The sequence below is a fragment of the Cupressus sempervirens genome, chromosome 7, assembly GCF_028749045.1.
Source record: "Cupressus sempervirens isolate cs-2001-9-10 chromosome 7, ASM2874904v1, whole genome shotgun sequence".
NCBI lineage: Eukaryota > Viridiplantae > Streptophyta > Pinopsida > Cupressales > Cupressaceae > Cupressus > Cupressus sempervirens.
In genome coordinates this window covers 429,626,456-429,698,544 of record NC_143124.1, presented here as the reverse complement: position 1 = coordinate 429,698,544, position 72,089 = coordinate 429,626,456, and positions in this window count along the sequence as shown.

The following is a 72,089-nucleotide window of genomic DNA, read 5'->3' as shown; positions in this document are numbered from 1 at the left end:
ATCATTGATTTATCCTTTATCATTAATCTGGTTAAATCAAATTTCCAAAAGAAGATTTATCATAGTGGAAGTTTATATACTTGTATACAATATCTTAAAATTATTCGAATAACCTTAAATAATTGATCATTAATAAAACAACTTATTAAATAGTCTATAAAAACAAATACATGGGACTAACCATCTTTAATTAAATCAATTAATATTTGCATCTAATGCTAACTATTAAAATTACTGCCTCAAAATGAAACTAACTATACTATTTAAAACCAACACTACTATACAACTTTATAACATACTAATTTAATTGAATTAATATCTAACTATACTTACTTTTTTTTTTTTTTTTAAACATTGTAATATATGAAACATAATAAAGACTTAAATTTAATTTAGCTAACTTAAATTAACTCAATTTAAACTAAATTAATTTAAACCAACTCATAACTACATGCTAAAATTAAAAATAAATTACCATTAAAATAAACTTAAACTATTACAAAACAAAGTAGCACTTATTACTAACAAATTTAAACTACTTTTAAACTTAACTAATAAAGTATTAACAATCTAACAAAAGTAACTACCTACACATATTGTAAACTTAATTTATTTTATGGAAAAATTAATGCTAACATAACTAATACTTACTACTAACCTACCCCAATACTAACCCTACACCCCTACTCTACCACACCCACCCCTATGACACGACAACAACCCACCCTCCCCCCCTCCTCCTCCCAAGACATGCACTTCTCCAAGAGCTTAAAACCTACGCGATGCCCGAGTGTATTGACCTGCGTCAATAATGTCCAGCGCAGGTTATAAGTAAAGGAAAAATATGCCCAAGTCCTCCATAAGGGAGTAGAAAGGAGGACCGTACAAGGAGAAAAGGAGGAGATGGGGTGATGGGATGGGGGACAGGTGACATCACCCTCCCATCAGCAATCCCATAAAACTAAAACAAGACAAACCGTTTTTAATATGAAAGTTGAAAAGTGGCATTCAGGGAAGATAAAAAAGCATTGAAGGCAATAAAGTTAATTAGGTAGTTAGGATATTTAGTATATTTTTTTGTATTAATTTATTCAAATGTAACATATTTTATTTTGTTTAATTCTAAATTTTAAATTAAAAGAATCATCTTCGAATATTCTCTATTGTTAAATCCATTTAATCTCTACTCCCATACAAAGGGCAGAGAGTTTCTATTACTCTTCTTGGAACATTTTTTTTTTGAAAATTTCTTAAGTATAGAATTACAAGGCAAGTATATATATATATATATATATATTTGTCTAAATTTTTTGAATAGAATTAAAACATGGGTACAATAGTTTTAGGTATAATAATACCATATTTAGTATGATCTCCTATGAATTTTGAATTGCAATGTATCAACCCTAGATGTTATTTTCCTTCCTGGACTTGATTTTCATTATGAACATATAAGGAAAATGTAAAGAACTTGAAAATTTGCTCAATCAATTTGAATCTACATCCATGATTTCATTTTCATTTTCAACATAGAGGTAAAATTGAAATTTTACGAAATTGACATCCTCAATTCCATCCTATTTTTGAGATTCATCCATCTAAATTTAAACCACGAATAAATCACATGACAAACAAATTATTCTCAACACCAATTTTGTTGGCAAACTTGTTTCAAAGGCTCAGCCGGGAAAGAATCAGAAAGAAAACCTGGCTTTGTTGCCATTTACAATAAGTTTAAAATACAATTTCCAATAGGATCTCAATCCCAAATTTCAACAATTTAATAGAATATTCTCCATGATCCTCATCAAGGGATTATAATGTTTTTTGTAATACATTTCGAGAACCAAGGAGGAAGCAAATTCTGATCGGGTGACCCAAAATCATGACTAAGAACACTTCAAACACATGCATGCTCATACAAGGTTTTCACAAAAAGATCCACAATGAATCAACACTAGGAAAAGGTGGATTCTTCCAACTAGGAGAAGTCAAGCATAACACTAAATCAGATGCCCAATTGGGGCTATTAACCAAGAACTTCCATTCTGTCATTTAAACATGCCATACCCATACTAGGTTTGTGCTGACGGGTAAGGGCCCATAAAACCTTACCCTTTCTCCCTATTCTCATCCTGAGAAGAGACTCTACACTGGTTGGATTCCAACTAAATAGACCTTTCCCAAAATTGGTCATTTATGCCCTCTCCAAGGGTGAGTAATACCAAAACACCCATGCAAGGAAAACTCAAAAAAATTGCAAACATAAACATGAAAGGAAAACAACCAAAATAACATAGTTTTCAAATCTTCCCAACATACCCACAACCATACAAATAGTGAAAAAACAACAAGGTAACATGAACATGAAACAAAACATAAAAACTGGATAAGGGAGATGAGAATTTCCTACCTTCACAAAGAGGTAATGGCAATGAACAAGTTTGAGTAGAGTATCCCTTTTCCTTCCTTCAACCTTCAAGAATTCCTCTCTAAACGTAGAGATTGGGTAACAACCTCCACAAGTCCAAGAAGGGCCTCTAAATAAGCCTCTAACTCAACCACCCAAAAGGAGCAATAACTATTTCCACCCACTAGAAATTCTAGAAACTCCTAACTCAACCTACACTATGGTTAAACCCTAAGTGGAGATGAGGTGAGGTAACACAAGATACCCATGGTCAATTTTCGCACAAAGGCAAAAAAGAGACTTTTTGAGTGACCTCAAAAGTCAATAAAAGCGGCTTAGGGGTTGGAAAAGACCCCTAACCCATACCAATACCCTTTGGGTAGAATAATTTCATGTTTTAAGCCTTAGGAAAAAGGTTTAGAGCCAAATAAAATCTAGGTATAAAATAGCACCTTCTAACTACTCTAACATGCAAATAAGCACTAATCCGGATTAGGGATGACTAACCTCAATTTAAGAACCTAATAGTAATCTGACACTAACTTAAACCAACTTGGTCCAAAGGTTAAACAATTAACCCTAAACAACACACCAAAGCACATAAACATTTTACGAGTGTCAAGCGACACTAAAAGAACATAATTACAAACATTAAAATTCACTGAACAAAGAAGATACATACATATATCTCACAATACAATACGTGAATTATGAACAACAAGGCTTCCAAAATTAGCATAAAGAGATTAGTTATGATCCTCCGTAGGGTTTCTCAGCTAAATATCTGCACACATCAGTAGTCCCATAAAATCACATGTACATAAATGTATACGTATTCAGAAATTCACATAAATTAAAACATACATCAATAAGGGTTTCTTCATCCTACATAATTCTTAACCATTTAAAATATCTTAAATCAAAGTCTCAATCCTAGATTTACTTATTTCATCAACATACATATACATGAAACATTAAAAGACAATCATCAAATATATCTGAAAGTAACATCACACCACATGAAATAATAAAGTATGTTCTAAGCATCAGATAATGTCTCGACATCTCGAGTCGTGAATATCAAAAAATAATAGTAATGCATCACTATGCTACAATGGGTTGGGGCGAGGCCTCACATCCTCCCCCACTAGGCATGAACTTCCTCCTGGAGTTCATCAAAAAGGTATGGGTACGGAGATCGCATCTGCGCTGCATCCTCCCATGAAACCATGACCTCATCGTAACAATCCCATTGGACCCTAACCTAGTCCAGCTCTCGGCCTCGAATTGCTAGGTTCTGTCAGCCAATAATACGGATAGGCTCTAGTGCTAGCTGTCCATCTGACTCCACCTATAAAGCATCCCAATCTATAATATGAGACTCATCATAAATGTATCCTCTAAGTACTGAAATATGAAACCTATCGTGGATGCATGACAGGCTAGGTGGCAAAGCTAAATGGTATGCAATGGGTCCTATCCTCTCAAGGATCTCGAACGGCCCAACAAATCGGGGTGCCAATTCAGAGCCCTTTTCGAAACGAATCGAACTCTTGTGCGGTTGCACTCTCAGGAACACTCTATCACCAACCTGATACTCTCGATCTGTCCTCTTCGCATCTGCATACTTCTTCTGCCTATCCTGTGCCTCTCTCAGGTGCTGTCTAATTAGGGTCACCTATAGCTCCATCTCCTTTACTAACTGGGGACCAATAGATAATAAATCTTTGATCCTGTCCCAACTCAAGGGTATCTTGCACGGTCTCCCGTATAAGGCCTCATAAGGTGGCATACCTATGGAAGAATGATGCCCATTGTTATAGGAAAACTCGACAAGGTGAAGGTATTCCTCCCATTTGACCTGATGATCCATCATGTACATACGTAGAATGTCCTCCAAAACCTGATTCACTCACTTGGTCTAGCCATCGATCTAAGGATGGTACACTGTACTAAAATTGAGCCTAGTGCCCAAAGCCGACTGCAACTCTCTCCAAAATGAAGAAGTGAACAAAGAGTCTCTATCAAAGATGATCTTATGGGGAACACCATGAAGTCTAACAATATCCCACAAGAACACCTGAGCTATATCTCATGCTATGAATTTAGTACGCACGAGTGAGAAATGGGAAACCTTGGTCAATGTGTCAACTATCACCAAAATGGCATCATGGCGACGAGATAACATAGGAAGACCAACAATAAAATCCATATATAGTGTCCCATTTCCACATTGCAATCTCATGTGGTTGGAGAAGCCCGCCAGGATGACAGTGCTCCGCCTTCACCCTCTGGCACTCAAGGCATCTCGCAACTATGCTAGCAATCTGCACTCTCATGCCTAGCCAATGATACAACTGCCTCAAATCTGCATGTAACTTCTTAACACCGGGGTGTGCGGCATAAGGTGCTCTGTGAGCCTCAAGTACAATGAGCTCACGCAAATCCCCAATGGAAGGTACATACATATGTCCCCTATGCCGCAAAAGTCCATCGGACTCCAAGGAATACTCTACAAACTTCCCTTCCAGGGGTCTCTAAGAATGTACTAACTGACTAACTTCTGCATAAAGCTCATCAGCTGGTAAGTCCTGCAAGATCCACTCTCTCAAGTCAGTGTAAGTAGTCATAGATGAAAGCTCATGGTGCCTTCTACTTAAGGCATCTGCAACCACATTCTCCTTTCCCTTGATGTAATGTACATCAAAATCATACTCACACAGGAACTCTGTCCACCTTCTTTGCCTAGCATTAAAGTTTAGTTGAGAAAATATGTACTGCAAGCTCTGGTGATCGGAATGAATCTCGAATCTATGACCCAGAAGGAAATGTCGCCATCTCACCAAGGCATGAACTACAACCACTAGTTCTAGGTCATGAGTAGGATAATTGAGTTCATGAGTCTTCAACTTCCTAGACTCAAAGGAAATAGGTCATCCTTCTTGCATAAGGACTGCTCCTAAACCATCTAAAGATGCATCGGTGCACACCACAAAATTTGCAATAGGATCTGGTACTGCAAGAATCAGTGCACTCGTGAGGGCTCTCTTGAGCTCTTCAAAAGCTCTACCACACTTCTCTGTCCACTCATACTTCTTCCCCTTTTTTTGAAGAGAAGTGATGGGGTGTGCCAATCTAGAGAATCCTGAAATGAAGCATCGGTAATATCCTGCTAGCCCCATAAAGCTCCTCACTTCAGTAACACTGGTGGGTGTTGGCCAATCCATGATAGCCCTAATCTTTGATGGGTCTACTGAGACACCATCACCTGATATGACATGACCCAAATAATGTATCTCAAGTCTGAAGAATGCACACTTCGACAAGCTGCCAAACAACTGATTCTCTCTCAACCTCTGCAATGCCTATCTCAGGTGCTTTTCATGCTCTCTCTCATCATGAGAATAAATCAGAATGTCATCAAGAAACACAACCAAAAACTTATCCAAAAGGGTACAAAATACTCCATTCATGAGGCTCATGAATACAGCTGGAGCATTCATAAGGCCAAAAGGTACCATGGTGAATTTTTAGTGGCCATACCTAGTACAAAACATTGTCTTGGGGATATCACTATCCACAATCCTCAACTGATGGTAACCCGACTTTAGGTCAATCTTTGAAAATACTCGGGCACCCTGCAACTGATCAAAAAGATCATCGATTCTGGGAAGAGGATATCGGTTCTTGATGGTCACTTTGTTCAATTGCCGATAATCAATACACAACCTAAGTGATCCATCCTTCTTTTTGACGAAGATCACTGGTGCACCCCAAGGTGCCACACTAGGTCGAATATGCCCCTTCTCTAAGAGTTCCTCCAACTGAGCCTTTAGCTCACTAAGCTCATGAGTAGTCATCCTGTATGGTGCTTTCAAAACTGGCTCAGCTCCTAGCACTAGGTCTATGTGAAAATCTACTGCTCGGGGTGGAGGCATACCAGGAAGCTCTGAAGGAAACACATCTACAAACTGTTGAAGGATTGGAAAATCATCAAGGGATGGCTCCCTTTCTGAATCTTCCTCTTGGTCACTAATAGTGATAGCAAACAACTGACAACCCTTTCACATGCACTGTCTAACCTGCATAGCGGAAATCATACAAAGGGACACTGGCCTCTTCACTTCGAAGATCTCCCTAGAGATACCATCATCATCCACACATTCCACCCTCTTTTGTCGATAGTCCATCTTGGCGCTATGGGCATAAAGGTAATCCATGCCAACAACAACATCATAAGAACCTAGAGGGGTAATGCGTAGATCAGTCATAGTGGACATGTCTCCAATCTACATCTGACAACTCCACACCATGGAACTAACTGACACTTTGGCTCTCGAGGCTAACTCTACCTCCCAACTAACATCCTGTCTAACTGCCACTAGCCCGCAACGCTCCACCAAAAATGGAGATATAAAAGAGTCAATAGCCTTGGAATCAAATAAAACTGCAACCATATGGCCCTGTATAATACCTGTAGCCTCGATAACTGTGGCCTGATGCTTAGCCTGGCGGTTGTCAACCATTGCAAAAACTCTATGGGATATACCCATGTCACCAACTGTCGGCTCTGAAAAAGCCCTGCTCTGACCACTGGATGCCTATCCCTGCAAACACTCCCTAGCTATATGACCCATGGCACCACAAGTGTAGCATGGTCCGCGATTATAAGATTGTGCAACCTGTGATCTAGACTATTGTGGGCCTCCTGATCTACTAGATCCGCTGAATCCACCCCTAGAAGACTATTGAGTCTTTACTGATTGAGACTGTGGGGCTTGTACTTTTTGATCTTTCCTAGGATCTTGTGACTGCCATTGCTTGTGCTTGGAGCCCTGATAACCCTGAGAAGGTTTCTGCTACTGTTGTTGTTGGGGTTTTGGCTACTAAGACTGCTGGCCCTTAGAGGACCCTGCTATATAGTTTTGATTCCCTTTCCAAGGGGGTTTCTGCTGGGAAGAGTTTCAGTTCTGAGACCGATCCTGTGACTCCTGCCTACCTCGAGTATCCTCAGCAACTAGTGCTATCTCCACTGCCTGTCTGAAGATGGTAGGGAATGCCATCCTAACTGGGCCTTGAAGTGAGAAATTCAGACCCATGATAAAGTGATGTACCCTAAGTTTCTCATCCTTCATGTATTCCACATAAGGAAGGAGCTCGAGAAACCTACTCTTGTAATGGGCCACTGTAAGGCCTCTCTAATAAAGAGAATGGAACTCCTCTATCTATTTCTGCCAGAAATGCTCTGACAAGTACCTCTCCCGAAATATTTCTAGGAAAGATTCCCATGTGAGGGTTTCCATCCTCACTCCACCTATGATCTCCTCTTGATGCCACCAGTTGGAGGCATCCCCTCTCAACTGATGAACTGCTAGGCATGCTTTTAGATTACTCCCATAAGGGCATAACCCAAAGCACCACTGTAGGTTCTACAACCATGCCTCTGTTACTGAACCCTCAGTGGTACCGGTAAACAATGGTGGTCTGAGTCGAATCAATTCCTTGATGTCATCTCCTACATGTCTAGGAGGTCTGTCAAATGGGGGTCCTCTCTGGTATATGGACTCTTCCTTGTGTTCACCCTGACCCTCTAACTGCCTCGGTGGGGGACTCCTAGTCCTCTCTTTGACTCTGGGCCCGCCTCCTTCGGGTCCCTCTGCTTGCACTACTGAATCTGCTGAACTGGCTGAACTACAGGTACTACTCTCTGTTGAACTACATCGATCAAAGTCTGAAGTGCATCTATAATGTCCTGGTTTGGGTTTGAGGGTGGTGGAGGTGGAGGTGGTCCATCCTCCTGTCCCGCTCTACCACCCCTAGCCCTACGACCTCTGCCTCGCCGGCTACGAGTAACAGGCGACATCTACACAATTAAAAGCTTGAGTTAAATTTAGGAAGCACAGTGGTTTAAGGTTCCTAGCATTGAAACACAAGCTCTGATACCAAAATTTCATGCCCAAACTTTGGGGCAAAAATGCACACAATATATATATATTTTTTATATTAATAAATAAACAAGTTCTAAGTTTAAAAAGATTGTGATTACAGTTTAAGAAAAGGATCTCTTCGATACGTCACACATGAATTAATCATTGATTTATCCTTTATCATTAATTTGGTTAAATCAAATTTCCAAAAGAAGATTTATCACAGTGTAAGTTTATATACTTGTATACAATATCTTAAAATTATTCGAATAACCTGAAATAATTGATCATTAATAAAACAACTTATTAAATAGTCTATAAAAACAAATACATGGGACTAACCATCTTTAATTAAATCAATTAATATTTGCATCTAATGCTAACTATTAAAATTATTGCCTCAAAATGAAACTAACTATACTATTTAAAACCAACACTACTATACAACTTTATAACGTACTAATTTAATTGAATTAATATCTAACTATACTTACTTTTTTTTTCTTTTTTTTTTAAACATTGTAATATATGAAACATAATAAAGACATAACTTAAGACTTAAATTAAATTAAGCTAACTTAAATTAACTCAATTTAAACTAAATTAATTTAAACCAATTCATAACTACATGCTAAAATTAAAAATAAATTACCATTAAAATAAACTTAAACTATTACAAAACAAAGTAACACTTATTACTAACAAATTTAAACTACTTTTAAACTTAACTAATAAACTTAATTTATTTTATGCAGAAATTAATACTAACATAAGTAATACTTACTTACTAACCTACCCCAATACTAACCCTACACCCCTACTCTACCACACCCCCCCTATGACATGACAACCACCACCCCCCAAGACATGCGCTTCTCCAAGCACTTAAAACTTGCGCACTGCTCGAGTATACTGACCTGCATCAGTAATGTCCAGCACAGGTTATAAGTAAAGGTAAAACATGCCCAAGTCCTCCATAAAGGAGAAGAAAGGAGGAGCGTACAAGGAGGAAAGGAGGAGATGGGGTGATGGGATGGGGGACAGGTGATGTCACCCTCCCATCAGCAATCCCATAAAACTAAAACAAGACAAACCCTTTTTAATATGCAAGTTGAAAAGTGGCTTTCAAGGAAGATAAAAAAGCATTGAAGGCAATAAAGTTAATTAGGTAGTTAGGATATTTAGTAAATTTTTTTGTATTAATTTATTCAAATGTCACATATTCTATTTTGTTTAATTCTAAATTTTAAATTAAAAGAATCATATTGGAATATTCTCTATTGTTAAATCCATTTAATCTCTACTCCCATACAAAGGGCAGAGAGTATCTATTACTCTTCTTGGAACATTTTTTTTTGAAAATTTCTTAAGTATAGAATTACAAGGCAAGTATATATATATATATATTTTTAATTTTTTTGTCTAAATTTTTTGAATAGAATTAAAACATGGGTACAATAGTTTTAGGTATAATAATACCATATTTAGTATGATCTCCTATGAATTTTGAATTGCAATGTATCAACCCTAGATGTTATTTTCCTTCCTGAACTTGATTTTCATTATGAACATATAAGGAACATGTAGAGAACTTGAAAATTTGCTCAATCAATTTGAATCTACATCCATGATATAATTGTCATTTTCAACATAGAGGTAAACTTGAAATTTTACGAAATTGACATCCTCAATTCCATCCTATTTTTGAGATTAATCCATCTAAATTTAAGCCACGAATAAATCACATGACAAACAAATTATTCTCAACACTAATTTTATTGGAAAACTTGATTCAAAGTCTCAGTCGGGAAAGAATCAGGAAGAAGACCCGACTTCGTTGCCATTTACAATAAGTTTAAAATAAAATTTACTATAGGATCTCAATCCCAAATTTCAACAATTTAATAAAATTTTCTCCATGATCCTCATCAAGGGATTATAATGTTTTCTGCAATACATTTCTAGAACCAAGGAGGAAGCAAATTCTGATCGGGTGACCGAAAAGCATGACTAAGAACACTTCAAACACATGCATGCTCATACAAGGTTTTCACAAAAAAATCCACAATGAATCAACACTAGGGAAAGGTGGATTCTTCCAACTAGGAGAAGTCAAGCACAACACCAAATTAGATGCCCAATTGGGGCTATTAACCAAGAACTTTCGTTCTGTCATTTAAACATGCCATACTCATACCAGGTTTGTGCTGATGGGTAAGGGCCCATAACACCCTACCCTTTCTCCCTGTTCTCATCCCGAGAAGAGACTCTACACTGGTTGGAGTCCAACTAAATAGACCTTTTCCAAAATTGGTCACTTCTGCCCTCTCCAAGGGTGAGTAATACCAAAACACCCATGCAAGGAAAACTCGAAAAAATTGCAAACATAAACATGAAAGGAAAACAACCAAAATAACATAGTTTTCAAATCTTCCCAACATACCCACAACCATATAAACAGTGAAAAAACAACAAGGTAACATGAACATGAAACAAAACATAAAAACTGAATAAGGGAGATGAGAATTTCCTACCTTCACAAAGAGGTAATGGCAATGAACAAGTTTGAGTAGAGTATCCCTTTTCCTTCCCTCAACCTTCAAGAATTCCTCTCTAAATGTAGAGATTGGGTAACAACCTCCACAAGTCCAAGAAGGGCCTCTAAATAAGCCTCTAACTCAACCACCCAAAAGGAGCAATAACTATTTCCACCCACTAGAAATTCTAGAAACTCCTAACTCAACCTACACTATGGTTAAACCCTAAGTAGAGATGAGGTGAGGTAACACAAGATACCCATGGTCAATTTTCGCACAAAGGCAAAAAGAGACTTTTTGAGTGACCTCAAAAGTCAATAAAAGGGGCTTAGGGGTTGGAAAAGACCTCTAACCCATACCCGTACCCTTTGGTTAGAATAATTTCATGTTTTAAGCCTTAGGAAAAAGGTTTAGAGCCAAATAAAATCTAGGAATAAAATAGCACCTTCTAACTACTCTAACATGAAAATAAGCACTAATCCGGATTAGGAATGACTAACGTCAATCTAAGAACCTAATAGTAATCTGACACTAACTTAAACTAACTTGGCCCAAAGGTTAAACAATTAACCCTAAACAACACACCGAAGCACATAAACATTTTACGAGTGTCAAGCGACACTGAAAGAACATAAATACAAACATTAACGTTCACTAAACAAAGAAGATACATACATATATCTCACAATACAATATGTTAATTACGAACAACAAGGCTTCCAAAATTAGCACAAAGAGATCAGTTTTGTTCCTCCGTAGGGTTTCTCGGCTAAATATCTGCACACTCATTGCACACATTAGTAGTCCCGTAAAATCACATGTACATAAATGTATACATATTCAGAAATTCATATAAATTAAAACATACATCAATAAGGGTTTCTTCATCCTACATAATTCTTAACAATTTAAAATATCTTAAATCAAAGTCTCAATCCTACATTTACTGATTTCATCAACATACATATACAAGAAACATTAAAAGACAATCATCAAATATACTTGAAAGTAACATCACACCACATGAAATAATAAAGTATGTTCTAAGGATCAGATAATGTCTCAACATCTCGAGTTGTGAATATCAAAAAATAATAGTAATGCATCACTATGCTATGATGGGTCGGGGAAAGGCCTCACAAGATCTAAAGAAGATGTTCAAAACCTTATTTGCAAAAAGGAAAATCTGGGGCATGGTTAATAAACCCTTGCAATTTTATCTTGTAATGGCCTTATATAGGTCATAAATGAAGTAGGAATCATAGGAGGATAATTTTTTCTAAAAATTTTCTTAGTTAATGTTGGAGCCAATGTGAACTTGGGAAAATATTTACAATTAGTTGGTGAAAAGTTGCTAGATAGGCAAAATTTCTCACAATATGTGGTAAGCATGAAAATTATTAGACTTGGTCAAAATATTGTTATACGTGTGTTAGGGATGATGTTAGGACATTATAAATAATTTGGAATCAAATTTTTATTAGGAATTGTTAAATTTATAAAGTTGTCAAAAAGCTATTGTGAATTTTTTTTAAAATTTACAATGTTTCATGACAACTTTTGCCAAAATATTGCATCTTAGGGAAAACTAGTTACATGCACAAGACAATTATTGGGACAACTTGAAAGGGGATATATTGAATCCCTCACCAGTGATTTTGAAGAGGCTTGCTAAAGTTTTTAAGTGAAGGTTTTAGTAGAGAGTGCTCACTTTCTAACAAATACATCACAGTCTCTTTGGAAATGGAGCAACATCTGTGTATTTGATTGAAACTTTAATATTTTGACTTTGAATAGTTAGGGTTTCTTTCTCACTTTTTATTGATGTTGTGGTAGAGTTTAGTGCACAATTTAGAGTAAAAAAATAAAACTACAAGTTTGGTCAGTAGTCCATTATGTTGAATAGAATTTAATAAAATAAAATGGCCCTAGCTTGAAACTTCATAATGATATTTTTGCAACTGCTTGAGGTCATTTAGTAAATTTAAATTCTAAGTCCCTTTGCAGGATGTCCAAAAAATGTGTTCTAATATTTTTGAAGTCTTGTTAAAAGCATAGAGTTTTGCCACTTTTCAGGCCAACTTATTCAAAAACCAAATTTGAGTATTTCCAACTATTTTTTTTTTTTGGTCAAACATATGATCTAGGTAGATTTAAGTGGTCCAAATTTCCAATATCTTTTCAATAAATTTTTTTTTATCTCAAATTGTGTCTAATTACTAAAGAAATATTTTTGTTTCAATATATCTTACTCTTTTTATTGATATTGTTTTATAATAAAAGGATACCATTTGTATATTTTAGACTCAACAAAATACTCATATATATTTTATAGTGTTTAACAACACACAATATATTATAGTTGAAATATTCTATGAGCATGTATTGTAAATTATGCCACTTGAATAAGGAAAAAATTGAAATAAGGAAAAAATTGTAAATTATATAAATTAAATTATATAAGGAAAAAATTGTAAATTATATAAAAATGGAAAATATATGGTGCATCAGAGGAGAAAGCCCTCTTCTAGAATGTATATATTATTTTGGTTGTGATACATTACTTGTGATAAATATGGTGGTAGATTAAAAGTAGTAATTTTAGGGGAGTTCAAATTGGAATTGTTATAAAAGAGAAAATACATGTCAAAAAGAGCATTTTAAAAATGTTTTATTGCATTATCTATATATGTCATTTACAACATAGTTTGAGATCAAAGTGAAAAAGTTTTGTTCGTATATAGTTTCTTGGCAGGAATTACTCCTCTAGAGAAGCCAATTTTTTTGTTGTTAAAAATTAGAAATATATATCAATTGTTATTCCAAATAATTATTAAAAATAATTTTCATAGTCTTCATCTATTCCTATACATTTCACTAGGTTGCTTCATTTTCAAACTCAAAAAATAATGCCACTTGAATGTCATTAAAGTTGATTTTTCTTACTTTTGTTATCCTTTTCCTTTAGAAAAGGATGACAAAGGTTTGTTCTTTTTAGGTTATTTCCCTGGGAATTTTTTTCTATAGCCTAACTAGAAGAAAGAATTGTTTAAGCTTGTAACTTGTAGGAGTGGATTGAAGATGTCAATCTAATGACTTGTAGGGGTCAAGGAGGTGTTTACAAAGAATTTTATAATGAATTAGGGTTATTTTAATCCATTTGGGAATAATTTTCTTTGAAACATTGCAAATAACTCATTCTATTTGAATTTTTGCTCAACCTAGGTTTCCTATTGTATGAACAAGGTGTGAATATCAAACTCTAAAATATTTGAGATTTCCAAACAGCGTATTTTCATTGGTGATTAGTCCATAGCATCATCTAAATATTTTTAAATTTATTAACCTATAACATGATTAGGAGGCCTAATGGGCCTAAAAGTCCTAAAAACTAGGAAGCCCTCAGATCAATAAAGAAATGCTTACAAGATCAAACCAAATGATGAATATTGTAATAGAATAAGTTAATTTCTAATCTAAATGCTCCTATAATGTAATGGTCAAATTCAAATGTCATTTTTTAATGAATTTACATTAGCGAGTGCAAAGTAGTAAGCATAGTTCAAATTCATAGAGGGGCTCTAGTTAACAAGGGAAATAGTATTGAGTTTATAATGTGAGGGTTTAAAGAGAGGATAATTATATGAGGTATAAGAATTTTCCTAATGTATAGTTCAAGGTAACTCAAATGTGGGAGCCTCCCTCTCAAATTGGTATAAGACCCCTTTGCATTTGGCCAAAGCAATTATGTATATGTCATCCACTGAATCAATAGGTAATAAAAGCATGGTGATGGAAAATAAATTGGAAAATAAGGTCCAAGAATAGGAGGAGAAAAATAGGCTCCCTAGATAAACATTGGCACAAGTTAAAAAAAAACTTGTTGAAATTGAAAACAAAACTAGTGAAGTATGAGATAAAGTAAAATAAATTCTACAAGACAACAATGTATTTGAACCAGACCCTTGACTCCATGAAGAATATTTTTTAAAGACTTTGAAATAAGTACATGGTAAATATTTGGATTAAATTCCCCTGTCCAATGACAAGATGGATCCAAGTTTAGTAATAGAGTGAACATAAGGTTTAGAAAACCATTTGAGTGTGAGGGTGTTACTGAGTCCCAAAAAGTTAAAGTTTCAAAGTCTAGGATGAGAAGAGATGTTTTGACCTTCTGTAATTATATGTAATCATAAAGAGAAAAATAGGGTAAGAAACAAATAGAAACAGGGAGGTACAATGAAAGAAATGAAGGAAACTTAGCTACCTGATCATTATGAGATTTAGCTTCACAAGAAAAGGAAAAATTGAGGCAAAGATATTTGAATTTGGATTATTATTAATGATAATTTCATAAACTATGTCTGAGACTGAAGGAGCTAGAAGGTGAAATACAAAAAGTTTCAAGGTATTTGAATTGGTTAAGCTAGAACATACATGAACATATAAAAAAATTAAGCCCACAGTATTGGAATTCTTTTAGAATAATTGAGAGGGAGGGAGGTGGTGAATCAATTATACAAAGTCCAGATGTCCAATTTTAATTTTTTTCATAATTTAGTGAACCTATAACATTCTTAACCATGCATGCATTCATTGTGTGTTAAGAAAAACTGATATATGTTACTGTTAAATCAATATGTAGGAATGTAAAACATAAAACACAATATATCCATTAGTACACTTGACACAATGATTTAACGTGGAAAGCCAATTTGGGAAAAACCACTAGTAACATGCTGCTCCTTTTTCACTCTTCTAAAATGATGCCTTGTTAAAGGCCAACCCTACTAAAAGTTAAAACAAACATTATTAAATGTGACCCAGTTAAGGGGTTTCAATCACCCTATTAAAAGTGAGCCTTGTTAGAGAACTTTAGGTCATTCACTTGTAATGCCACCCTATTAAAGGATTTTCTAATGACCATTAAGTCAACCTTTCTCCAAAGGATTTACCCTAATCTGATACAATTTTTAGAGAATAATAGTAGAGTTTGATCTAATACAACTTACAACACTACTTGCAGATTACAGGTCACTATTCAGTCCTCAACTCTACTTGGCTTCCTATCGTTGTAGTTCTGACAACTTGTTCACCCTTCAATAATTCATTCTCTTCTAGCTTTCTTGCTTAGCTCACCATTGTAGACTTCTTCACTTGGGTCACTTGATGAAGCAAACCATCTTCCTTCACCATGTGAAATTTTTGCATCCACAAACTCTCTAACCTATAATTAAATTTTCTTCATGATCAAACATCCTTACATATAGGGAATTAGAACTCTTTTTCCCACTCATTACCTATCTCAAAAATTAGGGTTTTCAATGGATTAGGCAAGATACAATGTATCTACCCTATATCTTGTCTTCTCTAGAAACTTCTCCTAAAATTCATTTTAGTTCGCCTCCAAAATGGTTTAAATAAGATTCTATGCATTTAACTCATCAATCTTATCTTCCTAATAATTTACAAGTTCCAAGAAAACAAACTTGTTGGCTTTTATTTGTTGAATCTTCAACCTTTTTCATAATGTAGTAGCTCAACATTATCAATTTATTGATGCTCAACACATACCATGTTGCTCAACATCTATTATAAAATCACTTGAAATCAATTAGATTTTATTGGTGCTCAACATCAACTGAAAATCACTCAACACATAATAATTAGCTTAGCACCTATTAGTCTGGTTGTTATCAACTAGAAATTTCTTTGACTCGGCTCCAATTGAACTTTTTCTTGGCTTGGACTAACTTTTCTCGGCACCTTCTATTAACTTGGTCAAGCTTAGCAAATAAACTTTTTCCAACCTTTTTATACTAAACTTTCTAAGTGTAGCCAATCATTTTGTAACCTCAAGTAGATCATCAATGCATTATGTTATCACTATCTTAACTGATTCTTACACTTCAATACATAATCATAACTCAACCTTTCCTCTAGGTACTTTTGTTACATCTTGTTGATCAAATCCTCTTCATCAATTAACTAAGTGATAATGCTTAAAATATATAAGCAATTGTCTTACCAACATATCACAGGTTTTACATCAGTGACAAAACAATGATTGAGAACACTTCTTCAACAATAACAATCTTTCTACTCAAACGATATTTTCAATCATATATCAACACACAAAAGTACATAGATGCTATCAAATAGCCCTTGTTGGTTCCAAATTTAATAGTTTTAAAAATTACCAAGAAATTAGATCAATACATCTAAGGCTAGAAAATTCCTATGATGGATGCACTTGACTACTAATCTTGCGCCAAGTATAAGGCATAACTCCTTCACTTCAAGCTTAGCAACACCTAGGCAGATAAGACTTGAGCTACTAATAAATGGTACTAGGGCAAATAAACATATAATATAAACCTATTAATAGAAAATGAAATCCTTATATCTTTTGATACTTATGCAATAACATAGGAATGAAATAGCTACAAATCATAACCTATGAACCCATAAGCTAAGTGAGGGTTAATTCCTTCCAACCCATTACAAAACATGGAAAATTAAACTAATTTGATTAAAATGATTTGTGCAAAATGAGCTTCATCTCAACTTGCCTCTAATGTAGTGATCAGTGCCTTATCCATTGCAACATAGAGTCACTATCATGAAGATGACCTAAATTGATTGCCTTACAATTAAGTTTATCAACTAAAATCCCCAAACTCCATTCTTACTAGAATCCCCTCCATACACCCAGAAACCCTATCAATTCGTTAAAGAATTTACTTAACTCCTTGAATTAAAAGTAATGATAGATCTAGATGCAACTCATCCAAGTTCTCTTAAATTAAATGAACCTTATTCATTCAATTACAAAATAAATAGCATATGAAGAATTAGGAGAAAAAATAAGAGAACAAAAATAATTCATTGTAATTCCCCTTTTGTATTCATCCTTGGAAAGACGAAATACATTAAATTGGTAACACTAAATGAAACTTAGGATATGTTACATGATCTATCATCAATTTTCATTATCTCAGAGAAACAATACATGAAATAAAATGAAACTTCTACAAGAATGGATTTGTGGCCTTTATGGCTAGATCTCTACTCAACTAAATAGGAAGTAAAAGCAAAAACAACCTAGTCTCATAGTAAATAGCTAGAACCCTACTAGTTTTACAGAGAAAACTGCCAATAACCATAATGAATGAGAGAAAAGAAAGATATAGGTAAGGAAAGGATTGCTTGATCTACTCTACAACTACCATGTGTCCACCTAGAAAACTTCCCCAAGAAGTTAAAAACATCTCGCTAATCTCTCCCAACAACTAGTAAATTAAATCCCCAGTCATTTTGCCTCCAAAGATGAAAATATCTTTAGCACTTGATAGAAAACATAACTACTTGCAAAAGACAAAAATCTTCAAAAAGTTCCATAAAAAGCATGCCAATTGTGAAATACTAGACGCAAAATACATCATTGTGCACCAAATTTTGAACATACTTAGCCAACGAAACATATCAAGTTTATCATAGCTGAATTCTATAATTGCACTAATGAAATGATTGCCTACAACTAAGCATCCCACTGAGAACACAAAACCCCTTGTACCAACTATCCCTTAACACCTATGTAAATACTAGAGCCAAAAATGGATAAGTTGTCTCTTGCTGATTCCAAAGGTATATTGGAATCCATATTTTGGTTCAATCTTACCTTTCTAGTAGCCATTTGAAAAATTGGCCCAAGGCTATAAAACAGACAGTTTAAATGAATGAATCTAAATTTTTTTAAATATCTCTATAGTTTGAACTATAGGAGATTCATTAGTTTTAAAAAAAAATTACGTGGAGATTGAAATCTCAAAATTGGAAATTTAAAAAAATCGTTATTTTAATATATCTAGAGACCAACCTACTAGATACGTGGCCAAAAGATAAAGAAAAATATTTGTAAGGAAATGTATGAACTATATTTAGCCCAACTATATCTCTAGTAGGTACTAAGCTTTTGTGTTCTAATCATTGCTTTGTTGATTTCTTTTGTAACATTTACTATTAGCCCATACTTTGAGCTTATCATGACATTGCTACACATTATACCAACTCATTATGACTCGAGGCACTTCTTTCATTTGTTAGAAATGATTTGTGCTATGAATTGTTAAAAATAGCATTTGGTTATGGATATCCATGCATGAACATTGTGATAATTATTGTAATCACCTTGATTGAACATTTTCAATTCCCCATTGTTACATTCATCAGATGGAATCAGTTGGGCCCTAAATGGGTCAGGCTAATTTTTTTTTCCATTTCTAAACAACTGATCACTCACATTGACCCACTAATCATTTGATATAGATTTGATTGAAAATAAATCACTTTTACAACATTTAAAACTCGTCTTCAACCTTTCCTGCAAACTGTCAGTTTCGTGCCAAGAGGTCCTTTGACTGGCTTTGAAAATTGACCAAAGCACATGACCAAGCTCTAAAAATAAAAATAATAATTCTCTATTCCACATACTCTTATGTTGTCTAATATCCTCTCATGAAAAAATCTTTGTCCAAAGATATTGACTATCAAAGTTTCCTTCTTAGAGCTACCTACAAGAAAGCATGTCAGAAAACAATAAAATGTGTTAAGATTTGGCTTTGAATACTGGGTAAACTAACACTTGGGAAAATGAAAATTGGGGTATTGGTTCATTGTCATGAGGAGAGTATAGATATTTAGTTAGGGCTCATGAAAAATAATTGGACATATTTGGAAAGTGGTCAAAGTAGGCTACTGAGATTTGCAAGATTAAAGGCACTAGTAAAAAGTGGTTTTGGCAAATGAAATGGATCTGGGATAGTGTGTAGAAAGATTTTTCAAGGTATAAAAATTAAATTTTTTTAGAGTAGAACACAATGGTACAATCCATTTGATCTCACCTATCATGGATTTAGAGATATGACATCACGAACAGGGGTACTGACCAATCTACTTGTCTTAACACCAATAAAAAGTTACAAATTACATTTGTAATTGCATTTGAGAACTAATTAAATAGATTTTTCATAGGCTCAAAATTGAAACATAGCAAGTCACTAACCTCTAAAATGTAACACAAAAAGAATTTCCTCATTTTAGTCAACTAGGTCAAAGTTGTAACATGTCAAATAGGGCCTCCTAAAATTTAGAACAATTTTCATTAGCATGACAACAATAAATGACCAAATTTGAGGGATTAAAAACCTAGTCAAAAAATATCAAAATAACTCAAAATCTAAAATAGAGGTTCTCTGGTATGGATATTAAACACTCCCAAAGTGGCTAGTCATGAAACATTATTGGGTGTGAGATATTCAATTGTAAACAAGGCCTCCTGTCACTATTTAACACAAGCAAAAATGTAGATTCATACATTGCTTAAAATGGATTTTCATAGAATGGCTCAGGATGGAAATTTGTCTTTAGTGGATGAGTGTGTATACTAAATGCAAGGTGGTAGAAATATCGAACACCTCTTAGGCCTCAAAAGGATAGCTAGGTACACATGAATCAAAATGCACTTAAGGGCTTGATTTTTAGGATGGTACTCAAAATTAGGGCTTCAATTTTGAGTCCCAATAGTGTCTCTTTCTAGGGATGTATTTATCTTGTGGGCATGGAAAGGATTTAGATCTTTGGAAAAAGCAGACCACGCACTTGATAGCAAAAAATTGCAAAAAACTTACTCGAACAACTTTATTGAAAGCAAGGAAATCTACTCCTAAACTATACACATGATGGCTCCAGGTCATCAAACTTCAAAAAAAATTTTTACCCCTATCATATTGTTGATTTTCATTCCTTTCATCATGAGGTAAGCTGAAAATATCATTCATATCATTCTCACAATTAGATACACATCTTCAACTTCTTCAATTGGAAAAATAAAATCATCACCATCACTTTCATAGTGCATGTAAAAATTTGGTGTAACTTCAGTGTCTTGCTTCCTATGGAAAAGACATCAACATGGTCATGAAGACCAACATCAAACTGAAAATGATCTTTATCAAATGATTCATGAACATCATCAAATGGAAATACAAAGGCCTTATATTCAACTTCATCAAATGAGTTATATATATCACTCATACCTTGAATTTTCATCTCCTCAAATGTTGCCAGTTGCACTTCAAATGAGTAATCAGATTTATATTCACATATAACATCATCATGAAATACTGAAATTACTCCATAACCTCCCAATGCATCTTCACAATTGAAATGCTAATTAATTTTTACCTTGTATGAATCATCATAAAACTTACTATGAAGTGTCAAGTTATTTTCAAAGACAACTCCATCAAACAACTCATGTTCAAGCTCACAAAATGAAACATTATTAGAATATTCACTATCACATATGGAAGAACAACATTCTTATTTGTTACAGTAGTGTGATAGTGTGTCACCATTTTCATCTAGCTCAACTAAATCTAAAACTTCCATGTCTTGTTCAAAAAATGGATTGATAACTCTACGCAAGGATCCTTTTCAAACATTTTGACAAAAGATGGGTTGATCATCATCAAAATCTTCATCATAGAAAGCATTAGTATACACTTTAAACTCACTACCCATTTCATCTTCATGGAGACTCTCAGCATATGAATAAAATTTAGAACTAGATAAAGACTCCCTTTCTATTTCTTCTACCAAGCATATAGTATCCACAATTACATTCTCTTCATTATCTTGTTTAGGATAACCATTATGGATAGACCATGATTCATTCCTAAATCCCTCACTACATGTTATAACTTTATTGTCTAATGTAAAAACACTTGACAACCCTTCCTTGAAATCTTCATATTCAAATTCATTAGCATCATTTGGATTCACCATTTCTTTATCTTCATACCTTAAGGAAAAATCACCCTCAAATTCTTCATTGACTAACTAATTTGTATAATGTAAAAACTAAGATGCATTTTCTCTTTCAAATTCAGAAAAAGAATTCATACCTTCACTTTCATATGAATGTTCACTTCCTTCATTGATTTCTTCTTCTCTTGTTGCATCCAACTTATAGGAAGACATCTCAACATCACTTCCTTCATCATTCTAATTTATATGATCACTTTTGGTATTATATTCTTCTAACTATAACTAAGATAAATGTGGTTCATGTTCTTTATCTTGTGTTACCTTTTCATGGAATATAGGATTAGAAAAATCAAACTCATCATCATAGACATAACTTTCAATGTCCTCACTTGCACATGACTAAGATCTAGATATAGCAACTTCATGTGTAGAAACATTAGCAACATCATCATGTACATAATCAACATTATAAGAACTTGCTATTCTAGCTAATCGTTTATCTATAATATCACCACATATCTCATTTATATCAAAGTCTAAAATACATCTTACTATTGTAACACCATGAAAATATGTGTCTTCATTTGCAATATACTAATTCTTCTCTACACACACATTCTAATTTGAAATTTCAATCTAATTATACATTATACTAGGGGTCTTGATATTATAATTTGGAATTAAAGTGTCAAAACTATGTTCAAATTCTCTTTCATAACCATTATAGCAACAATCATTCATAGAAAAATGACCTCTAATCAATCTATACTTCAAATTGTTTTCAATATCCATAGCAGCCATAAAAGCCTGATATAATGTCTGAGGTTCTTTATCCCTTAGTAGATAATTCATTTTCTTGTTGAATGCATCAAAGTAAACAACTGAACACATTTGATCACTAGGTCTATGAATCTTAAGGATCTCATTCAAAACTTGTACAACTCTAATATTAAATTGAGGAACAAGTTCACCACTCTCTATATCAATCCTTAAAAATTTTCTATATGAATCAAATATGCTCACCCTTTCTCCAAATTGCTCCATGAAAGCTAAGTGCAACTCACTCCAAGAAGAAATAGAACATGTTGATGAAAAGGAAAACCAATCTCTAGCATCGCCTTCTAAAGTTTGAAAAAATAACTTCATGTGCACATCCTCATGAGCAATCTCATAGTCATCCATCAAGTTACTAAAAACTTGAACATGATGACTAGCTGAAACAATATGGTTCACATTAAATTTAGGAAAACTTTTTGTAATATCATTAGGGAATACATTTGGGAAACCATAGATACCATCAAAGCATAATGGTATTTATATTTTGGTTGAAAAATATCTACAAACATCACTAACCAGTTGCATACTTGATGAAAGGAAACTTGTCATTCTGCAAAGCCTTGACACTCATCAACAATAATTGTGATTTGTAATATGCAGCAGGCTTATAACCTTCTACCAAATGGATCTCTTCAAACACTTCACAAAACCTTATACAATAAGCTAAATTTTATTACAATGAAGTCTGTAAAATTAATCACACTATTCTCCTCCTCCTGATGCTGAAAATCACTTGATGGAGAACACATACATATACCAGTTTCTTTCATGACAAGAAAAACATCATGAAAAATAAAATAACTCAAGTGTTGATGCTAAAATCACTGATCTGCTAGTTTGGCATTGGTGCTAACATAAACTTCCTCACACCACATATAAAACCATTATAGAGTTGCCAGCTCCTTGAAGAGGAAGATTAAATCACAACTGTGATTTATTCTTGAAATAATTCTACTTACAGTAGATACACAGAACACATGACACCATAAATCCAAAATACACATCTCTTTTACAAAAAACCAGATCTTCCCACAAATATTGAAAGCCTCTGATATTGAAATAAACCATGCACTAGTAAAAAAATTTAGACTAGAGTCACCACTTGCACTCAGTGAGAAAAGATTTGAAACAATTTACCACTTGTAAATTCTGAACCAAACTTTCAATATATGAGAAACTTGTAGATCATTAACACCTTGAAAAGAGAATACATTTCATAAATTAGTTCATGACTCTGAACTTTCTCAAAAAGACTTGCAAAAATTTAATTGATTGAAGATAGACTTATAATAGTCATAGAACACAATTTATGTCAAATTCTCATAGCATACTATTGTTCATGAATAAAGCTTAACTACAGAACACAAAATTCAGCAAGGATATGAAAAGAACACCACAATTCCTCACTATTGTATTACTTTCCTTGTTTCTTTCCCCAGTAGAGTCACCATCTTGTTGGCTCCTGATTTCATAGATTTAAAAATAACTAAGAAACTAGACCAATACATCTAAGGCTAGCAAATTCCTATGATGGATGCACGTGACTGCTAATTTTGGGCTAACTATAAGGCATAACTTCTTCTCCACTTCAGGCTCTACAACACTTAGGTAGGTAAAACTTGAGGTTCTAATATATGGTACTAGTGCAAATAAACATATAATCTAAACCTATTAATAGAAAATTAAACCCTTATATCTTCTAATACTTATGCAATAACATAGGAATGAAATAGCTACAAATCATAACCTATGAAACCATAAGCTAAGTGAGGGTTTAACCCATTAAAAAACATGGAAAAATGAATTGATTTGATTAAAATGATTTGTACAAAATGACCTTCATCTTAGATTGCATCAAATTTAATGATCAATTCCTTATCCATTACAAAATAGTCACTACCAACATCATGACCTAACTTGATTGGCTTACAATTAAGTTTATCAACTAAAATCCCCAAACTCCATTCTTAACCCTATCAAATCATTGAAGCATTTACTTAAGTTCTTGAATTAAAAGCAACAACATAGCTGACACACAACTCATCCAACCTATCTTAAATTAAATGAACCTTATTCATTCAACTAAAAAGTTAATAGCATATGAAGAATTAGGAGACAAAATAAGAGAACATAGATAATTCATTGTAAATCCCCTTTTGTATTTATCCTTGGAAAGACTAAATATAGTAAATTGGTAACACTCAATAAAACTCAGGATATGTTACATGATCTATCATCAATTTTCATTATCTTAGAGAAACAATAAGTGAAATGAAATGAAACTTGCACAAGAATGGATGTGTGGCCTTCATAGCTAGAGCTCTACTCAATTAGATAGGAAGTAAAATCAACAACAACCTAGTCTCATAGTAAACAACTATAACCCTACTAGTTTCACAAAGAAAACTACCAACAACCACAATGAATGAGAGAAAATAAAGATATAGGCAAGGAAAGGATTCCTAGATCTACTCTGCAACTACCATGTGTCCACCTAGAAAACTTCCACAAGAAGTTAAAAACACCTCTGTAATATCTCCCAACAACTAATAACTCAAATCCCCATTCATTATTCCTCAAAATTTGAAAATATCTTTAGCACTTGATGGAAAACATAACTGCTTGCAAAAGACAATAATCTCTAAAAAGTTCCATCAAAAAACATGCAAATTGTGAAATACTAGAGGCAAAATACATCATTATGCACCAAATTTCAAACATACTAAGCCAACCAAACATATCAATTGTATCATAACTAAATTTTGTAGCTACACTAATGAAATCATTGCCTGCATTTGAGCATCCCACTAAAAATACAAAACCCCTTGTAACAACTATCTGTTAAGACCCATGTAAAAACTAGCTCTAGAAACGGATAGCTCATCTCTTGTCGATTCCAACAGTATATTGGCAGGCATATTTTGGTTCAATTTCACTCCTCTAGAAACCATTTGAAAAATTGCCCAAGGCTATAAAATGGATGAATCTAAAATTTTTAAAATATCTCTATAGTCTAAAATATAGGACATTCATTATTTAAAACAATTTTTTTACATGGAGATTGAAATCTCTACACTAGAAATTTAAAAAATCATTATTTTAATATATCTCCTTATACTTCCTTGACCATCCAAATGAATCCACATGTTGAAACATGATTGGTCCCCTTGACCACTTGCAAGTCCCACAACTTTTTCCATTTTTTCAACTTTTTGGGAGGTCACCATGTCACTATTGACAAAATCCTCCAATTTTTTGATGGTGACATAGCAACCACTAGAATCTGGCATCCTTTCTTGGGGAGGGAGCAAGTCAAAAACATTGACTTCATTTTCATTGGCCACGACAGGCCCCTCCTCATGAGCTACCTTCAAAAGGTGGTTTCTTTTGACATTAAGTCTATTGCATGTTTTTATATTTAAACAATAAAAGATCACCCAACCCGGTGCATGTGGGATAGATGTTATAACTATTTATGCTTTGTTCCTTCTCTTTTGTGGGCTTCTACTGATGTTAAATGTAGCCTCTGCACCACAAAATTTGTTCTTGTCTAGGTCTAGCTAAAGCACAAGATTTGTGTATTTCTTTTCAATAACTGAATAATTTTTTGTTTATTGCACTTGAAGAATCCCATACCAATCCATATCACATCCATTCAGTTTAGTTTGGGCAACACAATGCACATCATAGACTGCAAGCATCTGAAGAACATTTTCAAGTGTAGGATAAAGCTACTAAGCCTTGACTATAAGTTTTTGAGCACCAACAAAATCTTGAATTTCAAACTTTTTTTCTACAATTTCCTTTGCTCTGAGAGCTTCTTCCTTATTACATTCCATATCTACATAAACCCCTTCTTTTATAACTATATATCTATCACAACTTTTACATGCATCTAACCGACTAATATGCCAACTGAAGCAAAGATAAATAAGATAAGCTTTCTCCCACTATAAGTCTAAAACAATCCCCAAGTTCAGAATGTCAATTCAATAGAATCAATGAATGGATCTCAATAGACATGTGTCTACACTATTCTCAACCCAAATTGCCTTGAACTCAAGCAAACTAACAAAATTGTTTAACAATAGTAAATAACCCTACCATTTGAAAGTGCATAATTTTTCTTGCTTTTGATTCCTATTGCCTATTAATCCTTGCAATTACAACATAGCCAATTATGGTATGGAATGAGAAAAATAAACCTTCCCTATTTGTAGAGATCATCTGATACAAAATGTTTGTGAGAGCATGCTATAGGGCCATCAAACTATAGCCAGGATTGAAATACTTTGGGATCTAAAAGTATGGTTAGAAAGACATGTTAGGAACCTTAGTATGGAAGATTTCAAGTACAAAATCACCAAATAATTCTATGTGACCCCAGATATGATCATTCAGATTTGTTAAAGAGAAGAGTGGGAGGTGAAAAATTTAATTGGATGGGCTACGTGGAAAATAGTAGATCTAACTACTCAGCAAAAAGACATTTTGATGCTCTCAAAGGTACCATATTTCAAATCTTTGAATTGGAATCCTTTAATATGGTCCAAGTTGCCCAAGCAGACCAACCTACTAGAGACATGGCCAAAAGACGAGGAAAAATATTTGTAAGCAAATGTATGGACTATACTTAGCCCAACTATATCTCTAATAGGTACTGAGCTTTTCTATTCTGATCATTGCTTTGTCAATTTCTTTTGTAATTTTGACTATTAGCCCATGCTTTAAGCTCATCACGACATTGCTACAAAGTATGCAAACTCATTACGACTTGAGGCACTCCTTTCATTTATTGGAAATGATTTGTGGTATGAATACTTAAAACTAGAATTTGGTTATGGATATCCATGCATGAACATCTTGATCATTATTTTAATCACCTTGATTGGACATTTTTCAATTCCCCATTGTTACATTCATCTAATGGAATCAATCGGGCCCTAAATGGGTGTAGCTAAAAAAAATTCATTTCCAAACAACTAATCCCTCACATTGATCCACTAATTATTTGATACTTATTTGATTAAAAATCAATCACTGTTGTAACATTTAAAACTCATCTTCAACCTTTCCTACAAACTATCATTTCTTTCCAAGAGGTCCTTTAATTGGCTTCAAAAATTGACCAAAACACATGACAAGACATTGAGAAAAAACACATTGATTCTTTGTGCTACATACTCTTACCCTGTGGAATCTCATCTCATGATGAATTCTCAGTCAAAAGATATTTACTGTTGAAGTTTCCTTCTTAAAACTACCTACAAGAAAACATGTCAAAAAATAATAAAACATGTTCGGATTTGGCTTTGAAAACTGGTTAAACTGACACTTGGAAAAATGAAAACTGGGGTGTTGGTTCACTCTCATGAGGAGAGTATAAATATATTATTAGGGCTCATGAAAAATAAATAGATGTATTTGGCAAGCGGTCAAAGTAGGCTACTAAGATTTGTAAGACTACAAGCATTATCAAAAAAATAGTTCTGGCAAACAGAATGGACCTAGGAAAGTGTGAAAACGGATTTGTCAAGTTATAAAAACTAGCACACTTGATGCATTTTTAGAATAAAATGCAATGGTACAATCTATTTGATCTCACCTATCCCAAATTCAAGGACATGACATCATGAATAGGGGTACCAACCAATCTTCTTTTCTTGACACTAGTAAAATGTTACAAGTTGCATTTGGAATCATGTTTGAAAACCAATCAAATGGATTCATCATAGGCTAAAAATTGAAACATAACAATCCTTTTACCTCTAAAATGCAACATAAGAGGAACTTTCTCATTTTGGTCAACGGGATCAAATTTGTAATAAGTCAAACATGGCCTGTTATAATTTAGAACAATTTTCATTAGCATGACAACAATAAATGACTAACTTTGAGGGATACAATACCTAGTCAAAACATATAAAAATGACTCAAAATATGAAAATTACGTTCTATGGTATGGATACTAAACACTTCCAAAGTGGCTAGTCATGAAACATTAAAGGGTGTGAGATATTGAATCGCAAACAAGGCCTCGTTTCACTATTTAACACTTGGGAAAAATGTAGATTTGGACATTGCTCAAGATGAAACTTCACATAATGGCTTAAGATGGAAATTTATCTTTAGGGGATGAGTGGGTATATTAAATTCAAGGTATTAGAAACATTGAACACCTCCTGGGCTTCAAAAGGATAGTTGGGTACACATGCATAAAAAAGTAGTTAAGGGCTTGATTTTTAGGATGGTATTCAAAATTAAGGCTTCAATTTTGAGTCCTAACAACCCTCAAGAAGGTAGAAAGAATACGAAGTTAAACATGAATCAAGAAGTAGAGATAGAGGTAGAGAGAGATATAGTTCATAGAGTAATCTTATTAGAAAGTGAAGTCCACCAAGATAACTAACAATGTTCGAGGGTGGTCAATGAGTTATGTAGTTAAAAAGTCTCTCTATATAAATGGTAGATGCAACAACCATAGAAATATCACCATCTAGATTAACACTAGATCTATTAGCTAATGAAACTATTGACAAGAGAGAAAACCCTAGTGGGGATGGTCTGCAAAAAATCATGTACTAATATAATAGTTCATGTTTTAAATGATTGACCCTGTTAGTATAAATAATTAACTATTATTACACTTTAATTAAGTTTACTTAAGAATATGCATAGTAATATGAGTTTTCTTGTGAGAACAAAGGAGTTAGCAACTTATTTGAGCACATGGTGTCTACTGCATTTCTTTATGAGATACACCTTAGTATTCTTATCCTCTCATCATTGCATAAACTTCTATGCTTAATAGAGGATAATCCATTCTTGCTGGACATGTGTTTAGTTGTGATTTTTATCTCTTTGCTAACTCCTAGTCATTATAGATGCCTTTATATACAAGAACTTCTAGTGTGTATTCAATCATCCAGTTATCCAATTATCTAATTAATCCAATCATCTGATATCAAGTATCATTTTGATCATCATTAGTCTCTCTTCAGCTATCTATTGAGCTTCTTGATCTTGGTGTTGAGTTATTTCCTTAGGAAAATTATTACATGGTATCAGAGCTATACCAAATTCCTATGTGGTATCATAGGTATACTAAATTCTTACATGGTATTGGAGTCATAGGAGTTTCATTGCATAACCTTTGGAGAGATATTTTTTTGCATGTGAAGATTGGAGCTTGCTGGCGCAAATTAGAGGTTGGCATCATATAGAGGAGGTTAAAAAACTCCCAAATCAACTTTTGTTTCATAAAAATCAGATATCTAAGGTGAAATCTAGAGTCATTTGATTTATGGAGGTGCAACGGTGGTGAATCAGAAAAAAATAATTATAGAGGTGATTTTCAAACTACGATATCTCCATCATGCGAACTCCTTTTTTCAATTTTTTTTTTTTTTTTTTTTTCAGGTAGAATTTTATGATCTAAACATTGGTGTAGGATGTTTCAGATCTCTATTCCTAAATTTCTATACAAATTAGTAATCCCAATTTTTTGCAACTTCAAAAGCTTAGTTCGGGCTCATCTGGACACATATTAAGGTGCTATTTTTTTTTGGAGTACATAAATTTTTGTCTACTTTCTAGATTTGGTATTAGTTTGAAGTAATTCTGAGTACGCATAGTAATCTCAAATTTTGGTCCCATTTTGGCCTATTAGCACTTGTAATTAATTAGATCGTTGAGAAGTCTTGTTTCTTATCTTGTTGAGTCTAATATAGCTTCATATTTTTTGTTGTAACCATCAAAAATAGAAGTCTACTTATGCCCTAAATTGGCAAGTGGCCATTGTAATCGCACTAAATATAAAGTTCCAAATCATGCATTAGCTTGGGGGTGGGGTGGGTTCTTTGATTTTATTTTTGCATTTTGGGGGTGCATACATTATTTGATCTCATGGAGTCATGTTACAAGTGTTAGTTTGGTTTAAAATTGAAATTGACAAAAAGAAACTATCAGAAATGGACTACTTTGATGATTAATCATCTAAAAGAACATAAGTATTTCCTTATCTATGTTCCAAAGAACTACCTTCTTCCAATGATCATTCAGTTCTTAATATAAATTTTCAAGCTATTTTTATAAATATTAGTGTGGATTGTTTTGCTATCCTTATAAAGGTAAGTGATCCTTATGATCTTTGGATGTGTCTTTAGAAAGCATATGGAGATTCACAAGTCCCTCCATTCGAAGAGGACATTCTACCTCTAGTAACTCTAGTTGTGGTAACTACAACACTAGTTGAGATCATACCTCTTGATGCTCCTATTGCTTCTATTGATCTAGTTCTAGCCATAGATGCTCTTGATTTAGTGCAATAGGAAACACCATGTCTTCCTCTTTCAACTTCATGGGATGACTTCCTTCTAGAGATTGCAGTCTTGTTTGTGGAGTCTTACATTGAAGATGTGGGAAACAATATTGATGACATACATCTTCTCTTTGTTGAGGATAATTCTTCTTCACTTGTTGCAAGGGAACACTCTAACCCTCAACCACATGATCTTTCTTTTGAGACTGACATGATTATGAAGAGTTATTTTTAGTAGTTCGAGGATGACTCGTTTACTTTAAAGGAGAAATATTAGTCTTTGGAGATTGTATTCTAGTTTTCTTATATATCATATCTTTTAGGGATTATTTCTACTAGTTGGGTAGCATTTTTTACTATACCTATGACACCACTTCTTACTACAAGAAGGAATGTCATTTAATTTTTGTGGTGCAGCTTCTTTAGTCATCAAGGAGATTCTTTCATGGGTGTGCATTGATCATTAAGGGAAAGCTACATTTCTTCTCTTCCCTTATCTTCCTATGAGGATAACTCCTTGACTTTGGAGGTTGATTAACTTTCATACATGGAAATCTAACCTTGTTTGCCACCTTCTTTTGGGCATCCACAAAATTGGCTTGTAGTATCTACATTCATCAAGGACTTTTCAACATATGAGAAAACTCTAGAGGAAGCATCCATAGCATGATACATATGGATTCCCCATCCATCTTCCTATCCACAATGCTAAGTATACTTGAACCTATACTTGGTGTATCTAACTTCCTAAAGGGATAAATGTTGTTTGCAGGTATAGGATTCTCTTTTGTCTTCAAGCACTCAACATTAGGAGATGATATAGGAGCATTGAGTTTGAATTTTGGTAGGGTTATTATTTTCATGGTTAGGGATGTGTTGGAGACACATTGTAGAGCCTTTTCTCATGATTTCATAGAGATTGTATGGATTGAGTTAAAGTTTGAGTTGTTTGTACCTTGTTGTTGAAATTGTGTTTTCTAATTTTTGGGTGCTTGTTGTGGGCCATATAACTAACTATCCTTAATGAATGAGAGTTTCACACTTAAATAATTGAAGAGGATCTAGAGAAATATCTCTAGTTAATGGCACAAATCCTAATTCATTATAGGTTGGGAGATATGGAAATTCTCCTAGAGTATCAATTTATGGTAGTTTCACATGACTATTTTCTGTGCATGAATTTTAGGATGGATGTGCACTTTTCCTTGGGGAATTTTCCTTTGCAAATTTAAGGGGTTGTAGAGGACCTAAAGTTCTACCTAAGGTTTAAAGTGCAAGTTCTAATTCAACCAGAGCTATGAGATATTGTGATTTTTTCAGATATCGATGGGATAGCATGGTTGAGGTGGAAGAGGTTAGTTTCATTGATTGGATTATGGAGACTAGTAGAAAACCTTCATAGTAGCTAGAGGTTTTTACTAAAGATATTCCTCACCTTGTTGATACTGGGATAGACATTGGTTTTCATGATCAATTGATTAGATCTGCCATAGAAATTGTAGAATACTTGGTGATGGATGATCTAGTTGTTGTAGAGCATCTTGTTGTGAGCAATAAGATTGTTTGGGTAATGATTTTGGAATTTGTTGATGGATATATACAGGTTTTGACTGGTGTGAACTTTGCTACTAGTTTTGATTCACTAGCTGATGTGGATGAGGGTTTGCTGATGAAGCCTTATGGTCAGTTTATTCTTGGGTCTGAGCATGCTGATTGGGATACTGATATGTATTTTTTTTATGGTTCAGTGGGTGAAGCATAGATGAATTATTTTAAGATTTTTTCTATTGACTTTGATGAAGTGGAAGCCTTTGGTAAAGATGAAGTTGGTTGTAGATCTTTCTGTAGGCATCAAAGTATGGGACACACTTTTCTATTTACCTAGGGAGTCTGATGTAGGAGCATCAATTTTGGATTTTATTGGGGTAATTATTTTAATGGTTATGTATATTTTGGAAACATATTGGATAATATTTCATCATTGTTGCATAGAGATTGGATGGATTGAGTTGAAGTTTCAGATGTTTATACCTTGTTGTTGAAACTATGTTTTCTTGTTTTTGGGTGCCTGTTGTAGGGCATGTAACTAATTATCCTTAATGAATGAGAGGTTTCATGCTTAAATGATTAAAGAGGGACTAGATTAATATCTTTGATTAAGATTCCCACTCCTAATTCATTATAGGTTAGGAGATATGGAAATTCTCCTGAAATATCAATTTCTAACAGTTTCACATGATAGTTTTCTATGCATGATTTTCAAGATAGATGCACACTTTTCCTTGGGGAATCAGCCTTTATAAATTTAATGGGTTGTAAAGGACCTAAATTTATACCTATAGTTTAAAGCACAAGTTCTAATTCAATTAGAGATAGGAAATATTGTAATTTTTCTTGGATATCAATTTTTGGACATTTAATTATTGTTGTAGGCTAACTTGTGGCATTCAATTTATGTATTTGTATTTAATTTATGTTTTGGGACAAATTATGGCTTAGATTGGTATATTTAGGGGTCTTGTATAGTGTTTTAGTCATTCTTGATGGAGTGATTCATTCAGAGGAGGAGTGAATGTGGGAGCAGTTGAAGAGAAAGATTTCTTGAGTCTGTAGACAGAGCGCCAAATGCGAGGTAGTTTATAGAAGGATTGTGATGGAGTTGTAAATGTGTGGATAGAGTACTGAATGTGAGGTAGTTTACACTTACATATTGGATAAAGTTGGAGCAGAGACAAGGGCATGGCTAGAAAATAAGGAGATTGATTGGTGGGCTTGCAAGTACAAGTTGAGATTTCCTTGGTGGTTTCTTCCAAATTGCTTTTATGTTATAGATCTGGGCTAGCTGGGATAAGTTTGGATTGGATATTGAGCGATCTTGTATTGTAATTGTTTTTTTGTTTTTGGCCCTAACTTAGAAGGCCTTATAGCTAGGCATGTTTCATGTAATTAGTTATATTTTATGAACGAATTACTGTAATTTGGTTTTAGATCTTATATTGTTGCTTCTTTTTGATGTGTTTCCTCTATTTTGTTATATTGTAGAGGGCTAGAAAATCTCCTCATGGGATTCTCCCACCCTATGCTATGTTAGATGCTATCAGAGTGAAGGTTGTTCTTGAGTGTGTAAATAAATCGCTAAAGTTGTGGCAATTTTCCCTAGGACTTGGGTTGGAGAAGTAGATTTGAGTTGATCTTCATCTGGTGGTGAATTTTCTTTCTAGATTCCTAGATGTCTTGTTTGTGAGGTGGTAGATCATGTTTCTAGCTTGAAATTGTAGAGGGCTTATAGATGGATCAATGGATGCAAATATGAAAGGTTGATCTTGTTCAGGCATGATCGTAGAGAGTTGTGGATTGCAAATCTGTGGTCTTGGACTTGTGATGTGTTTCCTGATTGTTCATATGAGGTAGCAGGTTGCAATATGACTTGCAAAAAATTCAAGGTTGTCATAAGGAGTGTGGGAAGGATTTTTTGTAGTAGGTTTACAAAGATTTAGGAAGATGTCTCTGAGAGGATTGGACCCTGAGATGGTTGCAAATCTTTGTGACATGCTAGAAAGGAGGTTTTCTAAGATGTCTACTTCAGTTGAGGCTAGTTTTCCTGATCAAACTAAAAAGGTGATTACTCAATTTGAAACCAGTTTAGTTGATCAAGATAAGGAAAGGATGAGGGAGGCATTTAGTAGATGTTTGTGGAGCTAGAGTCTACCAATCTAGAAGAGAGTTGTTTGGTTGGTTAAGAGACATTTTTGTGGGAGAAGATGACATGGCAAGGTCAAGGAGGAGGAGGTTGGTTTTGTTAATCAAATTGTGGAGTCTGATACAAAACTTGTAGAGAAGTTTCAAGTTGTTGCTAAAGATATTCCTAACCTTGTTGATGCTAGGATAGATATTGGTTTTCATGATCAGTCAATTGGATTTGACATGGAAATTGCAGAACACTTGGTCATGGATGATCTAGTTGTTGTTGGAGATGAGTTGTGTGTTGCAAAGCATCTTGTTGTGAGTAATGAGATTATTGGGGTTGTGAGTTTGGCATGTCTTGATGGAGACCTACATGTTGTTGCTTGTTACCTAGGGTTTTGAAACCCTGAGTATTTCCCCTCTTCATTCAACTATTTGAGAAGTAAAAACAAGGTAAGCTTTTAAAAAATTATTATTTAAAAAATATTTTTCATTTTATATTGTTTAATTCTTTCAAGAATTAAATATTATCATGTTCAAATGAAAAATAATCAAATAACCTATTTAATTTAAACCAATGTTGATTTCTCACATAGTTAATTATTTTTATAAATAATTAATTATTTTTTATGATATGAGGGTGAAAATAAGAGAAGCACAAAGGACAATATTAATTCTTTAAAGGATTAACATTATTGTAAAGTGCCAAATAAGTATTGCACTTAATATTAAAAAACAAATAACTGAATTGGCAAGATGAAGTGGGTATGATAAATGTGAAGGAATTTAAAATAATTAATTCTTCAAAATAATTAATTAGCATTGTAACACAAGGCATTCATATAAAACTTGTACGAAGAGAAATCTTGGGGAATGGGCTAGATTTGAAAAGGAATAATTAATTCTTTAATGGAATTAATTATTATAGTAATGTACCCAAGAAGTTAAAATGGATTTTGGTAAGACGTTAGGGTAGTTGCCAAACTTCTTTGAAAAATTATTTAATGAGAGAAAACTTATTGTAACTGGTTCTTCTTTTAGAGGAGAGATGTCTATAAATTTCTCAAGAAAGGGGTAAGTATTTTAATTCTAAAAGATTTGTAATAGAGAAGGGAAGGAACAAATGATATTTATTTTGCAACTTTTTTCTGATGTAAGGGAAAATAATCATATGGTTGTTTGCTTGTTTTTTTTTAATAAAAAGGAATTTATCATGGAATCCTATGGTTTTAATTTATTTTTCTTTGGTTGGAAGTGATCCTATGGTCACTCTGGTCAAATTTGAAATAAAATCTTTCTCTCATTTACCAAGATTTTTGGTGTGTGATGAAATCTTAAGGTTTTATTCATCCAAATATACAAAATGAATATTAGGTTTCATTTAATTTCTCTACAATGGGAAGATTTATTACATAACCTCTATGCTAAGTATTTGTTTTCCTTTCAAAATTATTTAAACTAAGGTTTGCATTCATATCATCTTGATGTATGAATGTTAGTTTTCCTTCTTTTCCTTTTGGTTAAAGGCATATTAGAAAATTATTTATTTTGAATCAAAAGGAGGGAGTTGTACCTCTATTTCAAAATTCAAAGAGTACTTGAAAAGATTATTGCAAGTGACTCTATTGTTGGTTTCAGAGTTTGTATTTATTTTTGGGTATTCAAGAGTCATTTGTGAAGGTTTTTTTGGAGAGTAAAAACTTGTTTACTAACATTTCCAATGTGGAGTTTGTTTCTAGTGTGGATTGACTAGTAGTTGTTGATGTGGATGAGGGTTTATTGATGAAGCCTTATGTTTAATTTTTCCTTGGGTGAGAGCATGTTGATTAGGATTCCTATATGTATTTGGTTCTGATGTTTCATTGGATGAAGCATACATGGATTATTTTCATATTTTTTCTATTCACTTTGATGAAATGGAAGCCTTAGGTAAAGATGGAGTTGGTTGCAGATCTTTCTTTGGGCATTAAAGTATGGGACATATTTTTTTATTTACTTGGGGAGTCTGATGTAGGAGCATCACGTTTGGATTTTTGTGGTGTTATTATTTTCATGGTTAGGAATGTGTTGGAGACACATTGAAGAACCTTTCCTCATGATTGCATAGATTTTTTATGGATTGAGTTGAAGTTTGAGTGGTTTGTACCTTGCTGCTGAAATTGTGTTTTCTAGTTTTTGGATGCCTATTCTAGGGCATTTAACTAATTATCCTTAATGAATGAGAGGTTGTATACTTTAAGGTCTGAAGAGGGCCTAGATTAATATCTCTTATTAAGGGCTCAAGTCCTAATTTATTATATGTCGGGAAATATGGCAATTCTTTTGGAGCATCAATTTATGACAATTTCACGCAACAATTTTTTGTGCATAAATTTCAGGATGAATGTACACCTTTTTTTGTGGAATCAACCTTTGTGAATTTAGGGGGTTTTAGAGGACCTAAAGTTCGACCTATATTTTGAAATGTGAGCTCTAATTCTATTAGAGCTAGGAGATATCATGATTTTTCTTGGATATCAATTTTTGGACATTTAGTTGTTGCAAGCTAACTTGTAGCATTTAATTTATGTATTTGTGTTCTACACTAACTTGTGGCTTATATTGGTATAAGTAGTGGTCTTATGGAGTCTTATAGTCATTCATTATGGAGTGATTCATTCAGAGGGGGAGTGAATGTGGGAGTAGCTAAAGAGCAAATTTTCCTGAGTCTATGGACAAAGTGCCAAATGTGAGGTAGTTTACAGTAGGATTGTGATGGAATTGTGAATATGTGGACAAAGTGCTAAATTTGAGGTATTTTACACTTGGATCTTTGATGAAGCTAGAAAAAAGCTAGGGTTGTGGCTAGAAAACAAGGAGATTTCTTGGTGGGCTTGCGAGCACAAGTTGAGATTTCCTTGGTGGTTTCTGCCAAATTTCTATTATATTACAAATCTAGGCTAGCTGGGATAAGTTTGGATTGGATCTTGAGGGATCTTGTATTGTCATTTGTGTTTGTATTTGGCCCTAACCCATAGGGCCTTACAGCTGGGCGTATTGCATGTAATTAGTTATATTTTATGAACAAATTATTGTAATTTGGTATGAAATCTTGCATTGTTGCTTCTTGTTGTTATATTTCCACTGTTTGGTTATATTTATAAGGGCTAGGACATCTCCTTTGGGGATTATTCTTCTCTATATTGCATTAGGAGATTGTTCAGTAAGGGAGGATTTCATCTCTCTATATTTCCTTCTTATGGAGGGATTGTCTATTGTATATTCATGATGTATGTCATAATGGGGGTTTCTTAATAACTCCATCCATCCATGCATCTAGTTTTTTTATCTCCCTTTTTGGGGGATGGATTTTCCCATGAGGTTTTCTCTCTTTCTCTATTTTCAGAGAGATTGCATTTCATTACATTGCATTGCATTGAATGTAGAGCATTGCATTTGTACATGGGTACCTAACATGGCCTAGTAGTCAAGACCCACATTGTATCTTGCATTTAGCTTTTTGAGCTTAAGTGCATTCCCTTAAGTTGAACTTAAGGGGGGTGTTAGCATAAATAATTAATTTTTATTACACTTTACTAAAGTTTACTTTAGAATATGCATAGTCATATGAGTTGTCTTGTGATAACATAGGAGTTAGCAACTTATTTGACCACATGTTGTCTACTACATCTCTTTATGAGATACACCTTGTTATTCTTGTCCTCTCATCATCGCACAAACTCTTGTGCTCAATGGAGGATAATCTACACTTAGTGGACATATGTTGAGTTGTGATGTTTATCTCTTTGATGACTCCTACTCATTATATATGTCTTTATATACAAGAACTTCTTGTGTGTATTCAATCATCCAATTATCCAATTATTTAATTAATCAAATCATTTGATATCCATGATCATTTTGATCATCATTAGTCTCTCTTATTCTATCTATTGAGCTTCTTGATCTTGGTGTTGAATTATTGCCTTAGGAAAATTCTTACATGGTATTGGAGTTATACCAAAATCTTACAAACCTTATTAGCAGTCAATGAAATATATTTAGTACATATAAGTCCCTATTATGAGATGTTGAATCCTTATTGGAGATTCAAACCCTGTTAGGAGTTGTGCTAACCATATTAGGAGTTGTTGAGGAAGATAGATGGATCTATTATGCAAATAACTTTAGTAATAACATTACTAGGTAATAAATTGGTACACCAACATTGTCCAACAACAAATTTCTTGAATACAATTCTTTATCTTTGCACTATGCCACAAATACATCAAATACCATGTCCCAAGAAATTTTTTTGAGCCCACCTTAAATTTTTCCTAGTTTACAATAATAAAATAAATGACCAACTAAAGATCTTACAAATTTATATATTACATTAAAAAAATTCAATATATTAACAATTAAATATAATTATTGACTCACAATCTTCATAACTTTTCATGTGTTGTAGATTAGGATGTACATGATTAACCTTACTATCATCATCATTTTTTCTACCTCTGTCCAAATTTGGATGACCATATTCTATGTCTATTAAGAGATACAATCAAAACAACAATATTTTTTAACCAAATTCAATGTCGACATAGGAATACCATCAAAAATCATGTTTAATAATCTCCCTCTTTGGCATTATGGAAACATAGATGAAAAAAATCCATATTCCATGAATACCAAATGTATCTGCAACAACTTCTCCCCCATTCATGATGTCCATGAATGTCATTTGTTTTATAACTTTCATGCATAAGGCATTAATATCCCTAATACATCAAAATATTTTCAAATCCTCTTGATCAAGAAAATTTTTAAATCCTCTTGAAAAATATTTTGAAATCCTCTTAATCAATCAAATCTCTCACTAAAAAAAGTATCACCAATTGACACCAATAAGATTATTACTTTTGTATCTTTTCCCCATTGATATCAATCAATAATATATATACGAGCATGTTTTTTATGTGTTCCTCACCCTTATTGACATTAATAGAAAATGTATCATTATAAAAAATTTCCTCATAAGATATGCAATAAGATCAATTGTCGAAAGACATTGTTGAATACTAGTACAAAGAGTATTTAATGACTTAGCTCAAACATAGATACTTGGGTGTTTGTTCCATTCAAAAAGATTATGACAAAAACACATTTACTTGGCACTTAAATATTCTCATACTTTGTCATAAATATTTTCCATGCTAACACTTAGCATGCACTTGTCCATCTTAAACTACATGAATTGACATTGATATGCTCTCCATGAATTACCTTCTGGATGACTTGGCATGTATTGGAGTACACAATGACCATAGGATTTATTGGTAGTCACTATTGCTCAAATTATACATGAAAGATATCAAAGTCTAGTTATAAGGCTTGTTCTATGTAGAATGACTTGATCACAGTAATGATTGACCAACCATGCCAAACATATGACTAAGTGTTTAACACTAATAGAAAACATAACTTGGGGATAAATAATCTTCCCCTTTTAAATTATTGGAAAAAAATTATTTCATTATCAAACATTACATGTACCAAAATAATCAGTACTTCCCCTTAGACTATAATCCAAAAATAAATTCACAATTTTGATTTCGTATGACTCCAAAAACTAATATACAAAATATATACAACATTTAAAAAATATACAAACATGATCAAATGTTTATAAGAACATTTATATTAGCATACCTTTTTTTATGCATATCACTAATTCTCCCTTTTTTTTGTGACAATTATTATGATATGTAGCCAGGGTCGAAATATTTACTCCACATTTCTCCAAAATGGTTCATAGGAGCTAAGAATCATATTCATAGTATTCTCCCAATTCTTCTTCAATTCATCAACAATCTGACACTGAATCTCTAATGTGTATACAAGATGAACCTTAGTGTCTCCAATAGATAATTATTGATTTCTTTGAAATAGATCTTTAGCAATTTTAATGTTCTTTTGTATGACTACCAAATAAGGAGTCAAAAAATTTGTATGGTTAGTATCTCAGCATGATCTTTCCATCTTCATTTAATATTTGAGACTAATTGGTCTACAATTCTATCTTGGAAAAATGAAAAGAACTAGTACTAGCATCAAAGGTCAAGGTACCTACATTCTACTACATTTCTACAACAATCTTATCCTTATTTCCTATTATCTCCTTATAACATGTCAAATGTTTCCAATTAAAGCATTTATGTAAGATATTTTCTTCTTAGTAGTAGTAGGTATTTTAGATAGGTCTACCATCTTTACAACTATCTTGACTAATACTCTCTCCATCACTTTATTTTCATATCCCTTCTTGGCTCTTTTCATTAGATTTTGTTGAACATCAATGATATCAAGAACATTTATTTTATCGGTAATATGTACCATTTCATCAAGAATGAGTGATTTTTCATCTGAATCATTAATGAAAATTATATTTTTGAAAGAATGTATTTTATTTTAAACAAAACTTGTTTATTTTTGTACTCTATTTTGACATTAGCTTGCTTCACCTTCCTTACAAACAATTCAATCATAATTATCATTTCCTCCTTTGTTAAAGTGGACTTATCCTAGTCAGGTATGATAATATCCTCATCAAAGATAATTGGTTTAGGTTCGATTCTCTGGGGTCAGTGTTTAACCTTCTTCTTCAACCTTTTAGATTTTGAATCTATAGAGTTGGAGCTTGGCAATGTCAATTGCAAACCTTTAGTTTGAACTTCTAGTTTTATGATTTGTGACCCTTGTATCACATTACTCTATTTATCTCCTCCCACTGTCTTCTCTGCACTTTGTTGTAGTGTTGTTCCAATAAATAAATCTCTGATAGTAATTATTTAGAGTTCATTAGTTGAACTTTGATCCCTATCTCCTCTAATCCCTCACTCAAAGGTTCGAAGACATCTGGTGATGGGGACACAACCCAAGCACAAAATGGACACAACAGAAAAAGGAAAATTATATTAACTGAGAAAATAAGCTAGTACAATAGTACAGGGAAAATAAACTTCAAAACATGCCCTAAGGGCTTACAATAGCATAAATTTGGAGATAATTTCTCCTTTCAGTACCTCCTCTCAAACTCCACCCCGAACTGCCTTTTACAATGCCAAGAATCTCCTTAAATAGACCCTGAAGGGTTAAGGACTAGGAATACATTCTAGAAAGTGCTAGTAGGCATCCACTGACCAAATAGAAGGTTCTAGAAGCTGCGTCAGAAGTCAGTGCAAATCTAGAGGAATCCAGAAATGGTAACCGAACTTTCGGGAGGCATAACTTTTGAACCATAGCTCCGATTAACAAACCGTTTACATTTTTAGAAAGCTCTCTAAGTGCTCTATAGCCCTTTGAACAGCTTCAATCATCCCCCATTTTTAGCCCTTTTCAACATCATTTAATGCCCCTAACTTGACTTTGAAGCATTCTTAGGAGGTCTCCAAAACCCAAAAAATTGCAATAACTTTCAAACCGTGGGGCCTTTTGACCTGATTCTTTTTCTAGAATGTTCTAAATTACAATTACATTCATTTGGCTAATTCACACCTCCTAGTTTACCAAAATGATGGCCCAATTACATGCTCCTATTTTTTCAAGATTTTCTAGCACACTGATAGTGGAACTGTGAGAGTTGGAACCTTTATTTGACCCAAATGGGTATTCAAAAATGAAAACACATGAAATAGAAACTAAGTCTAAGTACATTTTTTGGGTGACATAGGATTGCCCTTATACCTCTGGATGCTCCTGCATCAGACACCCAGGGTAGATTGAAAAGTGACCTTGTCACTTTATGAATGGTAGAGGAAATCCCAAATGGGAAACCTCAGCTATTGAAATCCAAGTTGAGTCCTCAATCTTTCATCCTTTCCATTTCACCAAATACTCTTCATACTGCCTGTTTCTGGTACTCCTACCCACACGATGATCTAGAATGTCTTCTATCTCCTCCTTCTTAGAAGCAAAAATTGGACATGGCTCTAACACTAGCTCCTCATCTGCACCATCATCGTGATACTCTGTTAAATCTGCAATGTTGAAAATGGGAGAAATGTGAATACCATCTGGCAGCTCCACCTCATATGCATTTTCTAAGTCATGTTTCTTCAAAATTTTGCAGGGGCCAAATTTTTTAATTTTCAGCTTGTTTTAAGTACTGGCTGGAAATCTTTCTTTTCATAAGTGCACCATGACTAGATCCCCTACTTGAAATTCCTTATGTCTTCTCCTTTGATCAGCCCAAGCTTTATACTCTTGATTCATCTTGGTAACGTGTGCTTGAACCTCCTCATGTAGACGCTTGATATGTTCAGCAAATTCCTCAGCTTCAGCACTTGTCCTCTCCCCTTGTTCTATCTTCCTCAATTCTGGTGTAGTCCTTGGGTTACTCCCATATACAATTTGGAATGACGATTTTCCAATACTCCTATTTACAGAGTTATTATAAGAAAACTCTGCCTGTGGTAGAATCAAATCCCATCCCTTGGGCTTATCCCCAACTAAACATCTCAGCAAATTGCCTAGACTTCTATTTACCACTTCTGTTTGGCTGTCACTCTGTGGGTGATGCGTGGAAGTGAATTTTAGGTCTATTCTCAACTTCTTCCACAATGTCCTCCAGAAATACCCCACAAATTTAGTATCTCTATCAGAAACTATACTCCTTGGAAGACCATGTAGTATTACCACTTCTTTGAAAAACAAGTTTGCAATATGGATATCATTATCAGTTTTGTGGCATGGAATGAAATGTGCCATTTTGGAGAACCTATCAACCACCACGAATACTGAATCATTACCACTTTGTGTCCTTGGCAATCCAAGAACAAAATCCATACTTATGTCCTCCCATGGCCTTGATGGAATAGGCAATGGTTGATATAGGCCAGTATTGTGACTAAACCCCTTGGCAACTTAACAAACCTGGCAACTCTGTATAAACTTCTTCACATCTTGTAAAATTTGAGGCCAAAAATAATGTTCTCTAAGAATGGCAATGGTCTTATCTCGACCAAAATGTCCTGCCATCCCTCCACTATGTTTCTCCTTAATCAAATTTTCCCTCATGGAACTCCTTGGAATGTACAATTGACTACCCTTGAACAAAATCCCATCCTGAATCAAATAGTCTAACCACTTGGTTCTATCTATAGCAATAGGCTCTTTACAAGGTTTCCATGCTTCAGCAAAATCAGGATCCTCGAGGTACAAATTCTTGAGTTCATCAAACCCAACTACTTCAACCTGCATTACTGTCAGCAACAACTGTCTCCTACTTAGTGCATCTGCAACCCTGTTAGATTTTCCACTTCTATGCTTTAACACAAATGTATAGCTCTGCAAGAACTCTACCCACTTCATATGCCTTTGATTCAATTTAGCTTGGCTATTTAGGTACTGTAATACCTGATGATCATCATAAAAAATAAATTACTTTGGCAATAAATAATGCATCCATTTCTTTAAGGCCTGAACTATTGCATAACAGTCTCTATCATAAACATAATACTTCTTCTTTGCATCATTCAATTTTCCACTAAAATATGCAATACGCTTACCTTCTTGGCTTAATACAGCCCCAAGAGCACTGCCACTGGCATCACAATCCACTTGGAAAACCTTTCTAAAATTTGGAAGTGCCAACATAGGTTGTTCTGTTACCTTCTTCTTCAGCAATTCAAAACTTCTCGCAGCTGGTGCAGTCCATTTGAACTCTTTTTTATCCCCTCTTATTGTATCAGTTAGGGGTGCACATATGCCACTGAAATTCTTAATAGATTTCCTGTAAAAACTAACCAGAAAATGAAATGATCTTACCTCTGTAGTAGTCCTTGGAGTAGGCCATTCTAAGATGGCTTTTACCTTCTCTGGATCCATTTTTAGACCTTCAGGTGATATAACAAACCCCAAATAGACTAACTCCCTTTTTGCAAAGATACACTTCTTTAGATTAATTAACAGTTTCTCTTCCCTTAGCCTTTCAAGGACACTATGAATATGCAATAAATGTTCTTCCAAAGTCTTGCTGAAAATTAAAATATCATCCAAATAGACAATAACAAATTTTCCCAAGAACTTCTTAAGTACCTCATTCATGAGCCGCATGAAGGTGCTTGGGGCCTTTGTCAATCCAAAGGGCATCACTAACCACTCATAAAGACCCTCCTTGGTCTTGAAGGCTATTTACAACTCATCTCCTTCTTGAATCTGTATCTAGTGATAACCACTCTTGAGATCTATCTTTGTGAAGTACTGAGCTCCACTCAAGTAGTCCATAAGATCATCCATCCTTGGCAAAGGAAATCGGTACTTGATGGTTATTTTATTTATATCTCGAGAATCTGTACACATACTCCACTCTCCATCCTTCTTTGGTGCAAGTACTGTAGGCACTACACATGGCCTTAGGCTCTCTTGAATCATGCCCTTCCTCAATAGCTCATGAACCTATCTATTTAGCTCCTCTATTTTAGTAGGAGTCATCCTGTGAGTAGCCTTGTTAGGCAAACTAGCTCCTGGAATCAGATCTATCTGATGACTACTTTGCCTTACTAGTGGCGATCCATCTGGAACATTATCAGAGATAATATCTCCAAATTCCACTAGTAAATTTGAAACTTCAAGTGGTATTTCACTACTACCTTCTTTATCTTTCCTAGGAATCAAAGCATAGCACATATACTGTTGTTTCATGCCATCTAAAAACTTCCTTTCATCAAGAAGACAAATCCTAGCACTGCTACATACCTTTTCACCTTCCATTTTCATGGGCTTCAATTTGTGGTGAACCCCATCCTTTGTCAGAGAGTAAGTGTTTGCATGTCCATCATGTACTGCATGTCTATCAAACTGCCATGGTTTACCCAATAATAGATGGAAAACATCCATCGAAATAACATCACAGAGAACTTCATCATGGTAACTCCCAATTTTGAATTTCACTAAACATTGTTCACTTCCAGGACCTTATGATCATCTTTTACCCAAGCAATCTGATAGGGCTGGGGATGTTTCTCCCTCTTGAGCTTTAGCTTAGAGACCATGTCTTCTGATACCAAGTTATCAATGCTACCACCATCAATAATCACGTCACAACATTTATCCTCACAGTTGCATCTGGTACGGAACAAACTCCTCCATTTTTCTGGTCCAATCTCACCACTTAGTAGGACTCTCTCATTTACCAAGGTCTCTCCTCTTTTTGCATCCTTTGAATGTGATGATTGTGCATCTTCATCCACATGAGCAACCCTAGCTTGGCCCTCAGCTCTCCTATCTGTCCTTCCTTGTCGTTGAGGGCATTCAAAGGCATGATGACCTTATTCATTGCAATGGAAATAGGGACCATGAAAGCCCCCTCTTCCTTTTCCATGTCCTCTACCTCTTCCTCTCTGATTTCCAAAGTCTTGATCATGGGAGCAGTTGAAACCCTCATTCCTCTGGTTCCTGCTAGTGCCCACATCTTCATTTTTTTTTGGGTTTCATTGTGGCCTCCAGATGATCTATTGCTTCCCCTTCCTCCTTGATCGCACCCTCTTTGTCTTCCTTCAAACCTTTTATTCAGCTTCTCTTCAACTCGTAGGGCAAACTGGTATGCCTCTTCAATGCTGGTCATTCTTACCAGACTTAATTCCTCCAGGATGCTAGGTCACAACCCACTGATATAACGAGCAACCTTCTCCTTATTTTCTTCTGCATGCCATGCTCTAATCAAGAGTAGGTAAAACTCTTCTGTATATTCTTGGACTGGTCTTCTTGCTTGCTTTACCCATGCATCTTCTTAAACAAATCAAGCTCGTAGTCCATAGGAATGAACTGCTTCTTCAATTTGTCCACCATGCAATCCCACCTTGTGATCTTCTCCTTTCCTCTTCTGTTTCTTTCCAATTGAACCTCTTGCCACCATGTTTTGGCATGGCCTTTAAGTTTGGACTTTGCAAACTTAACCCTATGTAGGTCCCTAATATCCTCATACTCAAAGTATTCTTCCAGTTCATTGATCTAATCAATCAACTCATCTAGTTTCAAATTTCTTGAAAATACATCTACTTCAATTGTAGATCTTTTCCCAAACTTAGTAATGGCCCTAAAAAGCCTTTCTTCAGCATGATTTAGAACTTCCCCATCAAACTTCCCTTCTAGTCCAATTTTTTCTTCTTCGTTGTCATCTTCACTTTCATCACCTGCGGCCACAGTTGCTCCTCTACGAAGCTCCTCCTGCAATGCTTGTACCTGCCTTTGGAGGGCTCTAACCTCCTTAATATTAATAGCTTTGGCCCTTCTCCCACACTCTCTTCATGGAGGCATCTTTTTAACTCAAACCCACAACCACACAGTTCTCGTGCAAACTGCCTCACAGTCGGCGCTCTGTCTACACACTCAGGAAAACCAGCTCTGATACCACTTGATGGGGACACAACCCAAGCACAGAATGGACACAATAGAAAAGGGGAAATTATATTAACTGATAAAATAAGCTAGTACAATAGTACAGGGAAAATAAACTTCAAAACATACCCTAAGGGCTTACAATAGCATAAATCTAGAGATAATTTCTCCTTTCAATACCTCCTCTCAAACTCCACCCCGAACTGCCTTTTACAATGCTAGGAATTTCCTTAAATAGAACCTAGAGGGTTAAGGACTAGGAATACTTCTAGAAAGTGCTAGTAGACATCCACCAACCAAATAGAAGGTTCCAAAATCTGCATTAGAAGTTGGTGCAAATCTAGAAGGATCCAGAAATGGTAACCAAACTTTTGGGAGGCATAACTTTTGAACGGTAGATTCGATTGACGAACTGTTTACATTTTTGAAAAGCTCTCAAAGTTCTCTATAGCCCAATGGATAGCTTCACTCATCCCCCATTTTTTAGCCCTTTTTGAGGTCATTTAATGCCCCTAACCTAACTTTGAAGCATTCTTAGGAGGTCTCCAAAACCCAAAAAACTGCAATAACTTTCAAACCATGGGGCCTTTTGACCTGATTTCTTTTTTGGAATGTTCTAAATCACAATTACATTCATCTGGCCAATTCAAACCTTCTAGTTTACCAAAATGATGGCCCAATTACATGCTCTTATTTTTTCAAGATTTTTTAGCACATTGAATTTGGAACTGTGAGAGTTGGAACCTTTATTTGACCTAAATGGGTATCCAAAAATGAAAACACATGAAACAGAAACTAAGTCTAAGTACATTTTTTGGGTGACACAGGATTGCCCTTATACCTCTGGATGCTCTTGCATCAGACACCCAGGGTAGATTGAAAAGTGACCTTGTCACTTTATGAATGGTAGAGGAAATCCCAAATGGGAAACCTCAGCTGCTGAAATCCAAGTTGAGTCCTCGATCGATCGTCCTTTCCATTCAACCAAATACTCTTCATACTACCTATTTTTGGTACTCCTACCCACACGATGATCTAGAATGTCTTCTATCTCCTCTTTCTTAGAAGCAAGAATTGGACATGGCTCTAACACCAGCTCCTCATCTGCACCATCATCATGATACTCTGTTAAATCTGTAATGTTGAAAATGGGAGAAATGTGAATACCATCTGGCAGCTCCACCTCATATGCATTTCTTGAGTCACGTTTCTTCAAAATTTTGTAGGGGCCAAATTTCTTCATTTTTAGCTTGTTTTAAGTACTGACTGGAAATCTTTCTTTTCGTAAGTGCACCATGACTAGATCCCCTACTTGGAATTCCTTATGTCTTCTCCTTTGATCAGCCATAGCTTTATACTCTTGATTCATCTTGGTAATGTGTGCTTGAACCTCCGCATGTAGATGCTTGATATGTTCAGCAAATTCCTCAGCTTCAACACTTGTCCTCTCCCCTTGTTCTATCTTCCTCAATTCTGGTGCAGTCCTTGGGCTACTCCCATATACAATTTGGAATGGTGATTTTCCAGTACTCCTATTTACAGAGTTATTATAAGAAAAGTCTACCTATGGTAGAATCAAATCCCATCCCTTGGGCTTATCCCCAACTAAACATCTCAGTAAATTGCCCAGACTTCTATTTACCACTTCTATTTGGCCGTCAGTCTATGGGTGATGCGTGGAACTAAATTTTAGGTCTGTTCTCAACTTCTTCCACAATGTCCTCCAGAAATACCCTACAAATTTAGTATCTCTGTCAGAAACTATACTCCTTGGAAGACCATGTAGTCTTACCACCTCTTTGAAAAACAAGTTTGCAATATGGACAGCATCATGAGTTTTGTGGCATGGAATTAAATGTGCCATTTTGGAGAACCTATCAACCACCATGAATACTTAATCGTTACCTCTTTGTGTCCTTGGCAATCCAAGAACAAAATCCATACTTATGTCCTCCCATGGCCTTGATGCAACAGGCAATGACTCATATAGGCCAGTATTGTGACTAAACCCCTTGGAAACTTGACAAACCTGGCAACTCTGTATAAAATTCTTCACATCCTGTGAAATTTGAGGCCAAAAATAATGTTGTATAAGAATGGCAATGGTCTTATCTCGACCAAAATGTCTTGCCATCTCTCCATTGTGTTTCTCCTTAATCAAATTTTCCCTCATGGAACTCCTTGGAATGCACAATTGACTACCCTTGAACACCATGCCATCCTGAATCAAATAGTCTAACCACTTGGTTCTATCTACAGCAACGGGCTCTTTACAAGCTTTCAATGCTTCAGCAAAATCAGGATCCTCAGGGTACAAATTCTTTAGTTCATCAAACCCAACTACTTCAACCTGCATTACTATCAGCAACAACTGTCTCCTACTTAGTGTATCTGCAACCCTGTTAGATTTTCCACTTCTATGCTTCAACACAAATGTATAGCTCTACAAGAACTCTACCCACTTCATATGCCTCTAATTCAATTTACCTTGGCTATTTAGGTACTGTAATGCCTAATGATTAGTATACAAAACCAATTCCTTTGGTAATAAATAATGCCTCCATTTCTTTAAGGACTGAACTATTGCATAGAACTCTTGATCATAAACAGAATACTTCTTCTTTGCATCATTCAATTTTTTACTAAAATATGCAATAGGCTTACCTTCTTGGCTTAATAAAACCCCAATAGCACTGCCATTGGCATCAAAATCCACCTGGAAAACTTTTTTGAAATCTAGAAGTGCCAACACAAGTTGTTCTATTACCTTCTTCTTCAACAATTTAAAACTTCTCGTAGCTGCTGCAGTCCATTTGAACTCTTTTTTATCCCCTCTTATTATATCAGTTAGGGGTGCACATATGCCACTGAAATTCTTAATAAACTTCCTGTAAAAACTAACCAGACCATGAAATGATCTTACCTCAGTAGAAGTCCTTGGAGTAGGCCATTCTAAGATGGCTTTTACCTTCTTTGGATCCATTTAAGAGACCTTCAGGAGATATAAAAAACCCCAAATAGACTAACTGCCTTTTTGCAAAGATACACTTCTTTAGATTAATTAACAGTTTCTCTTCCCTTAGCCTTTCAAGGACACTACGAATATGCAATAAATATTCTTCCAAAGTCTTGCTGAAAATTAAAATATCATCCAAATAGACAATAACAAATTTTCCCAAGAACTTCTTAAGTACCTCATTCATGAGCCGCATGAAGGTGCTTGAGGCCTTTGTCAATCCAAAGGGCATGACTAACCACTCATAAAGACCCTCCTTGGTCTTGAAGGCTATTTTCCACTTATCTCCTTCTCGAATCCGTATCTGGTGATAACCACTCTTGAGATCTATCTTTGTGAAGTACTGAGCTCCACTAAAGTAGTCCATAAGATCATCCATCCTTGGCAAAGGAAACCAGTACTTGATGGTTATATTATTTATAGCTCGAGAATCTATACACATCCTCCACTCTCCATCCTTCTTTGGTTCGATTACTGTAGGTACTGCACATGGACTTAGGCTCTCTCAAATCAAGCCCTTCCTCAATAGCTCCTGAACCTGTCTATTTAGCTCCTTTGTTTTAGTAGGAGTCATCCTGTGAGAAGCCTTGTTAGGCAAACTAGCTCCTGGAATTAGATCTATCTAATGACTAATTTTCCTTACTAGTGGCAATCCATTTGGAACATTATCAGAGATAATATCTCCAAATTCTCCTAGTAAATCTGAAACTTCAAGTGGTATTTCACTATACCTTCCTTATCTTTCCTAGGAATCAAAGCATAGCACATACGCTGATGTTTCATGCCATCTAAAAACTTCCTTTCATCAAGAAGACAAATCCTAGCACTTCTACATACCTTTTCACCTTCCTTTTTCATAGGCTTCAATTTGTGCTGAACCCCATCTTTTGTCAGAGAGTATGTGTTTGCATGTCCATCATGTATTGCATGTCTATCAAACTACCATGGTCTACCCAATAATAGATGGAAAACATCCATCGAAATAACACCACAGAGAACTTCATCATGGTAACTCCCAATTTTGAATTTCACTAAACATTGTTCACTTACCAGGATCTTATGATCATCTTTTACCCAAGCAACTCGATAGGGTTGGGGATGTTTCTCCCTCTTGAGCTTCAGCTTAGAGACCATCTCTTTTGATACCAAGTTATCAATGCTACCACCATCAGTGATCACATCACAACATTTATCCTCACACTTGCATTTGGTACAGAACAAACTCCTCTGTTGTCCTAGTTCAATCTCACCACTTAGTAGGACTTTTTAATTACCAAGGTCTTTCCTCTTTCTGCATCCTCTGAATGTGATGATTGTGCATCTTCATCCACATGAGCAACCCTAGCTTGGCCCTCAGCTCTCCTATCTGTCCTTCCTTGTGTTGAGGGCATTCAAAGGCACGATGACCTTCTTCATTGCAATGGAAATAGGGACCACAAAAGCCTCCTCTTCCTTGTCCATTTCCTCTACCTCTTCCTCTCTAATTTCCAAAGTCTTGATCATGGGAGCAGTTGAAACCCATATTCCTCTGGTTCCTACTAGTACCCACATCTTCAGTTTTTTTTTTGGGTTTCATTGCGGCGTCTAGATGATTTACCACTTCCCCTTCCTCCTTGATTGTGCCCTCTTTGTCTTCCTTCAAACCTTTTATTCAGCTTCTCTTCAACTCATAAGGCAAACTGGTATGCCTCTTCAATGCTGGTCATTCTTACCAGACTTAATTCCTCCAGGATGCTAGGTCGCAACCCACTGATATAACGAGCAACCTTCTCCTTATTTTCTTCTGCATGCCTTGCTCTAATCAAGAGTCAGTAAAACTCTTCTATATATTCTTGGACTGATCTTCCTGCTTGCTTTAACCCATGCATCTTCTTAAACAAATCAAGCTCGTAGTCCATAGAAATGAACTGCTTCTTCAATTTGTCCACCATGTGATTCCACCTTGTGATCTTCTCCTTTCCTCTTCTGTTTCTTTCCAATTGAACCTCTTGCCACCAGATTTTGGCATGGCCCTTCAGTTTGGCCTTTGCAAGCTTAACCCTATCTAGGTCCCTGATATCCTCATACTCAAAGTATTCTTCCAGTTCATTGATCCAATCGATCAACTCATCTGGTTTCAGATTTCTTGAAAATACACCCACTTCAATTGTAGCTCTTTTTCCAAACTTAGTAATGGCCCTAAATAGCCTTTCCTTGGCATGATTTAGAACTTCCCTATCAAATTCTCCTTCTGGTCCAATTTCGTCTTCTTCATTGTTATCTTCACTTTCATCACCTATGGCCACAGTTGCTCCTCTACAAAGCTCCTCCTACAATGCTTGTACCTGCCTTTGAAGGGCTCTAACCTCCTCAGGATTAATAACTCTAGCCCTTCCGCCATGCTCTCTTCATGGAGACATCTTTTTAACTCAAACCCACAACCACACAATCCTGGTGCAAACTGCCTCACAGTCGATGCTCTGTCTACACACTCAAGAAAACTAGCTCTGATACCACTTGACGGGGACACAACCCAAGCATAGAATGGACACAACAGAAAAGGGAAAATTATATTAATTGAGAAAATAAGCTAGTACAATAGTACAGGGAAAATAAACTTCAAAAAATGCCCTAAGGGCTTACAATAGCATAAATCTAGAGATAATTTCTCCTTTCAGTACCTCCTCTCAAACTCCACCCCGAACTGCCTTTTACAATGCCAGGAATCTCCTTAAATATAGCCCAGAGGGTTAAGGAATAGGAATACATTCTAGAAAGTGCTAGTAGGCATCCACCAACCAAATAGAAAGTTCTAGAAGCTGCATTAGAAGTCGGTGCAAATCTAGAAGGATCCAGAAACAGTAACCAAACTTCTGGGAGGCATAACTTTTGAACCGTAGCTCCGATTGATGAACCGTTTATTCGAAAACCTCTCAAAGCGCTCTATAGCCCTATGGACTAGCTTTTTTGGTCCCCCATTTTCAGCCCTTTTCGATGTCATTTAATGCCCCTAACCTAACTTTGAGTCATTCTTAGGATGTCTCCAAAACTCGAAAAACTACAATAACATTCAAACCGTGGGGCCTTTTGACCTGATTCTTTTTTTGGAATGTTCTAAATCACAATTACATTCATTTGGCCAATTCAGACCTTCTTGTTTACCAAAATGATGGCCCAATTACATGCTCCTATTTTTTCAGGATTTTCTAGCACACTAATAGTGGAACTGTGAGAGTTGGACCTTTATTTGACCCAAAAGGGTATCCAAAAATTAAAACACATGAAATAGAAACTAAGTATAAGTACATTTTTTGGGTGACATAGGGTTGCCCTTATACCTCTGGATGCTCCTGCATCATGTGGGCTCTTACTTCCTATATTAGATTTCTCTACTATATCATTTTGGCTATCTTTATGCTTTCTCTCAATTTGTAGTCTTTTCTCCTAATGTACTAGTGACTACTATAATTCTCGGGAAAAAAACATCACTTTTATGTTCTTGAGAGAATTGGATACTAAAATCAATAGTAACAATGGATTTTGTGATAATTGAAACTACTATTTATTTATTTTGATCTTTGTATCCAATGGTCGGATATTATTTTTAAATGCACAATTATTGGATTAGTTTTAGTCAACATATTCTTAATATATTTTCAAGCTTATTCTTTCTCTTGCTTGATCTTCCTAATCTTTGCAAACTCCTCTTCATAACTAGTCACATTTCTTATTGTATCTTTGAGTGACTCATATTCAATCATAAAATTATAATTTGGCTTTACAATTTCTTTTGCATTAATTGCACAATTTCCACAAGCTACTTGACATCAGAGTACATATCTTCTAAATTATGTAGTTCACCTATTACCACTTCCTTTTCTTCTTCCTCTTCTTGTGTAGCCATCAATCCAATATTGTTCTTCCATTTTACATTACTCTCCTATACAACATCCTTAATTTTGTTTCTAAAAAGTTTGGATGGCCCTTGTGTAACTTGGAATCACATTATCTTCATTTGATCACCCATAGGGGATCCAGTCACTGTATCAATGATTTCCTTTGTAATCTTGATAGGTCCAATCTCCACCCAAAATTGGATATCATGAATTAGGCCAAGAATAATGTTAATCCACTAAATTTTGAAGTTAACTGGAAAATTTAGGGCACAATTTAACCCTCTCTTGGAACTAATACTGAACTCTTTGTTCAAAATTACTTCTTTCCATAGCTTCTCATAATAGATTCTTATCTAGTAATATCCCACATAATGATATTTTCACATATAGCTTAATCACACATAATGTATCATCATAACCTTAAGTGGAGTCAATGACATGACACCTATAGAGTCATCCTCCATCATAATTTTAGGTAAAATCTTATACTTTAGAGGTGTAAAAGTATCATTCTTTACTAATTGTGCATTATTAACCTCAATTATTGCTTCTTTTTTCTTTCATATGAATGTATTACCATTTCATTGACTTAGATTTTAAGCATGATCTTTGGTGTAGCTTGCAAACAAAAATCTTCTACAGTTCAATTAGCTAAGAAAGGAAATTCTTTTGGCTACTAAATGTAGTGTTCTCCACTTGAAAGTGTTGAATTCACATTCATTTGATACATTTTGAAATTCTTATGTGCTACATAAACCAGAACATTCCAACTACTTAAATTTTGGCTACAATGGAAAATGTTTCTTTTTAGTCTATTCTTTCTTTCCTTAAATATCCTTTACATATGTATCTTTCTTTAATTCTCAGAACTTCTCCTTCTCCATTAATTTTCTTTCTAAAAACTCATTTCTTTCCTATAACATTCTTATCTTTTGGTTCAGGAACCAATTTGCATGTCTCATTTTTTACTATCTGATCTCGTTCTTCCTTCATTTCTTGAATCCAATGATCATTCTTGCATGCCTCATCTGCACTTATTTTTTAACTTGACAAATCAAGCAAAATTCTTCATGTACTCTATTTCTTTTCATAACTCATTTTTCTTAGCTCCAACAATGTAATTAACCAAGAGATTCATTGTCCAATTTCTATAAGGTGTAGGTTTCAATAATTGAATTCTCAATTCTTCTTTGGGGTCATGGTTTCAATATTTTCTATGAGAGGATTAGGATTAGCTTCTTCTTCATTAGAATTGTAATCCAAAATTCATTCATTGACTCCAAACTTTTTGTCCACTTTTATATTGTGCAGTCAATAATAGTCTTAGTGTTTTTTTATTAAAACATCTATCAACATATCACTTCAATGAATAATGAAGGAACATTCCTTCATTTCTTCTTGCATCAAACTTACCAATAGAATCATCTCTCTTTATATAACACTTTCAAAAAAATTAAAATACTTCACTGAGGGTGCATGTCCAAACCATAATTCATAGGGAGTTGTGCTTGTGCCTTTTCTAATCTACACTCTATTTATTGTTTAGGTTGATGTATTAAGTTCTTATCTGGAAAATATCTTTAATACATCATGCCTCTCATTGTTTCTATTACAAAACTATTTCTTATTTCAATAGTTCTATTCTTCTCAGGAATCCTAGGTGATGATAGTTGTCTCTTAATTTTGATGACTTCAAAAAAGGTGTTAAACTCATTCAAGGTAAATTATTCACCTCCATCTAATATTGATCATTTAATCTTCACTCTAGATTCATTCACAATTCTGTTCTTAAACAATTTAAACTTCTCAAATTCCTTAGAAATTTCTTTAAGGAATCCTACCCATATTATCCTAGTAAATTAATAAACAAAAATCATGAAGTACCTTTCACTATAGAATCCTCTTGTTCTAGTAGGACCACTCAAATTTGTGCAAGTAATCTCTAATTTCACTATTGTAGAGATATTCTAATTTCAAATCTGTGTGAGTAATCTCTAATTTTACTTAGTAATCATGAATTACCTTTTACTATAAATTCCTCTTGTCCTATTAGGACCACTCAAATATGTGTCTAGAGACATTTTTTTGCAAACAACGCAGTAGTTGTCAAAATTTAAGTAAATCTCTAATAATAAGTGTATTACTAGCCTTCACAAAATTACCAAAGTTTATATGATAAAAGCTTCTATTCAATAACAAAAATTTATCCACTTTTCAAACCAAATATGTCATCTCTGTAGGGTTTGGGTGGAAAACATTACCTCTAGATCTTGTATTGTTGCCCATCAACTTATCATTCTTATCCTCAATAATGTGTCTCTTCACTATTAATTGTGCCTCATATTTCATATCAATCAACTATCCAACACTCAATAGGTTATTTTTTAATCCATCAACAAGATAGATATCATTTGTGTTAGTCTTTCCATCAAGAGTAATAGATCCTAGTGCCTTGATATGATAAGCTACATTATTACCAACTCTGACAATCCTTACCCCATGACTACTTAAATTAGGAAATTTATTCATGTCACCAGTCATATTATATGAAAAAAATTTATCTATGATAAAATTAAGATACTTTTCAACCTCTAAAAATAGGGCTTTTTTTCTCTAACTTCATCATCTTCATTTATATAAAAACAATCCCTAGGCCTTCTAGACTTGAAATTATTCTTATATTTTTTTATCTCTTTCAGGATTCTTGGAAGCATAATGATTAAATTCATTATAAGTCCAAAAATTAAAGATTCTCTTATCATCTAGTTTTGATATTCTAAGCAAGGAAATTTCTTCTTCGATCTTTCTATCTTCCTTATTTCTAGATCTACTTCTATTAACATAGTCTCCACTGGTACTTGAATTTCTTGAGAAGGAAGGGTGAATACTTAATGCACTAAAAGAGGTTTTCACTCTAGGGAAATCACTTTTATATTTCAAGCTTACTTCTATTAATTCCAATCTTCCAAGAAAAGTTTCTCTAGTTAACTTCTGAGTGCAAGATATCATTTTCTCAATAATCTACATTGTCTAATTGAATGGTGGTGTGAAGAATTTCAAAATTTTCCATATAATCTTATCCTCATCTTTAGATCCATTGCAAATCCTATATCCTAAAAAAATTTCTAATATTCTACCAATATAGGTTCTTAAAGATTCATCTTCCATCATCTAAGAATCTTAGAACAAACATGTCCAATTCTATAATCTTATTCTCTTAGCATGCTTATAGACATAAAAATTAGATTCCAAATCTATCCAAATTTTATAGGATGTTTCTAAGGACTTTACCTTACTATATTCATTCCTAGGAAGAGCTAACAATAATGCTTCTCTAGCAAGAATATTATTTATAAATAGATCTCTTTCAAGTTCTCAGCACTTTTCAAATTTATTTTCTAAAACTACAATCCTTCTTGTCTTCTCCTCATCAAGTTTCTTCAATGATAGCTTAGCCTTTGAAAGTAGGTTCAATATTTCCAGGTTTTTAATTATCAAAGTTAGATAGCTCAAAAGCAATGAGTCTACATACCATACCTTCAAGAGTTAGATCATTCCCTAGTATACATCTCATTTATTGAATTGTAGAAACTCTAATATCATATATAGGCAGTAGTGTTCATAAAACTTTTCTTAGTACAATATTATCATCTATTTTACTAGTAGCTCCTCTTATTTCACTAGCAGGATCTTTTATCCTTGAGCAATATTGAGTAATATTTTCAACTTCTTGCATTCTCATATCATTAAACTTACCTCTAAGACTCTCAAATTTGGCTCTTAGAACATTCTTGTCTCCTCCATAGATGGTGTGTAAAGCATCCCACATTTTCTTCACAATTTCAAGAATTTAATTCAGCATAGCTTAGGGCAGAGGAAATATCTAACATTGTCTGGTTGTGTTCTTTCTTCTTTTTCAAATCCTCAATGGTTAAGGCTCTAATAGGATCAATATGCATAGGAGTAATGGTAGATTATGTATGATCTCCAATTCCTCCAAGGTGTAGCTTCATTAGAATTTTTCATATAGGAAAGTTATCTCTATTAAGCTTTGGTACCTCTCTTGTTGACATCTTGATCTTTGTGCTTCTAGTACCTTCAAACTAGTGATCTAAACTAGATGGCTCTAATGCCAATTGTTGGAATTCTTTAGAATAATGGAGACGAGGAGTGAATTAGTTGTCCAAGGTTAGATGTATAAATAAAACTTTTCATAGCTTAGTGAACCCATAAACATTTATCATCATGTATACACCCATAAGATTATGCAATGACTTAAAATGTGTAAGTTATTGTCAAATCAGTTTGTAGAAATCTAAACATGAAATATACTAGATTTCATAACACACTTGACACAATGATTTACATAGAAACCCAATTTGGAAAAAACCACTAGTAGCATTATACTCTTTCTCCCTCTTTCGAAGTGATGCCCTATGAAAGGCCAACCCTATTAAATGTTACTATGCACACTGTTAAATGTGACCCTGTTAAAGGATTTCAATCACCTTGTTAGGAGTGATCCTTGTTAGAGAACTTTAGACCATTCACTTGGAATGTCACCCGATTAAATGATTTATGAGTGCTTTTTAGGTCAACCTCAATCTAAAGGATCTAACATAGACTAATACAATTAGTAGAGAGTATTAGTAAAGCTTGATTTGATAACAACTTAGAACTCTATTTGTAGATTATATATCTCTATTTTAGTACCCCATTCTGCTTGGCTTTCACACATTTCAGCTTTGATAGTTTGTTTACCCTTCAAACATTGAAATCCTTAATCCTTCTTGCTTATCATGCCAATGTAGACTCTTCACTTAGGTCACTTGATGAAGATATACCCTAGACTCCTTGTCTTCCTTAGGTTCTTGTACATGACAACCCTTGCTTCTAACCAACCATCCCTATAAATAGAAAATTAAGATACTTTGTCATCCATTCTCCATCATTCAAATTTAGATTAGTTAGGATTCAATAAATCTATCCCTCTTTTGATTTCATTTCTCAAAAATTCTCCTTCAATCCTCTTTGAATTAACCTCAAAATGGTTTACCATGAATTTTGTGCCACTACCTCATCAATCTTATCTTCCATCTAGTTGACACAATCTAAGAAAACAAACTTATCAACTTAGATCCATTGAATTCATGGTCTTTCTAATAATTTTGACACTTGGCATTAACTTGCTTCTAATTCTTGACCCAAACTACATTACTCGACATCATCTAAAAAATACTCAGTGTGAACTAAAGTTTACTGATGTTTATCATCAACTAACCTTTACTTAGTATCCACTATGTTGATAAGTAGGAGATGATTTCCACAACTAGTCAAATTGTGATGTGAATATCAGGATTGAATCACTACTCATGAAACATGGGTCATCGAGTTTGACTCAAAATCACATAGTTAAATCCTGATATTCACATCACAATTTGACTAGCTATGGAAATCATCTCCTACTTATCAATTGATGAGCTTAAGGGGCTTTCTAATGAATGGTTCATAAGGCACAACAATTGGTGAAAGTTTTGCAAATGGGGTTGCAAGCTTTGGGTTTAACTGTGGAGGAAACTCTATAGTTAAGCGCGCTCAGGCTAGAGTAGTACTGGGATGGGCGACCTCCCGGGAAGTCCCGGTGCTTCACCCCTGTGAGCATCACCTAGATCCAATGAGTGCTAAGTGTTCCATTTATTCTCATGAGAGATGGATTCATATTGAATCACTACTCATGAAACATGGGTCATCGAGTTTGACTCAAAATCACACAGTTAAATCCTGATATTCACATCACAAATCCACTCTTAGACATTTCTACATAACAAGTTATTGTAAATCAACATGCAAGCATAACACACAAAAAGATCAACACATAACATAGTGATTTATGTGGAAACGCAATTTGAAAAAAATTACCAGTAACATGCTACTCAATTCTCACTCTTCTAAAGTGATGTCCTATGAAAGGCCTACCCTATTAAAGGCTACAACACACTATTAAATGTGACTTGGTTAAAGGATTTAACCACCTTGTTAGAAGTGGGCTTGGTTAGAGGACTTTGGAACATTCACTTGGAATGCCAACCTAGTAAAGGATTTGCAAATGGCTATTAAACCAACCTAAGTGCATATAATTTTCTTTTACCCTAACTGATATAATTGCTAGAGAGTAACACTAAGGGGTTTTGACCTGATTACAACATACAACTTACCTTGTAGATCTTAGATCACTTCTCAGCTCATATCATTGCCTGCCTTTCAGTCTCTACAACTTTGACAACTTGCCTTCCTTTCAAGCTTTGTCTCCTTGAGTCTCCATGTTCAATGTACCAGTGTAATCCTCTCTTTCTGACCACTTGTCAAAGAAGAGTCTTTGTACTCTATTCTTCCTTCTCCTAGATGCCTTCTCCTTGATACCCTTCAACCACTTCACAATATGGCACACTAGCAGCTCTTGCTTCTTGGTCTATGACTTCTTAAATAGAAGTCTTGGAATTTCCTTTCCCACTCAATTCTTCCCTCCTTTAATTTTAATTCATACAAATTAGGTAGGATTCATTGAATCTAAGCCATATTTTGTTTCTTCTAGAAAAATCATGAAGAATCCTCTTGAATTCGCTCAAAATTGGTTTGCATAGAATTTTGTACCACTAGCTCATCATCCTTATTCTCCAACTAGTTCAAAAAATTTCAAGATAACAACTTTGTTAGCTCAGATTTGGAAAATCTTTGATATTTCCAATAATGTAGTAGCTTGGCACTATTGAAATACTGGTGCTTAGCACATAATGTGTTACTTGGCATCAACTATGTTTTATTGATGCTTGACACCTACTACGAATTCACTCAACATCTACTAAGATTTTTTGATGCTCAACACCTATTACTTTTCTCAGCACTTGAATTTCACTCGGCACCTAAAGTTCACTTGACACACACTAGATTTTTCATTTTCTCAACTCCAACTAAAAATGTGTAGCTTAAACTAGCTTGCTTGGCACTCACTGATGAACTTAGTTTAAGCTTTGTAGTCAACCTTGTTCCAACTCATCCCTCCACTATTTCTAAGTATGACCAACCTCTGTATCTTCAAGTATGTCATTAATACATTATTTAACTAAGTTCTTAACTAATCCTTGCACTTCATTACAAAACCATTACTCAACCTTTCCCTTAGGTGCTTTTGTTACATCTTGTTGATTAAATCCTCTTCAATAATCAACTAAGTCATAGTACTTGGATCTTATAAGAAATTTTTATTCCTAAAAATATTAGGTTTGACATGAAACCTAATATTTTGATTGAAAACTTTCTTTCAACAATTTCCTTCTTTCAATCAGTCTTCTTTCACAATGATCTTTTCAATAAGATTTCCAACAATCTCCCTCTTTGGCATTTATGGCAAACCAAACTAATCAACCATCAAACAAAACTATTCAACCATGCTAATTAGGTTATAATAGTAAGTAAAATGCCAAAAATAAAATTGGATTGGATTACACAATCTCTTTCTCTCTTAATCTACTATCCCGCTTTACTTCTACTTCTCCCTCTTAGCTGCTATATCCTTCTTCTTTCTTTTCCACCCTTCTTAAATTTTCTCCCTCTATATGCATTGCTCATCTTCTGCTATTTAGCTTCTCCTAAATTTTTTGATCATTTTTTATATTTCTCCCTCAATCTTTATTCTTTTTCATTCTTCTCCCTCAGCTGTTGATCATTTGTTGATCAGTTTCCTAACATATCTCCCTCTTTCACAACAATGCCAAAGACATATTAACATCTTAGCATCTTAGCATGCAAGTGTAGCATTCGTAGGTTCATTCAATTTCTCGCTCTATCACCTTTCTTGTGATTGATTTAGAACTTCATTACTTTAATTACTTTAGGTATGAATCCTAAAGTAAATATCCTCTACATCAATGTGTAATATTTCAACAATCAATTCATTTGATGCAGGGCAGTCTTTGCTATTACTTAAGTAGCCTTGGCTAGGGTATTACCCCTAACTTACCGTATCTTTAGGTAGTGCTTTTGTGAAGATGTCATCAATCTATTCCTTTGAGCTAACATATTTCATCCTCACTTTTTTGTCTTCCACCAATTCTCTTACATGGTGATACTTGATTGCAATGTGCTTGGTTTTGGCATGTATTATAGGATTTTTTGATATGTTGATAGCACTTGGATTATCACAATAAAGTATCACAGGCTCATTCACTTCTTCCTTCATACCTTGCAACAATTTTTTGATCCATACAATATTGGTACAATTGATAGCAGTTGCAACATATTCAGCTTCTATAGTGGATTGTGAGCTACAAATTTGTTTTTCACTGATCCATGTAATCAATATTTTTCCCAAGAAAAGTGCTCCTCCACTAGTGCCTTTTTTGTTATCAATATTACCTCACCAGTCTACATCAATGTAGGCTCTTAGTTCAAACTATTCACTCCTCTTGTAGTACAAATCAAAGTCATCAATTCCTTTTAGATATCTCAGTATTCTCTTTGCTACCATTAGATGATTTTCTCTTGGATTTTCCAAAAATCTTGCCACTATTCCAACTACTAATGCAATTTCTTTACTATGTACAACATACTGCAACTTTCCAATCATTAATCTATAGATTGTCTAATTTACTTCAGTTGACTCATCATTCTTAGATAAATTATGTCTTGTTACCATTGGTGTGCTAACTAGTTTTGATTCTTCTAATCCAAATATCTTGAGTATCTTCTTGATGTATTTTTATTGTGTCACAAATATGCCATGGTTCAATTGATGTACTTGTAATCCAAAAAAAAACTTGATTTCTCTGAACATTGACATTTCAAACTCATATTTTATTTGGTCAACAAAAATCTTTGCATAGAACATCTTTTCCTCCAAATATTATATCATCAACAAAAATTTCAGATATCAAAATGTCTTTACTTTTCTTAGCCTTGATATATAGGTTGTTATCATCTGTTCTCTCAAATCCTATCTTCACAAGATATTTGTGCAATTTTTTATACCATGCTCTAGGTGCTTGCTTCAAACACTTATATACCTTGCTTCTAGTGGAGTATCCTGGAATAGTCATCTAGAAATAGTATTTTGTATTTGTCTCCTAGGTAGCTTTGCACTTCTATTGAACTACATAAGTCTGTATGGACTAACTCTAGTACTTATTTGGAAGTGTATTTTTTTCTTTTAAAGCTTGACTAGTCATCTTCCCTAGTTGACATTGTTTGCACATTGTGTTTTTAAGCTTCTTCAATTTTGGCAAACCTCTAACTTTCTTTCCTTTGTTAATGCTAATCAGATTGTCAAAGTTGACATGACATAATCTTTTATTCCATAACCACACATCGTCAAATTTAACAACAAGACAAGTTGTATCTTCCATATCTAGGTAAAATAGATTACTTCTAGTTTGTTCACCTTTTCATATCAGACTTTCATTAGTGTCATAGACTTTGATAGTTTTGTTTCCAAATTCTAATTTGCAAGCTTCATTTCCTAATTGTGATACTCTTAACAAATTGTAGTTCAATCCTTCATCATAGTATGTATTATCACATGAAATTTTCTTTATAATTTTAATTGAACCTTTTCCTTCGATTTGACATACAACATCATTTCCAAATCTAACACAATTTCCATCATATTGAGTAAAGGTAGTAAACTTACTTTTGTCTTCTATCATGTGATGTGAGCAACCACTATCTATGATCCACTTGTCATTCTTGTTCACACAAGTCACTAGTGTTGTTGCTTCATCTTCATATTCATCTGATTCATCCTTCATGGCCACATAGACTACTTCATCATCATTCTCATAAGAATCTTCTTCTACAATGTAGCATCTTTTGCCTTTGACCTTCTAATCTTCTGTCATCTTCTCTTTTGTTCTTATACTTTTTTCCTTATTTGTAGTTCTTCTTTTCTGTACACCTTGCAACAATATGACCTACTTCATTACAATTGAAACAAATGATAGGCAACTTACCTTTGAATTTACCTTTGCCTCTATGGAATCTTCTAGCCAGTAGTGCGTCCAACTGTTCCACATCTTCCTCATTTGTGTCGCTATCACTGGATGCATGTTTTCCTTTTCTACTCTTCTTCCTTGATGTCACTTCCTCGTTGTCTTTCAATATTAGCTTGGCCTCGAAATTAGATTCAAGGTTCTTAGGTTTGTAGTTGTCAAAGTGTGACAATTCAAGTGCAGTAAGTCTTCCTACTATTCCTTCAAAGGTTAGTGTGTTTCCTTGTACACACCTTAGCCCTTAGATGGAAAAAACTCTAATAGCATAGATAGGAAGAAGGGTTCTCAATTATTTTCATTTGATAGTCTCTTCTTCCAATTGACCACCCAGACTTCTTATTGCATTTATGACTTCATTCTAGTAGCATATTGAGCAACATTTTCACATTCCTCCATTTTCATGTCATCAAACTTTCTTCTAAGGATTTCTCTCTTTTCTCTCTGAACATTCTGATCTCCTCCATAGATATCTGACAAGGTTTTCCACATTTTGAATGCAGTGTCTCATCCTTTGATGTCATCAAATTTAGCATAACTGAGTGCGGAGACAATCTCTAGCATTTCTTGATTATGCTCCTTCCTTTTGTTCAAATCATCTATAGAGAGGAGTCCAATTGGTCTACATGTTCTATTCTAATTGGGGTTTTTGCATAATCTCCTATTGATCCAAGGTGCAATTTCATCAGACTTTTCCATGCAATGAAGTTATCTTTTTTGAGCTTGGGAACTTCTCTCTTAGACATCTTGATCTTCTTGCTTCTAGTACCTTCAAACTAAATCAGCAGATGTCTCTAATACCAATTGTTAGAAATGGTTTAGAATAATTGGTGGGGAGGGGGGGGGGGGGGGGGGGGGGGGGGCGGGGAGGGGGGTGAGTTGAATTAGTTATTCAAGGTCCAAATATTCTATTCAAACTTTTCATCAAGTAAAGTGTGCCCATCAAACTATTAATTCATCCAAGCTTAGACATTTTTACTTAGCAAGTTACTATAAATCAACATGCAAGCATAACACATAACACAATGATCTACATGGAAACCCAATTTGAAAAAAATCGCTAGTACCATGCTACTCAATTCTCACTCTTCTGAAGTGATGCACTATGAAAGGCTTGCCCTATTAAAGGCTACAACACACTGTTAAATGTAACCTAGTTGAAGGATTTAACCACCCTATTAGAACTAGGTCTGGTTAGAGGACTTTGGAACATTCACTTGTAATGTCACCTTGTTAAAGGATTTACAAATGGCTATTAAACCAAACTAAGTCCATAGGATTTTTCTTTACCCTAACTATTATAATTGCTAAAGTAACAAAAAGGAGTTTTGACCTTATTACATCATACAACTTAGCTTGCAGATCTCAGATCACTTCTTAGCTCATATCATTGCTTAGCTTTTAGTCTCTACAACTTTGATAGCTTGCCCTCCTTTCAAGCTTTCTCTCCTTGAGTCTCCATGCTTAATGTACCAGTGCAATCCTATCTTTCTAACCACTTTTCAAAGCAGAGTTTATGTACTCTGTTCTTCCTTCTCCTAGATGTCTTCTCCTTGACCCCCTTCAACCACTTCACAATATGGCACACCAATAGCTCTTGCTTCCTGGTCTATGACTTCTTAAATAGAAGTCTTAGAATTTCTTTTCTTGCTTGATTCCTCCCTCCTCTAATTTCAATTCGTATGAACTAGGTAGGATTCATTGAATCTAACCCATATTTTGTTTCTTCTAGAAACATCAGGAATAATTCTCTTGAATTCGTTCAAAAATAGTTTACATAAAATTCTGTGCCACTAGCTCATCATCCTTATCCTCTAACTGGTTCACAAAATTCAAGGTAACAACTTTTTCATCTTAGATCTGGCGAATCTTTGATATTTCTAATAATGCAATAGGTTGGTACTATTAAAATACTAGTGCTCGGCACATACTGTGTTACTCAACATCAATTGTGTTTTACTAGTGCTTAACACCTACTATGAATTAACTCAACATCTACTAAGATTTTTTGATTCTCACTACCTATTACTTTTCTTGGCACTTGAACTTCACTCGGCACCTAAAGTTCACTCAGCACACACTAAATTTTTCATTTTCTTAGCTCCAACATAAAATTTACTCAACTTAAACTAGCTTGCTTGACACTCAATGATGAACTTAGTTTAAGCTTTGCAGTCAACCTCATTTTGACTTATTCCTTCAATGTTTCTAAGTGTGACCAACCTCTGTATCTTCAAGTATGTCATGAATACATTATTTAATGAAGTTATTAACTGATCCTTGCACTTCATTACAAAACTATAACTCAACCTTTCCCTTAGGTGCTTTTGTTACATCTTGTTGATTAAATCCTCTTCATCAATCAACTAAGTGATAGTACTTGGATCTTATAAGCAATTGTCATTTCTACAAATAGTAGGTTTGACATCAATGACAAAACAATGATTAAAAACATTCTTTCAACAATCTCCCTCTTTCAATCAATCTTTTTCTCACAATGATATTTTCATTCATATTTCCAACAGGACTGAATTTTCTTGGTACCTACTATCTACTCAGTCAATCTTTGTGAACAAAATTTGTTATACTTGTTCTTCTCAACTTGCTTAGTGTAACCAATCTTTTGCATCGTTAAGTAGGTTACCAATGCACTATGTTACCACTATCTTAATTTATTCTTGTACTCCTTTTCATATCATAACTCAACCTTTCCTCTAGCTGCTATTGTTACATCTTTTGATCGAATCCTCTTCATCAATCAAATAAGTGATAGTACTCAAATCATGTAAGCAGTTTTCTTATAAAAAAATAAAAGGTTTAACATTAGTGAAAAAATAATGGTTGAAACATATTTATCATACTTGTATCAATCTATTTTCAATAATCTCCTTCTTCAACATACTCTTGATATTTGTTTAGAGTTGTGACATGTTGTGGTGTGTTCATATGGAACATGTTATCTCTTTGTTTGATATGGTTAGATTGTGTTGTCATGTTTATGTTGCTAAGGCCATGGTTGGAATTTTGACATTGATCTTGGTTTATTTTCTTGGTATTGAGTACATTGATCATTTGATGGATACTTAATGATATTCCTATGTTGCATTTAGAGTTGGCATGGATAGATTGGTTATAGGTGCTCATGGATATTTAGAGATGGTGGTGATGTTGATTTCTGTTGGATTAAAGAAGTATTTTTTGGTAGTGTTGATGGTCTCAATGGTTTCAACAGGAAGTTTGGGGTCATTCACTTGATATGGACTTGACAAGAGATTGTTCTTACATTAGTCTTGGTCAGAGACTTGGATATCTTGATGAGCATTATCATTCCCCACTCTTGGTCTACTCGATATTTTTTCTACTTGAGAGGTATAGCCCATGATTTCTCTTAGGTACATTATATTTATTCTTGTCTTTCATGGATATTGATCTTGAGCTATGGTACATGAGTAAGTTTTCAAGGGTTCATTTGAGAGATGGTTTAGCATCGGTTATCTCCATTTGCATATGTTGTAATGCTGGTTGACTTTTGGAGATGGTTTTATATTGGGCATATTCCTTGGATTAGGAATGGTTAATGAATATGATCTTCTTGCGAGAGGCTTACATCCATGATTAAATATATGGTATGGTTTGGGTGTTGTTGCAGCTTCTTGGTTGGGATTTTATGGAGGTGATCATACTTGCATAGTTTACATATAGAGATGTGTGTAGAAGAACATGATACAGGTTATGATTTGCATGGTTTCTCTTTGGTCTTAGTTATCTTCTTGCATGTTTAATTTTCACTTACTTTGGATTTGAAATTGGTTAGAGATTGTGATCAGTAATTTGTGCTCATGTATGTCATGTGAGAGATGACATGGTTATTCCTTTATCTCTTTCCTCTATTGGTTGTGGAGATCTTGGGAGACGGTTGGAGATTATTTTATGAGAGCTATTCTTGTAGCTTATTGGTTTATGTATTATGAATGTCCTTGATACCACATGGATTCACTTCTTTGAGATGTTGTGAGTTGATTGGTTATAGATTTAACATTATTTTTTCTAGTGGGAGCTTCTTGGTATATATGTGGTAGGTATTTCTCTTGAGGCTTATAATTGTAGGTTACAAATTGGATATGTTGGTGATGTGAGATTCACTTGTTATACCTTTGAACGTATGGATAGTTGGATGGGTTTGGATCTTGTTGTGGGTGTTATCTTAGCTATGGACATTTTGACAACTACAGATACATGTGATTACCTTTGGATTAGGATTTTTGTGCTTGGTATTTCAATTGGTACATGATTTTATGATCTTTTCAGTAGGTTGGGTGGCTTTCTCTTTGGATGGCTTCTATGTATGTTCGGTAGAAGTGGCATAATAAGAGGTGAGATCATTCATGTTTGAGATGCGAGATAATTTGATTTTGTTGTGGGTACCAGGATGGAGCACTTCATGTACTTTGATCCATGATGGTGGATGTGCTAGGAGGGATTATTCGCTTGTTCATTTATATGGCTACATATTGACCTTATGCAATGTACACAACAAGTGGGAGATTGTTGAGATTATGGGTGTTGCACACATTGCATAATATTTTTATATTGTATTATTTTATTTTATTATATAATGTTACACCTAGATGGATGTACAACATGTAAATATTCTCATGTGATATAATTGATGAGTTTTATTGTAACATTATGATAATATTTCATGTAATTATTTAATATTGGGGCAAATAATTAAATTTCTAATATTAAATGTGGGGTCAAGGGGTTAGGTAGCACATGGCTTGTATAATACCACTTGGTGGTTTTATGGGACCTACTACTATATAAGCAACCACAAGGATAGTTATTGGTGTGAGAAGTGAGAAGATAGAAGGCAAAAAGGGAAAGAGTCAAGTGAAACAAGGCTTGACAGGTTAGTTAAGGGAGCATTTGTGAAGGTTGGAAGCATGGCATGGGATGTGTGGATATTATTGTATATTATGTCAAGATTGGTGAACATCTGAAGGTTGACTAAATTTTTTTTTGTAATTATGCAAGGTATAAGAAGAGATCTTATCTTACAAAGATAAGTGTGGTATCTATGATAGAAAAGAAAGTGTTATGTGATGTGAACTATTGTACAGAGATCTTGAAAGACTTATGAGCCATATGTGATGTGAATTCTGATATATGATCAAATATGGAGTATAATAGACAAAAAGTATTGTATGTATATCTATTCTTGTGAAGATTTGAATTGTATAATTGCATGTTAAGGTAGTGATCTCTTCTTGCATACATTGTATTTTTTCTATCAAATTTGAACAAGTTTGAGGCTTCTACAAGGCCTAGTCTCCTGACAAGGACTCAAGTCACTATAGGTACTTCATAGACTCCTAACAAGGTCAATATCCTTAATAGGATTACATTGTTTAGTGAATCATCTAGTGGGTGTCATCTCCACTGGGGTTTTTCCTTGGCCATGGTTTCCCTAGCTAACAAATAATAGTGTTATAAGTTATCAACATGTATGGTTATATTTACTATTTAGCATTGATGGTTTACTTTCATATGTAAGTTATAAAGTGATTGAAAATATTTAGTTCTAGGGGAAATTTTGTAGAATACTGATTCACCACCCCCCCCCCCCCCCTTTCAATACTATATATTTCTAATAGTTGTAACTTGGTTAACACTAAATATTTTCTTGTAGCTCGATTAACATTGAATATATTGCTATCACTCAGTCAGCACTAGAGATGAAGATCTTAAGATATTAAATGTGATTAACCTTACTTAACTTAGTTGCAAAAACATAAAGAAGATAAGATAAAGACATGAGACACTTAGATTTAACGTGGAAACCCAATTTTTAAAAATACCAATTGTAACTAGTTACTATTTTTCACTCTACTATAGTGAGATCCAGGAGCCAACCCAGTTAAAGGTTACAAAACACACTATTAGGTGTGACCCTATTAGAGGATTTAATTCACTTTGTTAGGAGTGGCCTTCTTAGAGGTCTTCAAACACTTCAATCTGGAAATGCCACCTTATTAGAGGATCTACCAAATAGTTGTTAGGCTAACTCTCTTAGGAGATTTGATTCACTACTACAATTATGAGAGAGTTAAAATGACTTGACCTGACTATTAATGCAACTATTTTTCTAATTTTAGATCTGAGTTCTAGCTCAGATACTTGATGCTCTTTGATAAGAATGTTCTTTGTAGCTCTATCAACTTAGATACTTTGATATCTAGCTTCCAATTCACTTCCTTAATTTATGTTTTTTAACTCCATGCATCTCCATTTCAATCCTCAACTTGACTTTATGCTTATATGAATAAAATTTCCAAGTTAGCTTGAATATACTTTCAATCATACAATTTCCATCACTTAAGTCAGCTAGTATTAACCAATAAATGAGTAAAACTTAATACGTTCTCATTTGGGTAATATAGAATTGAGTACACCATCAACTTAGAAAAACTGTTTGTTAAGTAACCCATCTTGGTCAATACTAAATCTAAAGCAACTTTCCTTTGGCAACGAAGTGAACTCTATCAACTTAGGAGCCATGCCAACTTTCCTTTGGTAACCGAGTGAGCTCGGTTAACACAAGATCTTCCTTTGATGCCTAAGTGAGCTTAGTAAGAACTAACTTTGAACTTGGTTATAAATAGAATGCTTTTTATATACATGAAACTGGCTTCAATGCTTGAGTGAGCTCAACAATCACTAAGTTGCTCAATAAGGCTTAACATTGTGTGTAATATCAAAGACAACATATAATTGCATAATTGTTTTCAACAAAGTGATGGTGATGAGATTATGCTTCTAGATTTGATTGCATATGTTTTTTTTAGCATCAATATTTTGGATCACACTCTATGATCCATCATCAGGATGAGAGAAGGATGTGACAAGTATGCGGACCAACCAAGCCAAGAGGAATAAAAAGGAGAGAAAGGAGAAGGGGCATGGAAAATGAAGAAGAAAAGAAAGAGAAGAGAGTAAATATAAAAAGAATATTAAAAACTCAAAACCTCATTATTTATGGTTGATGTTACTCAATATAAACCAAATAGATGTAATAAAGGAAAATATTGAGAATAAATAAAAGTAAAATAATTTAAAATAAATGAATATACAAATATATGCAAATGTGGGAAAATACACTCGTGTATGTGTGTCTATATATATATATATATAACAAACTAAATCTAACAAATATAATACATCAGTATAATTTAAATAGAATAGATTTAACAACCTTAATATGCATTATAAAGGAAAAAGTAAATATAACAGTATTTAAAACTAAATCTAAACAATAAATGAAAAACCTAAATCAACATGTTAAAACAAATTTTAAATCTAAAACTAAAATTACAAACTATATTAAATTACTAAATATAAAAATAATAAAAATTGTATATATATATATATAACAAACTAACTCTAATAAATTTAAAACATCACTATAAAAAGAGAAGAACTAACAACTTTAAGAGAAGAACTCACATCCTTCTCTCATCTTAATGATGGATCACAGAGTGTGATCCAGAACGTTGATGTTAAAATAAATAAATAAATATGCAATCAAATCCAGAAGCATAATCTCATCAGTTATGAATTGTGGAAATATGATATTGTTAAAATGATAGTGAACATAATAAGTATCTTGGACAATATAAGAAGGTTATCTACATTTCACATCACTAAATGATAGAACAAGAGTCCTCTTTTAGTTGAGTACAAACATGTTGTATTTTAGTTTTAAATGACTAAAGAATGGGTGATGCTAAATCAAATTACAAGTGTATTATGATATTTCTTGAAAGTCAAAGCACACTGGTTGAGAGCCTGATTGATTTGGTAGGGCATTATGTTCCATTGATTTAAAGATGTTGCATGTATAGTGAACCAAAGAAGAACACAAGAGAAATAAAATACCAAATACCAATCTTGTCAGCTTTTAACAAATCTAATTTAGAACACAAACAACGATGATGTTTTATTTTCTTTTGTGATAACCAAGGACACCATTTAAAATATGTTTCGCTAGCATAGAGATGCTTCTTTATATATGGGAGATGAAGGCACACCTAAAATGGAGAAGTAAGAGTCTTATTTGTCGAAGTTTGAAATCAAATCTCATTTGAGTGTATGTATGGACGGTTACAATATAAAGAAAAACATTAATTAAATAGTAGGTGTGAGGGCTGCTACTTGAAGCCAAAGTGTTGTTGC